Consider the following 72,089-nt stretch of genomic DNA (forward strand, 5'->3'; position numbering starts at 1 on the left):
TTTGATTAACGGGATCACATCATTAGGAGAATGATGTGATTGACTTGACACATTCCGTTAGCTTAGCATTTGATCGTTTAGTATGTTGCTATTGCTTTCTTCATGACTTATACATGTTCCTATGACTATGAGATTATGCAACTCCCGTTTACCGGGGGAACACTTTGTGTGCTACCAAATGTCACAACGTAACTGGGTGATTATAAAGGTGCTCTACAGGTGTCTCCGAAGGTACTTGTTGGGTTGGCGTATTTCGAGATTAGGATTTGTCACTCCGATTGTCGGAGAGGTATCTCTGGGCCCACTTTGTAATGCACATCATTATAAGCCTTGCAAGCATTGCAACTAATGAGTTGGTTGCGGGATGATGTATTATGGAACGAGTAAAGAGACTTGCCGGTAACGAGATTGAACTAGGTATTGAGATACCGACGATCGAATCTCGGGCAAGTAACATACCGATGACAAAGGGAACAACGTATGTTGTTATGCGGTTTGACCGATAAAGGTCTTTGTAGAATATGTGGGAGCCAATATGAGCATCCAGGTTCCGCTATTGGTTATTGACCGGAGACGTGTCTCGGTCATGTCTACATATAGTTCTCGAACCCGTAGGGTCCGCACGCTTAAAGTTCGATGACGGTTATATTATGAGTTTATGTGTTTTGATGTACTGAAGGTAGTTCGGAGTCCCGGATGTGATCATGGACATGACAAGGAGTCTCGAAATGGTCGAGACATAAAGATTGATATATTGGACGACTATGTTCGGACACCGGAATGGTTTCGGGGAGTATCGGGCATATACCGGTGTACCGGGGGTTACCAGAACCCCCCGGGGAGAGTAATGGGCCTATTGGGCCCTAGTGGAGAAGAGGAGGGGCGGCCAAGGGGCAGCCGAGCGCCCCCTCCCCCCTTGTCCGAATTGGACAAGGAGAGGGCGGGAGGGGCGGCGCCCCCCCTTTCCTTTCCCCCCTCTCTCCTTCCCTCTCCGATCCTACTCCCACATGGAAGGGGGAGTCCTACTCCCGGTGGGAGTAGGACTCCTCATGGGGCGCGACAAGGGTGACCGGCCCCCTCCCCCTCCTCTACTCCTTTATATACGGGGAGGGAGGCACCCCTTGGAGACACAACAATTGATCCCTAGGATATCTTAGCCGTGTGCGGTGCCCCCCTCCACCATAATCCACCTCGATAATATCGTAGCGGTGCTTAGGCGAAGCCCTGCGTCGGTAGAACATCATCATCGTCACCACGCCGTCGTGCTGATGGAACTCTCCCTCAAAGCTCGGCTGGATCGGAATTCGAGGGACGTCATCGAGTTGAACGTGTGCTGAACTCGGAGGTGCCGTGCGTTCGGTACTTGATCGGTCGGATCGTGAAGACGTACGACTACATCAACCGCGTTGTGCTAACGCTTCCTCTTTCGGTCTACGAGGGTACGTGGACACACTGTCCCCTCTCGTTGCTATGCATCACCATGATCTTGCGTGTGCGTAGGAATTTTTTTGAAATTACTACGTTCCTCAACAGTGGCATCAGAGCCTGGTTTTATGCGTTGATGCTATATGGACGAGTAGAACCCAAGTGAGTTGTGCGCGATACAAGTCATACTGCTTACCAGCATGTCACACTTTCGTTCGGCGGTATTGTTGGATGAAGCGGACCGGACCGACATTACGCGTACGCTTACGGGAGACTGGTTTTACCGCCGTGCTTTGCACACAGGTGACTAGCGGGTGTCAGTTTCTCCAACTTTAGTTGAACCGAGTGTGGCTACGCCCAGTCCTTGAGAAGGTTAAAACAGCACTAACTTGACGAACTATCGTTGTGGTTTTGATGCGTAGGTAAGAACGGTTCTTGCTCAGCCCGTAGCAGCCACGTAAAACTTGCAACAACAAAGTAGAGGACGTCTAACTTGTTTTTGCAGGGCATGTTGTGATGTGATATGGTCAAGGCATGATGCTATATTTTATTGTATGAGATGATCATGTTTTGTAACTGAGTTATCGGCAACTGGCAGGAGCCATATGGTTGTCACTTTATTGTATGCAATGCAATCGCCCAGTAATTGCTTTACTTTATCACTAAGCGGTAGCGATAGTCGTAGAAGCAATAGTTGGCGAGACGACAACGATGCTACGATGGAGATCAAGGTGTCGCGCCGGTGACGATGGTGATCATGACGGTGCTTCGAAGATGGAGATCACAAGCACAAGATGATGATGGCCATATCATATCACTTATATTGATTGCATGTGATGTTTATCTTTTATGCATCTTATTTTGCTTTGATTGACGGTAGCATTATAAGATGATCTCTCACTAAATTTCAAGATAAAAGTGTTCTCCCTGAGTATGCACCGTTGCCAAAGTTCGTCATGCCCAGACACCACGTGGTGATAGGGTGTGATAAGCTCTATGTCCATCTACAACGGGTGCAAGCCAGTTTTGCACACGCAGAATACTCAGGTTAAACTTGACGAGCCTAGCATATGCAGATCTGGCCTCGGAACACTGAGACCGAAAGGTCGAGGCTGAATCATATAGTAGATATGATCAACATAGTGATGTTCACCATTGAAAACTACTCCATTTCACGTGATGATCGGTTATGGTTTAGTTGATTTGGATCACGTGATCACTTAGATGATTAGAGGGATGTCTATCTAAGTGGGAGTTCTTAAGTAATATGATTAATTGAACTTAAATTTATCATGAACTTAGTACCTGATAGTATTTTGCATGTCTATGTTTGTTGTAGATAGATGGCTCGTGCTGTTATGCTGTTGCATTTTAATGTGTTTCTTGAGAAAGCAAAGTTGAAAGATGATGGTAGCAATTACACGGACTGGGTCCATAACTTGAGGATTATCCTCATTGCTGTACAGAAGAATTACGTCCTGGAAGCACCGCTAGGTGCCAAACCTGCTGCAGGAGCAACACCAGATGTTATGAACGTCTGGCAGAGCAAAGCTGATGACTACTCGATATATCAGTGTGCCATGCTTTACGGCTTAGAACCGGGACTTCAACGACGTTTTGAACGTCATGGAGCATCTGAGATGTTCCAGGAGTTGAAGTTAATATTTCAAGCAAATGCCGGATTGATAGATATGAAGTCTCCAATAAGTTCTACAGCTGCAAGATGTAGGAGAATAGTTCTGTCAGTGAGCATATACTCAGAATGTCTGGGTATAACAATCACTTGATTCAACTGGGAGTTAATCTTCCGGATGATAGCGTCATTGACAGAATTCTTCAATCACTGCCACCAAGCTACAAGAGCTTCGTGATGAACTATAACATGCAAGGGATGGATAAGACGATTCCCGAGCTCTTCGCAATGCTAAAGGCTGCGGAGGTAGAAATCAAGAAGGAGCATCAAGTGTTGATGGTCAATAAGACCACTAGTTTCAAGAAAAAGGGCAAAGGGAAGAAGAAGGGGAACTTCAAGAAGAACAGCAAACAAGTTGCTACTCAAGAGAAGAAACCCAAGTCTGGACCTAAGCCTGAGACTGAGTGCTTCTACTGCAAGCAGACTGGTCACTGGAAGTGGAATTGCCCCAAGTATTTGGCGGATAAGAAGGATGGCAAGGTGAAAAAAGGTATATGTGATATACATGTTATTGATGTGTACCTTACCAGAGCTCGCAATAGCACCTGGGTATTTGATACTTGTTCTGTTGCTAATATTTGCAACTCAAAACAGGGACTACGGATTAAGCGAACACTGGCTAAGGACGAGGTGACGATGCGCGTGGGAAATGGTTCCAAAGTCGATGTGATCGCCGTCGGCACGCTACCTCTACATCTACCTTCGGGATTAGTTTTAGACCTAAATAATTGTTATTTGGTGCCAGCGTTGAGCATGAACATTATATCTGGATCTTGTTTGATGCGAGACGGTTATTCATTTAAATCTGAGAATAATGGCTGTTCTATTTATATGAGTAATATCTTTTATGTTCATGCACCCTTGAAGAGTGGTCTATTTTTGATGAATCTCGATAGTAGTGATACACATATTCATAATGTTGAAGCCAAAAGATGCAGAGTTGATAATGATAGTGCAACTTATTTGTGGCACTGTCGTTTGGGTCATATTGGTGTAAAGCGCATGAAGAAACTCCATACTGATGGACTTTTGGAATCACTTGATTATGAATCACTTGGTACTTGTGAACCATGCCTCATGGGCAAGATGACTAAAACGCCGTTCTCCGGAACTATGGAGCGAGCAACTGATTTGTTGGAGATCATACATACTGATGTATGTGGTCCAATGAATGTTGAGGCTCGCGGCGGGTATCTTTATTTTCTCACCTTCACAGATGATTTAAGCAGATATGGGTATATCTACTTAATGAAACATAAGTCTGAAACATTTGAAAAGTTCAAAGAATTTCAGAGTGAAGTTGAAAATCATCGTAACAAGAAAATAAAGTTTCTACGATCTGATCGTGGAGGTGAATATTTGAGCTACGAGTTTGGTCTACATTTGAAACAATGCGGAATAGTTTCGCAACTCACGCCACCCGGAACACCAAAGCGTAATGGTGTGTCCGAACGTCATAATCGTACTTTACTAGATATGGTGCGATCTATGATGTCTCTTACTAATTTACCACTATCGTTTTGGGGTTATGCTTTAGAGACGGCCGCATTCACGTTAAATAGGGCACCATCAAAATCCGTTGAGACGACGCCTTATGAACTGTGGTTTGGCAAGAAACCAAAGTTGTTGTCGTGGAATTGTCACGGCAGATGTCCTTGAGCTAGGACTTAGTCGTGGAGCCATCGCAAGTAGGAAGCTTGAAGGGGTTATGCGGGACAAGGAACACGAGGGTTTATACTGGTTCGGCCCCTTACGGTGAAGGTTAAAGCCTACGTCCAGTTCGAGGTGTTATCGATTAGGGTTACGATCGCCAGGGACCTAAACAGCTACGCCCGGCTCTCGTTGAGATTGTTGTCGCCCCTAAACCGCTGCCGGGTCCTCCCTTTATATAGGGAGGCTGACGCCCGGCAGCCCTTAGAGTCCCGGCCGGCTCATAAGAGCGTCCGGCTCGGACTCTAAACAATACTTGCCTTACACTACAAGTCTACTATAACAATGATTGTAACTATGGGCTTTAAGCCATATCCGGGTCTCAGCCCATCTCTGGCCCATTATCTTGAAACTTAGCTCCGGGCTTCTGGAAACGACCCTACGAGTAACCCGGCCCCTCCTGGTGGGTGACTCTAAGGTCTATATCCTCAACATTAGGCCCCAGATTGATTTGAGCCGGCTCGTGTCAATCTTCAACCCTGCAGATAGAAAAAATCTCCGGCTTATCATTCATGTGAAGGCCATAACCCAGAGTGACGTCATCCTCTGGACTCCGGATAATCCGCCGTGACGTCATCTTCCATTAAGTCCGTTTTTTACTCCGCCAGATCCGCAACCGATCTTTGCTTTTACTGTCATTCTGAAAATCGAGGCGCTGTGAGGGGGAGATAACCACGCCGTGGCCTCCTTGAATCCCGCGCCCACTTATGACTCTGCCTTATAAATAGGCCGGCCCAGCACTTTCTTCTCACGCTCCCCTTCTTCTTCCTCGCGCCATCGCTCTTCTGCCCGAGCTCTGCCACTGCCGCCGCCGTCGCTCCTTCGTCCTTCATCAACCCGGCCGCTGCATCACCCTGACTCGGACCAGATAACGGCGGCGACCTCCGCTCTTTCCCAAGTCCGGTAAGTCCCCTCTGCCTTACTAGAGTAGATCCGTGATAGAGTTCGTCTGTGTTCTTCATGTTCGTCACCATAGCCACAAGTTCCAGTAGCTCCTGTAGTCACTGCCCGTGTTGATCTTAACTCTTCGTAGAACCCCTGCGGTAGACGTTTGAAATCCATTCCTCCTGCGAAAAATCCTCTTTTTACTGCTTAAGAACCATGTTCCACCTTAAGAACTTCTCTTGCATCTGTTTTTTAGGTCTAGAAAATTTTCATCTCGCCCGACCATTTTGATCCGAAAAAGTTACTGCAATATGTGAAATCTGTTTTACCACACTTAGTAAAAACTGCAGCCCTTGAATCTTGGTGGCTTATATTTCCGACTTAAAGAAAACACGCGCCGTAGAACTTTCCTGTTTAAAGAGAACCATGCTCTGTAGAATCCTCTGACTTAGCCACAGTAAGCCGTAGATGACCAACTTATCCTGAAAACCCCGACGGCTTAGATACCCACCATATCAATACATATCATTAGTCCCCTTCATAAGCCGTCATTGTAATTTGAATGATAAACTCCGGCTTGTAATTAACCCGGACACCTTTCTCTTTATCATAGACCACAAACTGTCACCATGCCTCCCAAGGCTCCTATCACTTGCAACTGGATGAGATCCAACGTCACTGACGAGACCCTGGCCAACTTCGTTAAGTCCGGATATCTGCCCAAGAAGGAAGTGATGTCCTACCGTGCCCCTGACCCATCAGAAGAAAGACCACAGCCGAGGGACGGGGAGGTAGTGATCTTTGCGGACCATATGAGCCGGGGCTTCGCACCGCCCAGCTCAAAATTCTTCCGGGACGTGCTCAACTTCTTTGACCTTCGGCCTCAGGATATAGGACCCAATTCCATATCCAACATCTGCAACTTCCAAGTCTTTTGTGAAGTATATCTTGGAGAAGAGCCGAGTCTGCTGCTCTTCAGAGGGCTGTTTTATTTGAACCGCCAAAATGAGTGTGCCAACGGGCCAAGTCTAGAGTTAGGCGGCATCTCCATCCAGCGACGTAGGGACTGTCTGTTCCCCTACGCAGAACCGCCGAGCCACCCTAAGGACTGGAATATGACTTGGTTCTACTGCCAAGACACGTCCCCGGCTGACGAGAATCCACTGCCCGGCTTTCGCCCAACACGCCTGGAGCCGACTCACCCGTTATCCGACAAACTTACTGCCGCGGAACGCCAGCCTCTGCTTCCAACAATCAACAAGATCAAGGCCCTGCTAGGCAACGGTCTGAACGGAATTGATCTAGTCCGGGTCTGGATCTCATGGCGGGTGATCCCATTAAGCCGCCGCCCCGGCTTAATGTGTGAGTACACCGGGCGAAAGGATGACCCGCAGAGGCACAGTCGCAATGATCTTCCAGAAGACATTGCTGAATAAGAGACCAAGGCTCTGTTAAATGAGAGCCTGGCAGACTGTGGGAGGACCGGGCTAGCCCCGTTCTGCAAGACCAATCCAGCCCCAGCGGTAAGCCGCTGACTTTAACCTTTCAACTTCTTTGGTATGCCCCCTTGCTCTGAACCATTTTAAGAATTCATTATTGTATTTCTCAGGCTGATGACAAATTCTGGCGGGTCAAGTATGACCATGAAGCAGCCAAGAAGGCGAGGAAGGCGAAGAAAGCCGCCAAGAAAGCCGCCCCTCGCAAAAAGGGAAGCAGACCCACTGCTTCGGAGCTGCTGCAACTAAGCGACAGCTCCGAGTCAGAGGTAACCCTTAAACCTTTAAACTCTTGCCATATTTGTCGTTTTCTGCTGTCCGCCTTATCAACATTTTGCTTACTGACAGGATGACACCTGCGCCAGTAACCCGGTGATTGAAGAGGTAACATCACTTCCCTCCGACTCGGAGCCTTTGCCACAGCTGAAAGTCCGAAGGGTAACCCGGAAAGTAAGCTTTTCTCATCCATTAGCTCATCAAGACCCTCAATTTCTTTTAAAGCAACAGGTTCATGAAAGCCGGCGTCACACCCGGGCCCGCAAGGACACCGACCTCTCCGCCGGGTTACCCGACGCAACAAGGAAGCGTCGTACTGAGGTTTTTTCTCACCTGTACCCTTTTCATCCGTTGGCGGGTGTCGTCCGTCAGCCACTCAACTCTTCTGACTCCAATTACCAGGAGACCTCCCCCTCTTCGGGTGACTCCATGCAGTCAAGTCTGCCGGCCTTCAAAACTGCACCCGGGTAATAACAATCTCCTTACATTATCTATCTGTATTTATTCTTTGTATGCCTAACACTTCTGCCTTTTCAGTGCCCAGGCAAAGCTCACCAAAAGAGCAAAGAAGACCAGGTCAGCCGGAGTGCCAGACTTGCCTGAGCCGGAGACGACGGCTCAAGAGCCGCCAGCCGCCTCCGGCCCCGAAGCCACCATTCCCATGGACACGGCGCCTGAAGCCCCTGCCCCGACCACCAAGAGAACAACCGAAGCGTTAGCTAACCCGGAGGCCTCCGGCTCAGCCCCACCAGCTAACGACCCGGACGTGGTAATTACCCGGACGGAGTATGTTGAGCCGGGGAGGCCAACCGCACTGGCCAAATGCTCCGCGAAGGGGGAGTTGCTGCAACCCCACCGGGTGAATCTGGATCTCTCCAGCTACACCGACTTAAGCATTGGAGAGCTCGTCTCAGGCTACATCAGCCAAGTTCACAAGAGCCGGGACGCCGAGATCGCCATGGTCAACCAGATCCAACAAAAATCTGAGGTAACCTTCTGCTGTCTTCTTACTTTTTGCATAGTGATCCTTGTCATTCTAGCCCCCAAGTCTAGGACTTATACTTGAATATGTTGTAGACTTAGATTCCGGCTTACTGATCTGAGCCGGCCGTACATAGATAGATACGTTCAATATGCATTAGCCCCCAAGTGCCAAGTGTCTTTGCTTGGAAAGCGCTTGGGACTTTATAGAATGACTGTTAATAACCCGGAAATATATGCAGGCTGTTGGCAAGAAATTAGAGTCGGACCTGGCGGATCTCAAGAGCCGGCTGAAGGCACAAGAGATGGAGACCCGGAAGGCAAACGCCAAATTTGTCTCCAGCATCGCTGCTCAAGAAAAGCTGAAGACCGAATTTGATGCTGAGCGGAAGGCCTGGGCTGAGGAGAAAGCCGCACTGATAACCCGGGCGGAACAGGCGGAGAAGGCACTCTCCGAAAAAACCGCCGAACTCTCCAGCCTAAAGCGCCAAGTGTCCCAAATGGTTGCCGCCATCTTCGGTAAGCCGCCTTCACCGGTTTTCATCCATGTTAGAATGTTTACACCACCTGATTCATCCTTGTCACCGGGTCATCTGATGTTGTTAAACAGGTTCCAGAAGCGCCAACTTGAACCAGAGCATGGTCACCAAGCTAAAGGCCGTGTACACCCTGGTGGAACAACTCTACACCGGGTCACAGCGCGCCTTAGCTGTAGTGGCCCTATCCAACGAGGTGCCAACCCATCTGGCCGAAGTCCTGCGCCGGCTCGCTGTCCTACCACAGCGGATCCAGGAGTTACGCCGAGCCGCCGCAAGATCCGGAGCAATTGCCGCGCTGAGCCGGGCCAAAGCATTCCTGCCGGAGCTAGACCCGGCAGACATCGCCCTGGGTTACCCGAGCCTGAAGGAAGACGGTTCCGCCTTCGACCAGAAGGACTTCGCGGCATGTGTTAAGGCTGTACGCCCGGTGGCCACCATCATCGGGAACGACACCGATTTAACCAAGTACCAGCCGGGGTACAACGCGGAGAATCAGAGGATTCCAACCCCTCGCTATGAAGCTCTCAGTCTGATTCCTCCGGCTCGGCAGCACACCTTCGCCCCCGAGATTGACCCGGCCGGGTTAATTGACGAAGAAGCCCAGTTCGAAGCTCTCAGCGGCATCGACTGGAAGTCGTCAACCTTCGAGGTCTTGGGATCAGCCGGAGCAGAAGATGAGCCGGGGACTTCAACTCAGCAGGCATCATAAAGCGGCTGGCGGTTCACCGAACAACGCTCCACCCTTGAGACTTTGAAGGGTTTTTTGTAATAGAATAAGTGCAACAATTTATCTCTGCCGTGCCATCGTGCACGTAATGAATGCTGAAACCCCTTGAAGTTATTCTTTTGTTTCTCCTCCGGGTCATGATTATCCCTTTGCCCTTCTCAACCTTAAAAAGTATCTTCAAGCATCTGTACAGAAAGGAAAATCACAAGTCTCAAGGCGGCTTACCACCCGGAAAATCAGGTGTTTGAGATAGATAACCCGGAATACGAACCAAAAAAGACTGGTCGTTAACTATACTCTGAACATGGACGTGATAACACACTCAACGGCCTGTAAGCATACTTCTGGTTTAAATAACCCGGGTAGCACGGTCGGTACCTTAACTCGAATTTACCTGTCTTGACAACATCCATGATGTTCAACTAACAAGATAAATCAAAATTAAGCCGGCAAGGGAAACCCGGCAGTACATACTTTGACATGATCAGAGTAGATTTGTGATAAAAACTTAGGGGCTTCCGGTTCGAATACGACCAAAAACCCGGCCCAAAGGGGTTTAAGCTAAGATTCGGATGCGATCATATAGCTCCCAGTGGGTGTGGCGATGCCAATCAAAAGGGTATCGACAGCTATGTTCTCTTTGGTTCGAATACGACCCATGTTTGAACAGGAAGCCCCCAAGTGACCTTACTGCTTACGGCTAGGCTCGAATACAGTCATAAGCCGGATCCTCCTTTCAAATTAGTATGTAAAAATGACACACACATAATTGGAGGAGAAAAAGGACAGAGGTCCTGCTTTATTGCTTTATCATAATATACATATGTCTGAGATAAATGTGTACACCACGAGAGCCGGCAGCTCAAGTGTAGTAAGGCCGAAGCTGAGCTATATTCCAAGGCCGACGGGTCTCCTCCTCAGATTTACGCGAATCCTTATGTTCTCGAATATCAATGAGATAATATGACCCGTTGTGCAAGTTCTTACTGACCACAAAGGGCCCTTCCCAAGGTGGGGATAACTTGTGCGCATCAGTTTGATCCTGGATGAGCCGGAGCACAAGGTCGCCTTCCTGAAAGACCCGGGACTTGACCCGGCGGCTATGATAACGGCGCAGGTCTTGTTGGTAAATCGCTGAGCGGGCTGCTGCCACATCACACTGTTCGTCCAACAAGTCCAGAGCATCTTGGCGCGCCTGTTCATTATCCGTCTCAACATAAGCCGCCACACGAGGTGAATCGTGACGGATGTCGCTGGGGAGGACTGCTTCTGCTCCATAAACCATGAAGAAAGGCGTGAAGCCTGTAGACCTGTTGGGAGTAGTGTTGATACTCCATAAGACGGAGGGCAACTCCTCCACCCAACAACCCGGCGTCCGTTGCAAAGGGACCAAAAGCCAGGGTTTGATGCCCTTCAGAATCTCCTGGTTAGCTCTCTCAGCTTGACCGTTGGATTGGGGATGAGCCACTGAGGAAACATCAAGTCGGATATGCTCTCGTTGACAAAACTCCTCCATAGCGCCCTTGGATAGATTGGTACCATTGTCAGTTATGATGCTGTGTGGAAAGCCGAAGCGGAAAATCACCTTTTTCATAAATTGAACCGCCGTGGCTGCATCGCACTTGCTAACTGGCTCAGCCTCCACCCACTTCGTGAATTTGTCAACTGCCACCAAGAGGTGGGTCTTCTTATCTTTGGACCGTTTAAAAGGCCCAACCATATCAAGCCCCCAGACCGCAAAGGGCCAAGTGATTGGGATCATCCTCAACTCCTGAGCCGGCACATGAGCCCGTCGTGAGAACCTTTGGCAACCATCACATTTACTGACCAAGTCCTCTGCATCAGCGTGAGCCGTCAGCCAGTAAAAACCATGACGGAAAGCCTTGGCTACAAGAGATTTTGAACCGGCATGATGGCCGCAATCCCCTTCATGGATCTCACGCAAGATCTCTTGACCTTCCTCAGGGGAGATACAACGTTGGAATGCCCCTGAAACACTGCGATGGTGCAACTCGCCATCAATGACAACCATTGACTTAGCCCGCCGGGTTACTTGCCTGGCCAGAATTTCATCCTCAGGCAACTCTCCCCGGGTTATATAAGCCAGATATGGCATTGTCCAGTCTGGTATGACATGAAGAGCCGCCACCAGTCGTGCCTCCGGGTCAGGGATAGCCAAGTCCTCTTCTGTAGGCAACTTAACTGAGGGGTTATACAAGACATCCAAGAAAGTGTTAGGCGGCACCGGCTTTCGCTGAGAACCTAGCCGGCTTAAAGCATCAGCCGCCTCGTTCTTCCTGCGATCAATGTGCTCTACTTGGTATCCCTGAAAATGCCCAGCAATGGCATCAACCTCGCGACGATAAGCCGCCATGAGAGGATCCTTAGAATCCCAGGTGCCTGACACTTGTTGAGCCACCAAATCTGAGTCCCCGAAACACCTTACCCGGCTTAAGCTCATCTCCTTAGCCACCCGAAGACCGTGGAGCAAAGCTTCGTATTCAGCCGCATTGTTAGTGCAAGGAAACATCAACCGTAGCACATAATGGAACTTGTCACCCTTTGGGGAAGCCAATACAACACCAGCCCCCGAGCCCTCCAACTGTCTGGACCCGTCGAAGTGGATAGTCCAATAAGTGTTATCCGGCTTTTTCTCAGGCACTTGAGACTCCGTCCAATCATTGATGAAATCCACCAAAGCCTGAGATTTAACAGCAGTGCGCGGCACATATTTGAGGCCATGAGGTCCAAGTTCTATAGCCCACTTAGCGATTCTCCCTGTAGCCTCTCTGTTCTGGATGATATCACCAAGGGGGGCAGAACTGACCACAGTGATGGGATGACCCTGAAAATAATGTTTGAGCTTCCGGCTCGCCATGAATACCCCGTATACAAGCTTCTGCCAATGCGGGTATCGCTGCTTGGACTCAATGAGCACTTCGCTGACATAATAAACCGGCCGCTGAACCGGATGCTCCTTACCCGCCTCCTTGCGCTCCACTACAATAGCCACGCTGACGGCTCGTGCATTGGCCGCTACATATAGTAGCAAGGGTTCCTTATCAACCGGAGCAGCAAGGACAGGGGGCTCTGCCAGTTGCTTTTTCAAATCCTCGAAAGCGGTATTAGCTGCATCATTCCAGACAAAGTTGTCAGTTTTCTTCATCAACTGATATAAGGGCATAGCCTTCTCACCCAAATGGCTTATAAACCGGCTTAAAGCAGCAATGCGACCCGCCAAACGCTGAACGTCATTTACACACGCCGGCTTAGCCAGGGAAGTGATGGCCTTGATCTTCTCCGGGTTAGCCTCAATGCCTCTGTCAGAAACCAAGAAGCCCAATAGTTTGCCTGCAGGAACACCAAAAACACATTTGGCCGGGTTAAGCATCATCTTATAGACCCGGAGATTGTCGAAGGTTTTCCTTAAGTCATCTATCAGGGTTTCCTCCTTGATGGATTTAACCACAATATCGTCCACGTAAGCGTGAACATTGCGCCCGATCTGTTTATGAAGACAATTCTGCACACAACGCTGGTAAGTCGCCTGCGCACACTTGAGTCCAAAAGGCATAGACACATAGCAGAAGGCTCCAAAGGGAGTCATGAACGCCGTCTTCTCCTGGTCCTTAACTGCCATCTTAATCTGACGATACCCGGAATAGGCGTCCAAGAAACTTAAGCGTGCACAACCTGCCGTAGCATCAATGATTTGATCAATACGGGGGAGAGCAAAAGGATCAGCCGGAAACGCCTTGTTCAAGTCCGTGTAGTCCACACATATCCGCCAGGTGCCGTTCTTCTTGAGTACGAGCACCGGGTTAGCCAACCACTCCGGGTGAAAAACCTCAACAATGAACCCGGCCGCCAAGAGCCGGGCCACTTCTTCACCAATGGCTTTTCGCCTCTCTTCATTAAACCGCCGGAGGAACTGTCTGACCGGCTTAAATTTCGGATCAACATTGAGAGTGTGCTCAGCGAGTTCTCTAGGTACACCTGGCATGTCAGAAGGTTTCCATGCGAAGATGTCCCTATTCTCACGGATGAACTCGATGAGCGCGCTTTCCTATTTCGGGTCCAGATTTGCACTGATGCTAAACTGCTGAGACGAGTCACCTGGAACAAAATCAACAAGCTTAGTCTCGTCAGCTGACTTAAATTTCATTGCTGGCTCGTTCTCCGTGGTTGGCTTTTTCAGAGAGGTCATATCTGTTGGGTCAACATTGTCTTTATAAAACTTCAACTCCTCTGTGGCGCAAACAGACTCTGCATAAGCCGCATCACCTTCCTCACACTCCAGAGCCACTTTTCGGCTGCCATGAACCGTAATGGTTCCATTGTGACCCGGCATCTTGGGCTGTAAGTACACATAACACGGCCGTGCCATGAACTTGGCGTAAGCCGGCCGTCCGAATATAGCATGGTATGGACTTCTTATCTTGACCACCTCAAAGGTCAACTTCTCCACCCTGTAGTTGTTCTCATCACCAAAAGCCACTTCCAATTCGATCTTGCCGACTGGATAAGCCGACTTACCAGGTACCACACCATGGAAAATAGTGTTTGACTGGCTGAGGTTCTTATCGACCAGCCCCATACGGCGGAAGGTCTCATAATAGAGGATGTTGATGTTGCTGCCTCCATCCATGAGTACCTTTGTGAACTTGTAACCTCCCACCTGAGGAGCCACCACTAAGGCCAAGTGGCCAGGGTTATCCACCCGGGGAGGGTGATCCTCCCTGCTCCACACTATAGGCTGCTCAGACCACCGCAAGTAGCGTGGAACTGCCGGCCCAACAGCATTCACAGTCCTCTTGTGAAGCTTCTGATCTCGTTTGCACAAACTAGTGGTAAACACATGATACTGTCCACCGCTAAGCTGCTTTGGGTTGGTCTGATAACCCCCCTGCTGCGGCTGCTGACCCTGACTGGACTGTTGATTAAAGCCCCCTTGACCGTTCTGAGGACCGGAATTTGAGCCGCCCCCCGGGCCATGAAAGCCGCCAGCGCCTGAGCCGCCGGCACCTGAGCCGCCGCCCGGGCCATTGTAGTTTTTAAAGGCCTTCATGATAGCACAATCCTTCCACAGATGAGTTGCTGGCTTTTCTTTAGAGCCGTGTCTCGGACAAGGTTCATTCAACAGCTGCTCCAGAGAAGGTCCTGACCCGCCGCCTCGGGGAGGGGGCCTCCCCTTGCGTCGCTGGTTATTACCTTGAGAGTTGGTGTTGGCTACAAACTCTAGGCTGCCATCGGCCTTACGCTTGCCTCCTCCTTGGTTCCCCGGGTTAAACTGAGGACCCTTGCCATTGCCGTTCTTCTTTCCCTTCCCTGTCCTTTCATCATCTGAAGGGGGATCCTTGGTACCATCGGAATCGGCGTACTTGACAAGAGCCGCCATTAGTGTACCCATATCAGTGCAGTCACGTTTAAGCCGCCCAAGTTTCATCTTTAGGGGCACAAAGCGGCAGTTTTGTTCCAACATTAAGACCGCAGAGCCGGCATCCATCTTATCTGATGAATGTATGATCTCCTTAACCCGGCGAACCCAATGGGTCGTGGATTCACCCTCCTGCTGCTTACAGTTAGTCAAATCCACAATTGACATAGACTGCCTATAGGTGTCTTTGAAGTTTTGAATGAACCGGGCTTTCAGCTCAGCCCAAGACCCAATGGAGTTCGGTGGTAGCCCCTTTAACCACGTGCGGGCAGTCCCATCTAACATCATGGTGAAATATTTGGCCATGGCCGCCTCACTAACCTCTAGCAGTTCCATAGCCATCTCATAACTCTTAATCCAGGCTGCAGGCTATAAGTCAGCTGTATAGTTAGGCACCTTCCTAGGGCCCTTGAAGTCCTTAGGTAGACGTTCATTACGGATGGCTGGCACCAAACAAGGGACACCCCCGGTCCTGGTAGGGATACCCACATCCACGGACGTCGTCGGGTAAGCCGGGGGGGGGGTCTGGTAAGCTGTCAATTGAGGCGCCTGCTCCGCGTCTTAGCGTGCTTGGTCTGCTGCGTAGAAGGCTCCAATATGAGCCGGGCCACGGCCAGGGGGCGGGTCATGGCGTCGGACATTACTTGAGCCGGTTGCTGAGGCCATGTGCCGGTTGTAACTCGGGCTCTGGCCTGGGCGAGGAGTCGAGTGGATCCTGTCCCGGCTGTAGGAGTACGCCCCTTGCTGTGCCAGAGCCGTCTGCAGGAGTTCCCTGACCCGGCGGGTTTCGATGGCCGCCGGGGAGTCGCCGTCCGCGGGGAAAGCCGCCAGCCGTACTGCCGCAGCCACCATGTTCTCCAGCGGGTTATCATAATGACCCAGGGGTATTGGCACATACTGAGGCGAGGCAGGGGGCACCTGGGGAGGCCCCATCACTCGTGGCTGGATAAGGGGTCCTGATCCGGGCGCAATGGTCCCTGGCGGGTTACTAGATCCCGCACCTGGCGTGTTGAAGAGATTGCGCGGATCGTAAACCGGCGGGAGTCGAGACTGGGCCTTCTGATGCCTCCTTCTCATGACCTCGTTGGCCGTGTTCTGATCCATCGTGAGTTGGAAAGACTGCGCCTGAATCAGCTGAGTCCGGGCGTCGAGAGCCGCCCGCTCCGCATCCAGCCTGATCCCTTCTGCTGCAAGATCCTCTTTAGCTTTTATCAGATCCAATTTCAACTGTGCCACCTCCGCATCATGCTGAGCTTGATCTGACGGGTCAACCGCGGTAGTTAACAGGGCTGTCATCTTGTCCGTGAGGTCCATCAGTACCTGAGCCGGAGAAGGCACCGGGTTTCCCGCAGCAGGGCTCTGAACAGGCTGCGCACCGGCCATAAAAACTCCAACCTGACTTGGCGGCTCAAAAAGGTCCGGAATACTGTCGCCGTCGGAACAGCCCATGAACCTGCCATCTTGAAGTTGGTACAATGAGTTGGATTCATCAGTGGCCGACTCGCCGTCAGAGCCGGCGACCGCCTCATCTCCAGACCCGGACGGATCAGAGGGCCCTCCATGGATGCATCCCACAAAAGCGCGCCTTAAGGCAGGCCGGGCCCGGGCGGGTCATGCGCGCTGAGCCGTTTCGATGAGATCGGCGCAGAGATCCGGCTCGGGGCCCGGCTCACCAATCTTGCCAATGAAGACATGAATTCCGCCAAAGGGGACCCGGAACCCGTACTCTATTGAGCCGGCGTCAGGGCCCCAGTCCTCGTCATTGATGTAGAGCTTGCCGCGACGACTCTTGGTCATCCGGCCTACGGCGTATCCCTTGAGCCCTTCGAAGCTGCCCTTCAAGAACTCAAATCCACCGTGCGCCGGCCCCACGGTGGGCGCCAACTGTTGTGGAATTGTCACGGCAGATGTCCTTGAGCTAGGACTTAGTCGTGGAGCCATCGCAACTAGGAAGCTTGAAGGGGTTATGCGGGACAAGGAACACGAGGGTTTATACTGGTTCGGCCCCTTACGGTGAAGGTAAAAGCCTACGTCCAGTTCGAGGTGTTATCGATTAGGGTTACGATCGCCAGGGAGCTAAACAGCTACGCCCGGCTCTCGTTGAGATTGTTGTCGCCCCTAAACCGCTGTCGGGTCCTCCCTTTATATAGGGAGGCTGACGCCCGGCAGCCCTTAGAGTCCCGGCCGGCTCATAAGAGCGTCCGGCTCGGACTCTAAACAATACTTGCCTTACACTACAAGTCTACTATAACAATGATTGTAACTATGGGCTTTAAGACATATCCGGGTCTCAGCCCATCTCTGGCCCATTATCTTGAAACTTAGCTCCGGGCTTCTGGCAACGACCCTACGAGTAACCCGGCCCCTCCTGGCGGGTGACTCTAAGGTCTATATCCTCAACAGTTGTCATTTCTTAAAGTTTGGGGCTGCGATGCTTATGTGAAAAAGCTTCAACCTGATAAGCTCGAACCCAAATCGGAGAAATGTGTCTTCATAGGATACCCAAAGGAAACTGTTGGGTACACCTTCTATCACAGATCCGAAGGCAAGACATTTGTTGCCAAGAATGGATCCTTTCTAGAGAAGGAGTTTCTCTCGAAAGAAGTGAGTGGGAGGAAAGTAGAACTTGATGAGGTAACAGTACCTGCTCCCTTATTGAAATATAGTTCATCACAGAAACTGGTTCCTGTGACGTCTACACCAATTAGTGAGGAAGTTAATGATGATGATCATGAAACATCAGATCAAGTTGTTACTGAACCGCGTAGGTCAACCAGAGTAAGATCCGCACCAGAGTGGTACGGTAATCCTGTTCTGGAGGTTATGTTACTAGACCATGACGAACCTACGAACTATGAAGAAGCGATGGTGAGCCCAGATTCCGCAAAATGGCTTGAGGCCATGAAATCCGAGATGGGATCCATGTATGAATACAAAGTATGGACTTTGGTTGACTTGCCCGATGATCGGCAAGCCATCGAGAATAAATGGATCTTCAAGAAGAAGACTGACACTGACGGTAATGTTACTGTCTATAAAGCTCGACTTGTTGCAAAAGGTTTTCGACAAGTTCAAGGGATTGACTACGATGAGACCTTCTCACCCGTACCGATGCTTAAGTCTGTCCGAATCATGTTAGCAATTGCCGCATTTTATGATTATGAAATTTGGCAAATGGATGTCAAAACTGCATTCCTGAATGGATTTCTGGAAGAAGAGTTGTTTATGATGCAACCGGAAGGTTTTGTTGATCCAAAGGGAGCTAACAAAGTGTGCAAGCTCCAGCGATCCATTTATGGACTGGTGCAAGCCTCTCGGAGTTGGAATAAACGTTTTGATAGTGTGATCAAAGCATATGGTTTTATACAGATTTTTGGAGAAGCCTGTATTTACAAGAAAGTGAGTGGGAGCTCTATATCATTTCTGATATTATATGTGGATGACATATTGCTGATTGGAAATGATATAGAATTTCTGGATAGCATAAAAGGATATTTGAATAAGAGTTTTTCAATGAAGGACCTCGGTGAAGCTGCTTATATATTGGGCATCAAGATCTATAGAGATAGATCGAGACGCTTAATTGGACTTTCACAAAGCACATACCTTGAAAAAGTTTTGAAGAAGTTCAAAATGGATCAAGCAAAGAAAGGGTTCTATCAATGCCCGACCACTGCAGAAGATAGAGAGAAAATGAAAGATGTTCCCTATGCTTCAGCCATAGGCTCTATCATGTATGCAATGCTGTGTACCAGACCTGATGTGTGCCTTGCTATTAGTTTAGCAGGGAGGTACCAAAGTAATCCAGGAGTGGATCACTGGACAGCGGTCAAGAACATCCTGAAATACCTGAAAAGGACTAAGGATATGTTTCTCGTTTATGGAGGTGACGAAGAGCTCGTCGTAAATGGTTACGTCGATGCAAGCTTTGACACTAATCCGGACGATTCTAAATCGCAAACCGGATACGTGTTTTTATTGAACCGTGGAGCTGTCAATTGGTGCAGTTCTAAACAAAGCGTCGTAGCGGGACCTACATGTGAAGCAGAGTACATAGCTGCTTCGGAAGCAGCAAATGAAGGAGTCTGGATGAAGGAGTTCATATCCGATCTATGTGTCATACCTAGTGCATCGGGTCCAATGAAAATCTTTTGTGACAATACTGGTGCAATTGCTTTGGCAAAGGAATCCGGATTTCACAAGAGAACCAAGCACATCAAGAGACGCTTCAACTCCATCCGAGATCAAGTCCAGGTGGGAGACATAGAGATTTGCAAACTACATACGGATCTGAATGTTGCAGACCCGTCGACTAAGCCTCTTCCACGAGCAAAACATGATCAGCACCAAGGCTCCATGGGTGTTAGAATCATTACTGTGTAATCTAGATTATTGACTCTAGTGCAAGTGGGAGACTGAAGGAAATATGCCCTAGAGGCAATAATAAAGTTATTATTTATTTCCTTATATCATGATAAATGTTTATTATTCATGCTAGAACTGTATTAACCGGAAACATGATACATGTGTGAATACATAGACAAATAGAGTGTCACTAGTATGCCTCTACTTGACTAGCTCGTTGATCAAAGATGGTTATGTTTCCTAGCCATAGACAAAGAGTTGTCATTTGATTAACGGGATCACATCATTAGGAGAATGATGTGATTGATTTGACCCATTCCGCCAGCTTAGCACTTGATCGTTTAGTATGTTGCTATTGCTTTCTTCTTGACTTATACATGTTCCTATGACTATGAGATTATGCAACTCCCGTTTACCAGAGGAACACTTTGTGTGCTACCAAACGTCACAACGTAACTGGGTGATTATAAAGGTGCTCTACAGGTGTCTCCGAAGGTACTTGTTGGGTTGGCGTATTTCGAGATTTGGATTTGTCACTCCGATTGTCAGAGAGGTATCTCTGGGCCCACTCGGTAATGCACATCATTATAAGCCTTGCAAGCATTGCAACTAATGAGTTAGTTGCGGGATGATGTATTACGGAACGACTAAAGAGACTTGCCGGTAACGAGATTGAACTAGGTATTGAGATACTGACGATCGAATCTCGGGCAAGTAACATACCAATGACAAAGGGAACAACGTATGTTGTTATGCGGTTTGACCGATAAAGATCTTCGTAGAATATGTGGGAGCCAATATGAGCATCCAGGTTCCGCTATTGGTTATTGACCGGAGACGTATCTCGGTCATGTCTACATAGTTCTCGAACCCGTAGGGTCCGCACGCTTAAAGTTCGATGACTGTTATATTATGAGTTTATGTGTTTTGATGTACCGAAGGTAGTTTGGAGTGCCGGATGTGATCACGGACATGACGAGGAGTCTCGAAATGGTCGAGACATAAAGATTGATATATTGGACGACTATGTTCGGACACCGGAATGGTTTCGGGGAGTATCGGGCATATACTGGAGTACCGGGGGTTTACCGGAACCCCCGGGGAGACTAATGGGTCTATTGGGCCCTAGTGGAGAAGAGGAGGGGCGGCCAAGGGGCAGCCGCGCGCCCCCTCCCCCCCCCCCCCAGTCCGAATTGGACAAGGAGAGGGGGGGCCTTTCCTTCCCCCCTCTCTCCTTTCCTCTCCTCTCCTACTCCCACATGGAAGGGGGGAGTCCTACTCCCGGTGGGAGTAGGACTCCTCATGGGGCGCGCCAAGTGTGGCCGGCCCCCTCCCCCTCCCCCACTCCTTTATATACGGGGAGGGAGGCACCCCTTGGAGACACAACAATTGATCCCTTGGATCTCTTAGCTGTGTGCGGTGCCCCCTCCACCATAATCCACCTCGATAATATCGTAGCGGTCCTTAGGCGAAGCCCTGCGTCGGTAGAACATCATCATCGCCACCACGTTGTCGTGCTGACGGAACTCTCCCTCAAAGCTCGGCTAGATCGGAATTCAAGGCACGTCATCGAGTTGAACGTGTGCTGAACTCGGAGGTGCCGTGCGTTCAGTACTTGATCGGTCGGATCGTGAAGACGTACGACTACATCAACCGCGTTGTGCTAACGCTTCCGCTTTCGGTCTACGAGGGTATGTGGACACACTTTCCCTCTTGTTGCTATGCATCACCATGATCTTGCGTGTGCGTAGGATTTTTTTTTGAAATTACTACGTTCCCCAACAGTCCACTGCATAGTTGGAATGTTGACATTTGGTACGCCTCCAGTATGCTGACGACAAGGTTCTTCTCTTTCAACCGGACCTCCACAATATTGCCACGGTTAAAACTCTGCTCATTTGCTTCGAGGCGCTGTCAGGGATGAAGATCAATATCACCAAAAGTGAAGCATTCACTATTGGACAGGATGCGGACGAGGGAAGAACGCACATTGCCAACCTGCTTAAATGTAAAAAACGTATTTCCCCATCGCCCTACGCGAACAAAATTCCAACTAAATCGGACAGGGATCCCACGGTAGAGAAAGTTATTAGGAGATGTGACTCTTGGAAAGGGAAACCTATGTCCTTTGTGGCTAGGTTAACTCACACAAACGCCTGTCTCTCTGCCATCCACACTTCTGTGATGGGCCTCTTTATTCTAGGGGAAGGAGTGCACATGAAATTTGACAAAGTGCCAGCTCATTTTTTCTAGGAAGTGGATACTAAGAACATAAATATCACGTTGTTAGATGTCTTGACTATGTAGATCTAAGAGCCACGAAGGGTTAGGAATCTCTAACTCGAGAAAGATGAACCTTGCTCTAGTTACCAAATTGGTTTGGAAAATTTCACAAAACGACGACGGCCTTTGGGCTTGTATCCTAAAAGCTAAGTACACCCCCAACAGATCCTTCCTTGCATGTAGGGATGAAAGTGGAGCAGAAAGTTTCCGCTTTTTCAGAGGAAAAATGAAAATGGAGAGGAAATATGAAAACAGAAACGAAAATGGAAATGGAATTTTTTGTGCAGAAACGGAAACAAAAATGGAACAGTGTTTTCTGCTGGAACAGACGTGGAAACGGAACTTTTCCGTTTTTGTGAATATGAAATTTTGGTTTCTACTATAGGCCTATGGCTGTTTTGTAGCCCAACTACCAAACAACACATAATGACATAATAAGAAGAATGGATCATTTGAGGACCAACTTCTATGACCACACATGTATTTCAACTAAACCTTACACGAAATTGTCCAGTACTAATGCAATACAACCCTAAGTTGCTAACACAACCATATTATTTTCTAGCCATGTAAAAAATTCATTAAATTTGTTTGCTTTTTGTGTGGATTTCTCTATGATTCAAGGGGGTTTTAAGTTCTGGTCAATACACACTTTCGTTTCCGTGTCCTCTCTGTATTAGCTCGGTGTCCATCTCCGATAGTATCTGTTTCCGTATTCATTTTCAGGGTTTCTGTATTCAAATACACTTCTGTAAAAAAAAAAGAAAACAAATGTGATAGCATCTAGTTCTGTCCGTTTTCACTCTTTTTTCATACATACTTGCATGTAAATCCAAGAGCTCACAAATCTGGAATGGGATTCAGAAATGTAAAGATATTTTCGACCTTCCACAAAATTCTCGGTTGGGAATGGCTGAGAAACCAAATTTTAGCTTTTCGAAATGGATTTCGGACAAGACTCTACGCCATCTTCCCTTCTCTTTTTGTTATTTGCATCAGAAACTCAAATCCGAGTTAGCGAGGTGTTTGCGTCCGGCGATGCCAACATTCGCACTCTATCGCCGGCGAAGACATCCTCTTGGGAAGCTCTTTGCATCCTCGTGGAACCAGTCTTGCTTAGAACGAGCCAAGACTCGATCAGATGGGATTTGGAGGACTCGGGAATCTTCTCTGATAAATCTGTTTATGCCAAACTAGTTCCAGGTACCGAAGTTCGTTTTGCCAAATCGTTGTGGGCTACGAGAGTGCCACTGAAATTTCGCATTTTCATCTGGCAAGAGGCTATGGACCACCTCCTGTTGGCTCTTAACCTTAAAAAATGTAACGGTCCAGGCAATGGGTGTTGCGCACTGTGTGGATCTTCGAAAGATGTGTATCACATTTTATTCCAATGCGCTCCCGTCAAGTTCCTATGGAGCTCTATCTGGGAATGCTTGGGCCTATGTTGAATTCCGCAATCAATGTTTGAAGCTCGTTCACTTCTTCGAGCTGTCTGTGGGCAGCCTTGCTCTTACGAAAAAGGGTTTCCCCCCGTTTCATATTATGAAGCATCAACCAACCCATACAATCAGCTAGCTCGGGCCGAAGCACAAACAAGCCCAAAAGAAAAAACGAGAGAAAGAAAGAGAAACAAATGCTGACGCCGGCAGCTCAAAAGCGAAGATGGCCGATATCCGCCGCACCCTCCGGAGAAGTACCACCGCACGCCTAGCACTCCGAAGTCTCGTGCATCAAGCAACACCTTCATGAAGGAATGTGACGATGACGACGCCGCTGCTGCCCGGACAGGTGTTAGGGTTTCTCCCGGTATGCGGTTGGTAGATGCGAAGGGGTATCACCGACGCCCCTCAAAAAGGTCCGGCAACGCCCACGGGCGCAGTCACGCCGGTGGCGGACGAGCCGCCAGGGATTTCTCCCACCCCGAAACCAGCACCAACCCAGACAATCGAGAGTGCACCGCCCAACATGCCGCCCACCAGCCTTGCTCTTTGGCCTGGCAGACATTTAGTGCTTTGGATTGGGCACTTTGGACTACTTGTAACAAAATGGCTATTGAAGGGATCTTTTCATCACACCCTGCTAATTACATTTTTTAGTGGCCCATATTGTTTCAACAATGGCAACCTCTAGGGAAGAGGAACGACTGTGATGCGGCTTCTGAAATCTTGCGCAAGATCAAACATCTTCACTGTTTCCATAGGCTTCCTCATGAAAACGATGCTCTCTCGTTGATGATCTTGCGCTTAGTTTGAGTCTTGTTGTGTTTCCTCAATTTGCTATTATGATCTTCTTGACATTTTTGTAAGTCTATTAAAACTTTTTAACGTTAGCCTACGTTGCCTTTATTAATTTAAAGCCAGGCGCTCCTTGCGCCTATTTTCTAAAAACATCTAGTACGCCAACGCAACGTCTGCAAGCTACATGTTAGTAATTAAAAGAAGGTGCGGACCTCGCAATTGTGGCGCATTACGTTTTTTGCTATAGTAATCGCTCTAAAAAATTCACCCCCCCCCCCCTCAATTTCTTATTCTATCACAAATTTGCTAAATTTTTTAGCATGACTATATTTTGTCCTCCTAGGTTGTGAATTGTTCAATGCGTACTTTTACTTTTCTTTTTCACTATGTTTCGGGCCATGTGTCAGAGCATTTTATATACCGTACAATATCGAACAAGGCAAGGATATTTCCCCACCTAGCCTCCGTCGCGGAGGTGTGTCAAACGTTGTCTTCGGCAGGTCCACCTGGATCCGGTCTTCGTTCAACTTTGCTCGTGTGTTTATAGGTTGAATCTTCTCTTCATCAGCGATGATTGATGTTATGATGCCATGGTCCTGTGGATGCTTAGCACGACAGCATCCCGACTGTCTAGTACAATAAGGTTTCCCAGCTCCGGTTAGGGAAAGGCGATGGCGATGGCGCGCCTTTGCCTCGCTTTAATGTTTGTAGTCGTGGTTAGATAGTATATGGACCTGGATGTATTTTTTGTTACTTATGTTGTTCTTTGTACTGCAAGATAGTTGACAAATTGATTGAAAGTTAAAAAATAAAACATAACAAGGATTTCAAGTGCCACAGTCTTCGTGAACACTTTTATTTCATTTAAATATCAATTGAACAAACCATGCTTATGTGGGTATTAAGATAACATGATCGTGTGTATCATGATGGTACCGGCCTGTCGAAGATAGGTATTGATTATTCCTGGGCTAACTCTACGATGTCATGTTAAGACACTTAGAGCCAGCCGTTGAGATATGGTGCTTAAGTGGCCATGCCAGTGACCATGGAGATACCAGAAGAACGGCCAAACCGGGCGACCTTGCAGTCGGTGGAAAAGATGTCGGAGGTGACGTAGGTAGAGGTGCCGCCCATAATTGGCATGTTGGTGCTGACACTGAGCTTGTTGACATAGTCGGTGCGGTAGGTTTGGCCAAGCACACCGTGGACATCGTCGGTGAGGCTGTGGAACTTGAAGCCGATGTCGAAGTGCGCGAGGCTGTCATCCTCGGTTACGCCGTAGTTGTGGATGCGGGAGTCCTTCTCTGTGATGGGCACCACATTGGCCAAGATGTCGAACACTCCCTTGAGTTGGACCCTGATGCCGTTAGTTGCGGCACTCCTTGTGATGGTCAATGCGGGCACGGTGGTGGACTGCCACTGGGCGTCGATTGCGGTGGGGATTTCGATGGGCATGTCGTCGAAGGCCAGCTCGAGGCGGTCGATGTTGCTGTCCCACTTGACGGTCTTCTGGGCGCCCATGTAGAGGCGATGGTCAGCGAAGCGGATGCCGAGGGCCTGGATCCAGGTGAAGTCGCGGCTCATGGCGGGGTTGCGCTTCCCGATGAAGTGGGCGTTGATCTGGAGATCGGCGTCGGAGACCACACAAAAGCTCTGGTCCTTTTTGCCGTGGAAGTAGAAGTTGTTGCCATCAGCGCCCGTGAAGCGCGGGTCCCCGCAGGATACTCCCGGGTAGAAGTCGCACACTTGAAAACGAGGATAATTAATTAAATTAATTTAAGCATCTCAATTAATCAATGTGAATGTGCTAGCCTATGCTTACTGCAGTAGGTTTTGCAGCCTGGGCACATGACGACGCACTCGTTGGGGCAGCGCTTGTCGCAGTGGGCGACGCAGGGGCTGTTGCCGTCCTTTGTGTCGTCGCAGGAGAGCACCTGGTCCCTCCTCCCGAACCCCCCCGGGTGGATCACGTGGGAGTTCTTCGGCAGCCCCTTCTTGCCCTGGGCGGCGGCCGGCACGGCGGTCGCGCACAGGAACACCAGCACCGCCGCGGCGGCGACCACACCCATGGACACGGACGATGCCCTCGCCATCTTGCGCAAACAGAGCTAGCCGAGTAATAGTGTGTGTGTGGGGGGGTGGGGGGGGGGGGGGGGGGGGGTGGGGGGCGGCTGCTAAGCTAGCTAAGCTAGCCCTGTGTGTTGATGGGATTGATATTTGACGTGTTACATGGAAGGCGATTTATAGGGAGACGAGATGAGGTCCATCGATAGGGGGCCGGGGAGGATTGGTGGTGAAGCGAGAGCGCGTCGTGCAGTGCCGGTTGCGCAGGAGACGGGCGGCCGGCGGGCGTGGTGAGGAAGGAAGCTGCTTATAGGCTCCGGCGAGCCGCTCGACGCAGCCATGCATGGCACAAAATGATACTATCATGTGCCATCTCCATCGCACCCGGCGCCTGAATCTGGTATCAGGGCACGTAAAGCGGCTGGCATCGCTTCGATTGCGCGCTGCGTGCACGTACAGCACCGTGCGTGGTGTGCATGCACAAGGTGGCTAGCTAGCTACGTCTTGCTTTCGCATGCCACGCCACATACGGGATCAACAACGCATTTCATCGCGTACTGTATGGCTCGATCAATCTCTATAGAATACATCTCTAATATATATTATGTCCCAAAATTCCAGTTACAAATTCAACTCAGAGCAAGGGAAACAACGATAGCCAATTCAAGATGATTAGTCATTTTTTTCCGCTTCTCAAGCTAAATTTAGAAACATTTTTTTATAATGGAGAGTGTTATAACTTGAAAATCCAGTCCGAAACAGGTGCACTGCTAGGAACCGGATCCCTGCCAGGGGTGGTCTCAGGTTTTAGGGGTGGAAGGAGGGATGGCGTGGAGGAAGGCGTGGTCGCCGGCGCTGGGGCGCCGTCGTTGCGTGCGCGCGCGCACGAGAGAGAGAGAGAGAGAGAGAGCAGGGGCGGCGGCTAGGGTTAGGTCTCCCGGCTCCCTAAGAAAGCCAAACAAATATGATTGCTTCTTGCTTAATCCTAAAACGGGTCCTTGTCCTTACATGAGTTTATATAATCCTCCTAATAAGATAATTGGGCTAAGCCCCTAATAACAATAAGATAAACTGGGCTAAACCCCTAATATGCCGGTCATAACATCTCTCCCCACCTGCACAAACAACTCGTCCTCGAGCTGGAAGGCGGGGAAGATCAATGGCCGCCAAACACCTCCGCGTCAACTGGGGCGCGCTGGTCGCCGAGGCCGGCGGCGGCGGGGTCCTCCTCAATGTAGTCTGCAGCCTTCAGGTAGAAGAGTCGTGGGCAGGCGTGGCCCGGTACGTAGGGCTCGTCGAAGTTGAAGCACAACCCTTGGCGGCGACGCTCGAGTTGCTCGGCAGGGGTGAGCCGGTGGAATGGGCGTGCCGCAGCCGCGGCGAGGGGCGCTGCGGAAGCCTGGGCAGGCCGACCCTGCACGGGAACTTCCGGCCAGGGTAGCGGCCCAGCGGCCTGGGGCGGTGGCGCTTGCTGGATGGCCACCGCGCGACGCTCGAACGCGCTGGCGTAGTACATGGTCGTCTGGAGGTCCTGTGGCCCGCGCATCTCCACGTCCACACGGATGTGGTCCGGTAGGCCGCCGACGAAGAGCTCAGCCCGCTGCCGAGCCGAAACGGTGGGGGCGTGGCCCGCCAGTGCCTAAAAGCGGTCGGCGAAGTCTTGCACTGAGGTGAGGAACGGAAAACGCCCAAGCTCCGCCAGACGGCTCCCGCGTATAGGCAAACCGAAGCGCAAGAGGCACAAATCGCGGAAGCGCTCCCACAGTGGCATGTTGCCCTCGTCCTGTTCGAGGGCGTAGTACCACGTCTGCGCGGCTCCTCGGAGATGATACGAGGCGATCCAAGTGCGGTCGGACGCGAGCGTGCACTGTCCCCTGAAAAATTGGTCGCATTGGTTGAGCCAATTCAGGGGGGTCGACGGTGCCGTCGTAGGTCGCGAACTCCAGCTTGGAGAATCTCGGCGGCATCTGGACGTGGACGATGGGCGGGTGCGCCTCGTCAGCACGGAGCAGCGAGGATGACGGGGTCGAGTAGGCGGGCATCAGGGTGCTGCCCTGGAACAGGGGCCCGTCGACGCTGGCAAAGGGCTCGGCGGAGCCCAAGGACCCACCAGACTGCATGACCGGGTGCGTCACCGGCGGGGGCAGCACGCGCGGCCCGACCGAGGCTGTCGTGTAGACCGGCTCAAGGGACCCAGCGAGCCAGGCCGGTAACGGAGATGGCGACAGGGGAAACCGGACCTGGTGGATGGGCACTCCCGGGCCCGTCGTCGGGATGCCCAGGGCCGCGGTCGCCGGTGGCGGCGGCTGCAGCTGTTGCCCCTGCTGCATGGTGAAGGCGCCGGGGTTAGTCGCTGGTGGCGGCTGCCACGGCAAGTGCTGCATGGCGGCGGCGAGGGGGGTCGCCGAGGATGGCGGCTGCCACGACGGGGCGGTGGCAAAGGGCAGAGGCGGCTGCAGCCCATAGGATCTCGCGAGGAAGGTGTAGATGCCCGTGACCGCCTGGGTGAGATCCCGGATGGCAGCCGTCATCTCCTTCGGGGTGAAGACGACGGGGATGGGCGCGGCGGAGGTGACCGGTACCGGCAAGAGCGGGGCGCTGGCCGTGGTGGCCATCAGGGCGGTCGTCGCGATCGGCAGCGGGCAGGTCGGGGTGGGCGGCGGCGAGGACATGATCGCACCGAAGCTATCTGATACCAAATTGGTAGGAACCAGATCCCTACCAGCGCGTGGTCTCAGGTTGTAAGGGTGGAAGGAGGGATGGCGTGGAGGAAGGCGTGGTCGCCGGCGCTGGGGCGCCGTCGTTGTGTGCGCGCGCAAGAGAGAGAGCGCAGGGGCGGCGACTAGGGTTAGGTCTCCCGGCTCCCTAAGAAAGCCGAGCAAATATGATTGCTTCTTGCTTAATGTCAAAATGGGTCCTTACACGAGTTTATATAATCCTCCTAATAAGATAATTGGGCTAAGCCCCTAATAACGATAAGATAAACTGGGCCACAACTAACTGGGCTAAGCCCCTAATATGCCGGTCATGACATGCACACAATGAAACATTATGATACACGAAGTTTATGAGAAACTTAAGTTCAGTTGAGAAAAATTGGCGGTTTTTGGACTTACCAATATCCATAAAACCCTCACATTTTGTGTGAGCGGTAGTAGGCAAGTAGCATGGCCTTGTATCTGAACATAAGAGAGAATCCCATCCGAGCGTCATATACTTCACTGCAAAATCACTCCGTCCGTCACTCCAACGCGCATCATTCTTCACTGCAAAATCATTCTCGCTCAATAATTGTAACCAAGCATTTTATTCTAGAGTTGGTTCCCCGTCTTATCTTGTACCTCAATTGCCACGGAATTACTGGAACAAATACTCTCTCAACGCTACAAGTTTTTTATTGAACTGCTCTCATAGCTACTTCCTCCGTTTCAAAATAGATGACCCAACTTTATACTAACTTTGTATTAAGGTTAGTACAAAGTTGGGTCATCTATTTTGAAACGGAGGGAGTAGAAGTTGCCTATAGTAGAAGTTATCGATAGAATCAACATCAATTAGTGCTCATGTTCACGATGGCGTCTTGGAATACACCACGGCCTACTCTGAGTCGCTGGCCAGGTGGAGCACTGAGCTGTCTAAGGCCTTATACAATGGGAGGTGCTTAGGAGAGGTGCTTAGAGAAATAAATCAGGCTTTTCTTAAGCATCGGTGCTTATTTGTATAGGATAGACGCTTAACTAAGCGTCTCTCCTGTAGAAATAGGCATCGGTGCTTCAGAAAAATCCGGTTTATTTTCTAAGCATCTCTCTAAACACCTCCCATTGTACAAGGCCTAATGGGCCGCTTGTGCTGCGGGCAAAGTGTAATGCTACGCTTTAATGTCATTGTTATTTTAAAAAAGAAGAAGCTTAAGTTGATTGCTTTGTGGGATAACTTGTAAGTCGCATTTCGGGCAGAAAGTGACCAATCGTGGTACCACTCGTACCAAGCGGTACTTACGAGTTTAAGTGGAGATTAGCGGGTAGGTAAAGATCAAAGGTCTTGAATTTCGGTCAGAAAGTGACCAAACGTGATGGGCTTTTTATTAGTTTCACGTTTGAGGTGTGTGTGTGTGTGTGTGATTTTTTTGCACGAACATTTCGGGTGTATATCTGTACGCCCATGACCCTATGTGGATGTGCCCCTGGTAACAGACACAGAAGTGTGTATTATGGTCGTCTGACATGGTGTGAGTGTGAAAACAAATATAACAAGCGTAATGCAAAATTTGAGGCCAGTGAGAACGAATATACTACCACATTTGGGTGAATATTCTATTTATGTGGGATCTGAAGACGTGCCTATATGCGATCGAGGAGCTCTTCTAGAAGACTACCGAGGTCGTTCAACACGGAGATTCAGGCATAAAGAAGAAAGACATTGCAAACAATCCGAACGACAAACCAACTAAGATATCATGTTCCTTCTCGCTAGAATTATATGGAGATCAGATCGGATTGAACTCAGCTTGGCGGCCAGGACCAGATACATGTATAAGGACTCGGAGTCCAGAGATCGAGATAAACAAAATGCAACTCTTCTCCGAGCCGCCCAACAACTCGGAAGCTTTAGCTTAATAGGATTTTGGCCTCTGTAGTACTACTCCGTCCCATAATGTAAGACGTTTTTGCAAGCTAACATTATGGAACGGAGGGAGTAGTAATTATTAGAGTTTTGTACTATGTAAATCACTTTTGCTAGCTAGCTATGTGTCTGCCGCCAAGTCAAGCTAGTTAGCGTGAAGCCTTCCACCAAACATCATGCTAATAGTTACTAATCACATTTTCCTCCAATTTGGTCTTATCCCGTGGCACAGACCCGGTCGCGTCCACTAAATTAACATCGGTCTTCTGCCATCCTGCATGGACGAGGGCACATTGTGGCTTTTGATTGACCAGATGGATGTCTGGACTTCCGCAAAGCCCTCCCTCCATCTGTCTCCGTTCGCAGGAAAACGGACATCCGGATGAGTCGGCGAACCGATGCGGGTATGTTGGATGGCAAACTGCGTCCCGACAGCGCGGTACGGATGCTTGCTGAAGGTTTGAGAGTCTGCTTTGGAGATGTCCTAAGAAACACATCTTACAACCTTTGTGTACTATAAAAGGACCATCTTAAGGTAGAAAATAGGGCCATTACCCGTATTTGTCTGAACCTAGGTAACTCATGTCTTGTTTGTGCTCATTCTCTCTGGATCCTTGTATCTTACCTCCAGGTTCTTGACTCTTTGTACCCTCGTATACAAGACCGGCGAAAATCATATGCAGCGGCATCCGGCTTTTCAATCGGTTACTTGATTTTTATTCTAAAAAAATTAAGTACCTTTTAAAAACCTTGATCAAGATCCAACCATCGTCCCCACCTTTTGACGGAACCTCGTCAGAGGGCGGGGAGCTTCCGCATTGCATATAGAAGAAGAGAGTTGGTCCGGTTAATAAGGGAAACCGGACCCAAAAACCATACATGGCATCGGCTAATTAAGGGAAACCGGCGAAAACCACACACACCGGACTAGCACTCAAGGGACGTCGTCCGAGCCAGATACAAGGGTGCCGAGGCCCAAGACCATCGTCAACACAACATACCCGACCAAGACAACCACTACAACCTCAAGAAAGGCTCCGAGGAGGAAATGCCCCAATTTTAGATTAATAACGCGACATTTCAAATGACTAATATTTAGGAAAGTTCTAAGACAACAGGGAATTAGTTCACACATTGCAGCTATCATTGATTTCTAGCTATGCAGAGACCAGTGTTCTCACCGTGTTTGTATCTTCTTAATGTAGGATTTTCAACAAATAAAGTCCACCCTTTGTCAGAAAAACAAATCATGGATTTGTTTTGGAGAATAGCACATGTTTGGATAGAGAGAGCTTTCACTGACTTGTAACTTCGCATTGAGGCAATACACGAGCTTTTTCGGTTGTTTTCCAGGAACTGAAGGAACCGCTAATGAATGAAAATCACACCTAAACAACGAACAAGTACTAACAGAAGAACTGATATTTGCATGCTTCCTAGTATTACTGATGCATGACTCCCGCAAAAAAAAAAAAGTCTGATGGATGACAACAGATAGGAAGTATGCACACCCTGAAGTGATATTAGCCGTGAAGTGATGTTGATAAAGTTTTACCCTGCGTGGAAGAGAATCGACTGTAGACTATTCTTGTTTAACAACGAAGGAATCATAGTTGACCATGAGAGCCAGCTAGGTAGAGTCGGATTAGGACAATCAAAAGGTATACACATGCACCTTTCCCGAACTCTGAATCCAAGTCCTAATTTATCCAACTCAGATCTACCTAGTTAACTGGATCCAACGCAAGTTATTGTAATGGACACCAAGCAAAATATGCCTGCAAGTGATTACTAAACAGAGGTTACCAGCTAAGTAGCCAATCAAAGGCAAAGTCAATGCACTATATGTGAAGGATGGTTAAGACAGGATGGCATCAGATGCGTGTCTCTGTTTCGGCCAAGCTGACTCCCCGCGGAGCCTTGCTGACACCAACAGCAAAGATAATTGATTCCGTCGCTCATACATATGCCTAACATATAGAAGTGGCTTCGCCATGAAGTTGTCTAGTACCATGTGAAAGAGAATCACCATGTTTAGTGATCAATTCTTGTTTGGGAAAGCAGGAACAGTAGTTGGCCAAAGCCAGCTAATTACAAGAGTGTAATTATGATGATCAAAAGGTGATACCTTTGCCAAACCCACAATCCAAGTCATAAACAAATCACCATGAATCCAGTAAGCTCAGACCAACCTAGTAGTAGGCACATCCAAGTTGGGCTATAAAATTGGCACCATCCAGTGTATCCCTCCCAACTCACCATCACTACCAAACAGAGAATATCTCAACCTAGCTAGAAACTTCGTCACTTCAAGTAGGGACAACGCCGTGCCAACAAGATGGCCCGGCAACTCGCGGCAGTGCTTGCTGCCTTGCTAGCCCTGTGCGCCTTCATCGCCGTCGCCGATGCTCAGGCGAAGGCGCCAGTGGGCCCTGCGCTGCCTAAGAACTCCCACATGATCCACCCGGGCCGGTTCGGTAAGAGGGACCAGGTGCTCTCCTGCGATGACACCAAGGACGGGAAGAACCCCTGCGTCGCCACCTGCGACAAGCGCTGCCCCAACGAGTGCATCGTTATGTGCCCAGGCTGCAAGACCTACTGCTGTAAGCATATATACATACATCATGCGTATCACACGTATACATATATTCACACATACTAGTTATGTCCATACCAATTAAGAAGTCGAGATGCTTAAATTAATTACTTAACATTTTTGTACAAGTGTGCGACTTCTACCCCGGCATGTCGTGCGGGGACCCACGCTTCACTGGTGCCGACGGCAACAACTTCTACTTCCATGGCAAGAAGGATCAGGACTTCTGTGTCGTCTCCGATGCCGACCTCCACATCAACGCTCATTTCATCGGCAAGCGCAACCCCACCATGAGCCGTGACTTCACCTGGATCCAGGCTCTAGGCATCCGCTTCGCCGACCATCAGCTGTATATGGGTGCCCAGAAGACCATTGAGTGGAACAACGACATTGACCGCCTAGAGATGGCCTTAGACGGAGCACCCATTGAAATCCCTGCGAACCTTGGTGCCACATGGGAGTCTGACATCGTTCCAGGGTTGACCGTCACTAGGACTGCTGTCACCAATGGTGTGAGGGTGCAGCTCCAGGGCGTGTTCGATATCATGGCTAAAGTTGTGCCCATCAGTGAGGAGGACTCCCGCATCCATAATTATGGTGTGACCAAGGATGACAGCCTTGCACATTTGGACATCGGGTTCAAGTTCAACAACCTTACTGAGGATGTCCACGGCGTGCTAGGGCAGACCTATCGCTCCGATTATGTCAACAAGCTTAGCGTGAGTGCTAACATGCCGGTTATGGGTGGTGCTACTAGGTATGTCTCCTCTGGCATCTTTGCCACAGACTGCGAAGTGGCAAGGTTTGGCCACCATGTTGGCATCTCCATGGTTACTGCTCAGGCTAACTAAAGTGTGGCTTCAATGTGGCCACCATCCGTGTGTGAGAGTCATAAATAAATTTGTTCTCACGGACAAAAGTAGTTGATAATTGTTGTAAGATTATTAATTGTTGTTACTGTCCAAGATATCACTGTGAGCTTGCTTCATATGTGTAAATCAATGAGAAGATTCGTTATAATTTTGTTATTGTTTTCGATGAACAAAAAGAAATTTGAACTCGTGATAACCTAGAGCTCAGATGTGCTAGCTGGAGCTCTCATATTCTACTTATATACTTACTCCCTCCGTACGGTGAAAAGTGTAAAAGTTTGGCTTTAAAATTTGCCCACAAAATAGTGTACATCTATCTTCCCAATGCACATTCAAGTAGAAAAAAATATTTCTCTCTCATCACACGGTAATCAAGACCAATAGCATTCTAGACATGGTCTCTTTATTTTCTACATGCACTTAGGTCATTGGGGGTAGGATAATTAAAGAGGAGAGAGATGGTGGCTTGCCCCTTTTCAATGCATTTTTTACTCCACTTCATCATTTGACCTAAAATTTCTATATGTACACTTTTCACCGGATGGAGGGAGTATATGCCTAACTCGTCTAGAGACAATGAAAACTAGAAGGGTTGGACGCGCTTTGCTGAGCCGTTGGTGTTGTTTGGTTTTCATAATTTCTTTACTCTCTCTTCTCAAAATATAAGGTGTGCTACTTTTTTAGAAAATCTTAAGTTTGACTATTCAATATACATAATATCAAATTGGTATCATTGGACTCATCATGAAATGAACTTTCTTATATTTGTAGTATTGTGGATCTGGAATTTTTGGCTCTCAACTTGATAAAAGTTAAAGAAATGACTTTAAAAAAGACCTTATTTTGGAACCGAGGGGGGATTTGATTTGATGAGTGGAGGACACGATGAAGTGTGTTTTCTTTTTATTTATAATGTGGTGTTATGGTGGGCCTTTCATAGTGTGATTCGGTGTTATCTGCTAATCAACCCATACTTATGTGTGAAAATTTTCTGCGTCGGTGGCTACATGTACTATATTGGTGCTGCAGTATCACATGTTGGCATTTTTTCTAGGTGGTGAGAGGGTGCACGGGGTTGATACATTTTTATGGCCAGTTGTTGTCGATTGATTTGTAAAAAGGTTGACCCAGTCAGAATCGTTTACCAAATCCAAAATTAAATACCTCAATTGAATGGGAGTGTTTCAAAATTAGGAAGCATAGTGAATTCAGAATTTAATAAGAGTGCTCCTTGAGAAATTGTTGACTCAGTCAAATCCGATGACCCAATCCTGTATTGAAGACCTCCATTGATTGTGTGGCCTTAGAAATTAGGAAGCATAGTGCGATTAGGGAGCATAGTGAATTAAAAGACTTTAATAAAGGAGATCCTTAAGAAATTGTTGACGCGGTCAAAATTGAGTGACCCAATTTCAAATTGGAGACCTCAATTGATTGTGAGACCTTAAAAAATAGGGAGAACAGTGTATTTATAGATAGAAAATAGTACGAATCTAGTTGAAATGCAAACCTTCTTAAACTATCATATCATTGACTAACTAGAGCGCAAAAGAGAAAATAAGAGTATTGCATGTTGTATATGATAAAAAATGAAGCATATCAACGAAAGCATAATGCATACCTAAACACCAAAAACGAAGCAACATAAACCAAACTGAATTGTTATGTTGCCTATGTACAAACAATGGTAAAGGAAACTCTGACTATAACAAATAAATTATTATAGTGTTAAGGGCTATTATGCATTGATACATTTGTAACAAGTTTGAAGGCTTCACAACATGATGTGTTATTTTCGTTGTCTCTAAATTATACTTACCAAGGCGAAACATGATGAATTATTTTATGTCGGCAACATTCCTACAATCCAATTGTTTTATTGAATGAGCGAGTCTAGCCATATCAGGCACTAGGATGTTCTTTGGGGTGGGTGAGTGGGGGGGGGGGGGGGGTTGTGTGGATGAAAGTGGAAAAACCTCAAGAACCTTTCGATGGTATGGAAGGTGTAGATGGATATCCCCTAGACGACCTCCCTAGGCTTCTCTAGCGGGTTATCGTACAAGAAGATCCACTCATGCTTGAGCGGATGAGGTTTCGAAGGGGTTTGCCAGTCCATGCATAGAAATTTCAACGGCAACCTTGCCCCTCCCTCTCCTTAGCATCAGAGGGCCTCATATCAATGCCATAGGCCATGCCGTGGTAGTGGCGGCGGCGACCGCGGCGGCTCATGGCTAATATACACTAGTAGAAAAAGGGCTTTGGGCCAGACCTGGCCAGCCTATTAGTCCCGGTTCAATCACGAACCGGGACCCATGGGGGCATACGTCCCGGTTCATGCGCCCAGGGGGCGGCCGGGCCTCGTGGGGCATTGGTCCCGGTTTGTCTGGACCCTTTTGTCCCGGTTTCAGACACGAACTGAGACTAATGGGCCTCACTCCTGGCCCACATCCATTGGTCCCGGTTCGTGGCTGGAACTGGGACCAAAGGGGGGCCTTTAGTCCCGGTTCCGGCCACGAACCGGGACCAATGATGTGGCTATATATACCCCCTCGCCCGCGAGCAGAGCACTCCACTACTCTGTTTTTTCTGGCCGGCGAGGGGAGGGCTTTGTGGTGCTATAGCTCACCTCCTATGCACATGAGGTGTTCGATGAAATGCCCGAGCCACACTACTTAAGCTTTCTCCTCTCCAAGCTCGACCTCCAAGCTCCATTTTCCTCAAGATTTTTCTATGTTTAGCGGTCCGTCACGTCCCGTCCCCGTGTTCACCGCTGTCGATCGCCCGCGCCGATCTCGTCGCCGGCACCACCGTGTTGAGCCTCTTATTCTTATCTTCTTTCTAAAAGAAAAAAAACTTGTATGATTTAGATCAATTGTTACTTTGGTGGTGATTATGATCGCATTTTCTTACTTTTATTATTGTTTGTTATTATATAGTGCGATGGTTTTGGTATCCGCCCCCGTCGGCCCTCGTCCTGTATATGATTCAGATGTGGTATATATTATCTTTTATAACTATTTGGTTCATTTATTTTTTATGACAATTATGCCGACCAAAGTGACACAGATTTTTTTATCTAGGAGGTATGTGAATAGGAAATTACAACCGACCCTATTTTCAAGAGGTTAAATTTAGTTGAAGAAGAAAACAATTACTTGAAGGAAAAAATTGAGGAGGAGAAGATGATATTGGAGTTGCATGTTGCGGATGTCGTCGATGATCACAAGATCAAGATGGATGCAATGCGCTTGAAGATTAGAAAATATGACATTCATACCGAGGCTTGGTATCATTATGCCATTGGATCAATTGTTACCTTATTTGCGATTATGATCGCATTTGTTGTTGTATTGAAATGTTTTACACAGTTTCAATGTATGGTTTAATTAGATGCTGTGGAGAGCTATATGTTGTTCAATGAGAACTATGTATGTACTTTGGTTTTAATGTGATGATGAACTTCTATTAATTTGGTCACTTATCTATTCATGATGTTCTGTAATGGTTTTTGACACACTTAATTATATACTCCCTCCATATTTATATACAAGGCCACTATCAAAATTACAATTTGCAGATATACAAGGCCACTAACACTAATCGATGCAATATTAATGGTGTTTGCCTCGTAGTACTAACAAAGTAGGACATTAATTATCCTTGCATGCATGCGGGAGTGGGAGCATTGGCTCGATGCGCATGAAAGAGAAGAATACACATTAATTTACACGGCAAACAAGGAGACAAGCTGGCTTGCAACATTGACTTAGAAGACATTGACATTTGTCTTGGTACCTGTAATATGAGTTTATGGCCTTGTATACAAAAATAGAGGGAGTATAATGCACACAGATGAACCGGCAATGGATGTACGGTGACAGACACACCTCCGAGTACATTAAGGGCGTGCATAATTTTCTCGAAGTGACTGAGGCAAACAAGCATGATGGTTTTATGTGTTGTCCATGCCCTATATGTGGGAATACGAAGTCTTACTTTGACCGGAAAATCCTTCACAACCACCTGCTTTATAAGGGTTTCATGCCACACTATAATGTTTAGACCAAGCACGGAGAAATATGGGTTATGATGGAAGACAACGAAGAAGAAGACGATGATGACAACTATGTGCCCCCTGAATACCGTGATGCTGCAACAGGGGAAGCTGAAGATCAAGAGGAACCAGACGATGTGCCCGATGATGATCTCCGCCGGGTCATTGTTGATGCAAAGAGACAGTGCGAAAGTGAAAAGGAGAAGCTGTCGCATGTTAGAGGATCACAAAAAAGGGTTGTACCCCAATTACGAAGATGGCAATACAAAGCTCGGTACTATACTGGAATTGCTGCAGTGAAAGGCAGAGAATGCTGTGCCTGACAAAGGATTTGAGAAGCTACTGAAAATATTGAAGAAGAAGCTTCAAAGGATAACGAATTGCCCGATAGTACGTATGCATCAAAGAAGGTTGTATGCCCTCTAGGATTGGAGGTGCAGAAGATACATGCATGCCCTAATGACTGCATCCTCTACCGCAGTGCGTACGAGGATTTGAACGCATGCCCGGTATGCAGTGCATTGCAGTATAAGATCAGACGAGATGACCCTGGTGATGTTGGCGGCGAGCCCCCCCAGGAAGAGGGTTCCTGTGAAGGTGATGTTGTATGCTCCTATAATACCACGGTTGAAACGTCTGTTCAGAAACAAAGAGCATGCCAAGTTGATGCGATGGCACAGAGAGGACCGAAAGAAAGACGGGAAGTTGAGAGCACCCGATGACGGGTCGTAGTGGAGAAAAATCGAGAGAAAGTACCGGGAGGAGTTCGCAGATGACGCAAGGAACGTATGGTTTGGTTTAAGCACGGATGGCATTAATCCTTTTGGGGAGCAGGGCAGCAATCACATCACCTGGCCCGTGACTCTATGTATCTATGACCTTCCTCCTTGGTTGTGCATGAAGCGGAAGTTCATTATGATGCCAGTACTCATCCAAGGCCCTAAGAAACCCGACAACGACATTGATGTGTACCTAAGGCCATTAGTTGAAGAACTTTTACAGCTATGGAATGGAAACGGTGTACGTGTGTGGGATGAGCACAGACAGAAGGAATTTGACCTGCATGCGTTGCTGTTTGTAACCATCAATGATTGGCCTGCTCTCAGTAACCTTTCAGGACAGAAAAACAAGGGATACCATGCATGCACGCACTGCTTAGCTGACACGGAAAGTATATACCTGGACAAATGCAGGAAGAATGTGTACCTGGGGCATCGTCGATTTCTTCCGACCAACCATCCATGTCGAAAGAAAGGCAAGCATTTCAAAGGCGAGGCAGATCACCGGAAGAAGCCCGCCATGCGTACCGGTGATCACGTACTTGCTATGGTCAATGATTTACACGTAATCTTTGGAAAGGGTCCCGGCGGACTATCTGTTCCGAATGACGCTGAGGGACACACACCCATGTGGAAGAAGAAATCTATATTTTGGGACCTACCCTACTGGAAAGACCTAGAGGTCCGCTCTTCAATCGACGTGATGCACGTGACGAAGAACCTTTGCGTGAACCTGCTAGGCTTCTTGGGCGTGGATGGGAAGACAAAAGATACACCGGAGGCATAGGAGGACCTGCAACGTTTGCACAAAAAAGACGGCATGCTCCAAAGCAGTATGAAGGACCTGCTAGCTACGCTCTTACCAAAGAAGAGAAGGAAATTTTCTTTGAATGCCTGCAAAGTATGAAGATCTCGTCAAATACAAAGGGAATAATAAATATGGCCGAGAAAAAGTTTCAGAACCTAAAATCTCATGACTGCCACGTGATTATGATGCAACTGCTTCCGGTTGCATTGAGGGGGCTTTTACCGGAAAACGTTCGATTAGCCATTGTGAAGTTATGTGCATTCCTCAATGCAATCTCTCAAAAGGTGATCGATCCAGAAATCCTACCACACTAGTAGAAAAAGGCCCATTTGTCCCGGTTCATAAGGCCCATTTGTCCCGGTTCGGCAACCGGGACTAAAGGGTCGGTACTAATGCCCAAAACCTTTGGTCCCGGTTCGCCCATGAATCGGGAAAAATGCTGCTCCACGTGGCCGCTGCGGCTTGCCCAGGCAGGGGGGCCTTTGGTCCCGGTTGGTAGCACCAACCGGGACCAATAAGCGTCCACGCGTCAGCAGATCAGGGGCTGGGGTTTTTTTTAAAGTGGGGGGGGGGTTGGTTGTTTTGTAGGGTTAATTTAGGGGTTTCATATATTGTGTTAGCTTGCTAATAGAGAGAAGTGTCCTCTCTTATCTCCATGCTTGGTCGACGCTACGTACTATACGTATAGAGAGGACTCGACATGCTAGCTAGTAAGCAAATGAAGGAAACCATTAAGTACAGAAGATCGTCATGAACATATACAAAGAGAAGTGATCGACCTCTCCTTCTATGAGAGATTGATCGAACAATAAGTTTTCGTATATCTATCCGACGCTACTGGCTACATATATACAATATAAGATCTCTTACAATCCCCTAACATCTGAACTCAACTTCCACATGGTATTCTTCGTCAGAAGGCCCTCGATAAATGGGAATGCATTTTACATGATCGCCCAAGATCAAAAGAGCACCAACCAAAACAGCGGTGTCCGCTTTGATGCAGCAACCGATAGGGGAGAGGACACATATTATGGTTACATAGTGGACATATGGGAACTTGACTACGGACATGATTTTAAGGTCCCTTTGTTTAAGTGCAAATTGGTCAATCTGTCAGGAGGCGGGGTACAGGTAGACCCACCGTACGGAATGACAACAGTGGATCTGAAGAATCATGGGTACACAGACGAACCATTCGTCCGATCCAATGATGTGGCGCAGGTTTTCTATGTGAAGGACATGTCTACCAAACAGAGAAAAAGAAAAGATAAGGAAGCGAGTACATCTACGATGAGCCAAAGCGCCACATAGTTCTTTCAGGAAAAAGAGACATCGTGGGATTGGAGGGCAAGACAGACATGTCTTAAGATTATGAAAAGTTTCATGAAATTCCTCCCTTCAAAGTCAAGGCTGACCCAAGCACCCTGTTAAGCGATGAAGAATATCCATAGTTACGGCGCAATAAGCAAAGGACACAAGCGAAGAAAGTGAAGACTTTCTCTCCACAACTATTATGATGATGCCTTTGATCTAGAATATCACTGCAATTACATGTGAAGAAATGAAATGCCTTGTAACAGACGAGTTTCCGTATGAACCCTGATACTTCGAAACAGATTGACCATTTTGTACACGAAGTGCATCCAGTTTTTGCCGTAACACTCTCAACGTTTTGTACATGATCGCCCCTGCCAGTGCTCGCCGTCGACGCACTCGCCCCTGCCCTGGCCCGAGCTCGCCGTGTCCGCGCCGCCGCCGTGCCCCTGCGCGCCCTGCACCGAGCTCGCCGTGTCCGTGCCGCCCCGAGCTCGCCGTCGGCGCGCCGACCGCGCCCGTGCCCTGCCTCGACGGTGCGCGCCGCCCCTCCCCATTCGGTCCAGCAGCCGGCCCCCTTTTCCTCCCCTGTTTTGTTCATATAAGTTTTTTATATTATGCTTTTTTTGTTCATAGATGATCATATATATGATGTTTTTTGTTCATATGTATGCATGGATGTACATAATGAGATGAATGATGAATTTTATTGTTCATATATGCTTTTTTTCATATATGTATTATTTTTTTATTTAGGTAGTTAGTAGATATCGATTTTAGGTTAGTGCATTTTAGGTTAGTTGATTTAGTGCATTTTAGATTTGCTGTACTGTTAGTGCATTTTAGGTTAGTATATTTTAGGTTAGTGGAGAGGAAAAAGTAAAATAAGGAAAAAGAAGAAAAGAGGAAGAAGGAATGTAACGCCCCCAGTGTCATGCTACAGTAATCCCCTGTTAATGGTGCCATGTCATCACATTTACTATTGCTAATCTTCACTTGATCCAAATCACAATTCAAATGCAAATCCAACCTGAAGTCAAAAATTCATATTTTTCAGACATGAAAACTAAAATGTTCATCATGTGGCAAATAATCATTTGTTAATATTGATGGTGAACCAACTTTTTGCAAGGTGTTTAAATGGCCTAAACCAATTAAAGCAGTGGCTAAAACATTAGATTAAATGGCTTTTAATTTATAAAAATTGCAAACATTTTCAAAAGCCTCACAATCTCTTTTTGTGGCAGTGCACAATAATTCTATGAAATTGTTTTGGCCAGTGGCATATTTTTGCAAAGTCCTTTGTGGCTAAAAGAAAAAGCAAAAGCTGCTGAAAAAAAGGGAAAAGGAAAAGCAAAGAGGTGGGAGAGCCCCTGGCATCCCCTTGGGCTCGGCCCATCCCAGGAAGCCGGCCCAGCTCCCCGCACCGCGCCCCCTTCCTGTTCCTCGGTCGCGCGCCGCTACAGGGCGCGGTCGCCACCGGACCCCCTCGCCGGTGTCAAGGGGAGGATAAGGCCTCCATGCCCCCAAATGCCTCGATTCCTCCCCCTCACCTACCGCCACATCCACTCCCCCTGGACGCCTCGCCATTTCCCCCTTCTCTCTTCCTGCTCGCTCACTCCCCTCTCTCTGACCCGAGCGCGCCCGCTGCCATCTTCCGTCATCACCGCGGCCACCGGAGCCGTCTTGTCCTCCTGACCTGTCCACCAGCACCGTCGACATCTTCTCCCTCTTCCCCGGCCTCGCGTCCGAGCCGGAGGCCACTACATCGCCCGGATCGAGCCGGCGACCACCATGGATCGCCGGAGCTCCTCCGCTCCGTCCGTCGCCGACTCCGTCGACCCGCTGCGCTCCTAAGCATCCAAGGGCCACCGTGAGCCGCACCGTATGCCGCCGCACCGAACCCCTCTCTTTCTTCTCTCTCCCCGCGCTCGCAATTGTCGTTCTTCTTCATGGCCGAACCGCCGCCGCTCGCGCTCGTCGCCGGCGTAGCCACGGTGAACTTTGGGTCCCGTGTGTGCCACCTTCACGCTCGTCACGTCGCGTAGAGGCCGTTTGGACTTTTATTTGCTCGCTAGCGCGCCCGCATCGCCAATCGTCATCGCTCCCGAGCGCCGCCGTTCGCCGATGACCTCGCCGTCGTCGCTACGGTGCTCCTCCGGCCACACCACCGCCGTCAATCGCCTCTCCGTCGCACGCTCTTTCCAACGCACCCATGCGCGACCCTCCCCGTGCTCTGTGCGTGATTTCCGGCGATGTCCGCCATGCGAAATGGTCGCCGGCGTTGCTCCAGCGCCGGCACTGACCTGGCACCAGTGGGGCCCGCCTCTGGGTCTCTGCCCGTGGGCCCCCTGGACCCAGTTGACCACGTTGACCTTGGTCAACTATGCTGACTGGGCACTCAGTGCCACTAACACACGGGCCCCACCGCCTAATTAACCTAATTAAAACATTTTCCTAAATACAAATAATTAGCTAAACTAATGAGTCACTGACTGGTGGGGTCCAGTCACTAATTACTCTATTTAAAATAAACTGAACTGCTGATAGCCCACTGCCAATGACAGGTGGGCCCTACTGGTCAGGTTTGACCTGGTCAGTGTGGCTGTTGACTGTTGACGTCACTATGACGTCATGCTGGTGATTTCTTTTCTGTTAAGTCAAATAATTTCTGAAAATGGTTTAATCTTTGAAAATTCATAGAAAAATAACCGTAACTCCGATGAAAATACTTTGTACATGAAAGTTGCTCAAAACGACGAGACGAATCCGAATACGCAGTCTTTTTGTCCGCCACACGTCCCTAGCATAGCGAACACGGAACTTTCCCCTCCGGTTCATCTGTCCGAAAACGTCAAACACCGGGGATACTTTCCCGGATGTTCCCCCCTTTCACCAGTATCGCTTACTACCGCGTTAGGTCACCCCTAGCACCGTGTATTGCCACGTTACGCTTTGTGATGCTTTGATTGCTTTGTCATTTATTGTGTCCCCCCTCCTTTACTTCTTTGCGGTAGACCCCGAGACTGCCGGCGAAACCCAGTACGACTACGGTGTTGACGACCCCGCCTTGCCAGAGCAACCAGGCAAGCCCCCCCTTTTGATCATCCCGATATCGCCCATTCCGTTCTCTCATGCTTGCATTAGATTTTGCTACTATTATTGTTTGCTCCTAGTCTGAGGCATAGCCTGCTTTTGTAACCTGCTCATTGTACCTTACCTTCTTATCCTAAACCGCTTAGTATAGGTTGGTTAGTGATCCATCAGTGACCCCCACCTTGTCCCTGTTGCCCCTGCTTCATCATCGAAGACCCGATCAACGGGATCGAAGACCAGGCCCCGACACCGCACATCACTTTCCCCTTAGTTGCTCGACACTACTGGATTACTATCGAGTGCCGAGGGTGAGACCTCTACAACACTTCTGATGTCAATCCTGTAGTGTAGCTATTCGGTCGTGGTCATCGAGGGTGATTCCACCTTAGCCACTTCTGATATGACTCTGTCGTGCAACCCCTCAAGTGTGAACCTCGGGGGTGGTTCCTCTTACGTTCACCTTGATGATTACATCGAGTGGAATTCACCGGGGGTGATTCCTCGGGTTTTCCCCTTGATGTTTGGACACACGGATACTTCGACTTTACCACCGTTACTTGGAAAGGTGGGTCGACCCTGAGGGGTACCCGCGAGTGATGTGGAGACGGGTTGACCTGGAGGGTGCCCGCGAGATAATTACGAGGCGTGGCCGGGCATTCCTAGCCCTTGCCGCAAGTCCTCGAGACAGGGCAACAGGGTCACATCTTTCGTGAGTCTCTGCTTGTTACCGCGTGTTCCTAATCCACTACGATTTGGATATTTGATCCGAGGGGCCTCTGGCCTGATAGCACTAACCATCACGTGGGCATAGTATAGGCGTTCTGCGTCGTATACATCAGCCGAAGCTTAATAGGCGCCAGGTTCTGAGTGGCGCGCGCCGGGTTGGACTGCGTAAGCACCTGCCTTTTTGAAGGAGGTAGCTAGGTCTGCTCACCGGCCGCCCACGCAACATGCAGGAGTTCCCGTGGCGATGGCCCATGACCCCTGGGGGCATAGGTTTAGTCTGGCGTGCTTGACCTCTCTATTAAGCCTAGGTCGGGTTGCGGCGTATTGTTTGGCCGAGGCCGGGCATGACCCAGGAAAGTGTGTCCGGCCGGAGTTAATCGAGCGTGGTGGTAAGTTGGTGCACCCCTGCAGGGAAGAAAACATCTATCGATAGCCTGTCCTACGGTAACGGACACTTGGAGTTGTATCCCGATCGATACAACTAGAACTGGATACTTGAGATGAGACTTGGATATGAGGTGATAAATGGATAGTATGGCTCTGGGATTGCTTTCTCGCAGGGAGTCGAGAAAGGATCTCTGGTCGAGGTTGATAACACTTCTACTACTTTACTTTATGCTACTCTACTCCCTCCTGTTGCTGCAAGATGGTGGTTTCCAGAAGATGCTAGTCTTCGATAGGCTAGGCTTTCCCCTTCTCTTCTGGCATTCTGCAGTCCAGTCCACAGATACAACTCATTTCATTGATACCGATGCATATGTAGTGTAGATCCTTGCTTGCGAGTACTTTGGATGAGTACTCATGGTTGCTTTGCTCCCCCTTACCCCCCTTTCTTCTCCTTTTCGGTTGATGCCACCAGATGTCGGAGCCCAGGAGCCAGATGCCATCGCCGATGCCTGCTACTACGTGGATAACACCGACGACCAGGAGTAGTTAGGAGTTCCCAGGCAGGAGGCCTTGCCTTTTCGATCATTGTTGCTTTTGTGCTAGCCTTCTTAAGGCAAACTTGTCTAACTTACGTCTGTACTCAGATATTGTTGCTTCCGCTGACTCTTGTGTTTTCAAGCTTATATATTCAAGCCCTCGAGGCCCCTGGCTTGTAATATAAAGCTTGTATTATTTTAATTTATTTCTAGCGTTGTGTTGTGATATCTTCCCATGAGTCCTTGATCTTGATCGTACACATTTGCGTGTATGATTAGTGCATGATTGAATCGAGGGCGTCACAAGTTGGTATCAGAGCCGACTGCCTGTAGGTAGCCCCCTTTCCAACTCCTTGGCCGAAGTTGAGTCTAGTCACTGAAAAACTTTTACTAACATGGCTGTGTGTCTTACGGGCCCATGTCGCCATTGGGTGGTATTAGGATCTTTTATTCCTCGTCTATACTCTGGGACTCTGATCTCTCTTCTATTCGGGCTAAATAATTTTGCTAACTCTAACACTAGGTTCTCGTAACCGCTTTCTCCCGGAGAGCTTCTTCAACATAGATGATCATCTGCTACATCAGAAAACTCTGAAGATACTTCTCGATGTATCCCGAGACCCTGTGTCCACTGCCTTGCAATTTCTGACCGCCGGTAATCCCCGTGAATAACATCCTTGCCGCCTGTACCTTCATTCCCAGTTGCTCCTGTTGTTACGAGATACCCCTAGTACTCTCCGTTGTTCCGAGAATCCTTTGTGCCTTCTGCTTTGCCGCTTCTTTCGCACTGCGGATAATTCCTCACACTTATCTAGTATCCGCTCATCCCCAGCTGATTCATGTATTTCACAAAAGTCTTCGAAATACCATTCGATCTTCTGAAAGTCCTTAGTAGCCTATTGCTCTTGTTCTTCTTTACCTACTTGCATTATGGTTAAGTCCATATGTCCAGCAATATTCCTTAAAATCCTTTGCGATTGTCGTCCTTACCCTGTTCATTCAACATGTGTGTGAATGCACGCAATCATCAGTTGTTCCTTGTAAATTGTCCTTCCAGCTCAGACGTCATTCTAGACATGAGCTGCTTCTCGTTAAATCAAACCTTGATTGATTGCCCATCTAATCCTATTCAACTTACTCACACTTAATCAGAGCATCTGATTTTGATACACCGATCTGGATATCAAAATTCCTTTGTTACTTAAACTTTGAATTAGTCAGTTGTTTCTATAATCTGATGCCTTTGCATTCTTTCCTTCTTCTAATTGAGTACTGATACTCACATCAGATCCTTTGAGGATCGCCGAATCCTTTGTTGGATTATTACCCGGCTATATCCTTCATATTCTAAATCTCGTGCGCTCTTCCGCTGATACATATTGCCTTCGGTAAATTGTATCCTCTCCTTTTTTCAACCATGCTCTACCTTCGAGCTTGTGTTATTTTACTCGTGGGGTTTGTGGTATATGTTCCCAAGATGCCCCTATGGGTTGAACCTATGCCTTCCCTAATCTGTGTGAAGCCGAGAGTTCTCACAAGTCTTACTCTTCTGGCGTTTTGCCAGCTATAATTTCAACACTACGACTTCATCGAAAACAAGAAGTGAATGGAAGGTTATGCATTGAAGAAGTGGGAGTCGACCTTGAACTTTGTGTTCATGCCCATGGACTCGATGTGGAACTTATCATGGAAGCTTCTTGTGATAATAATAATCCCCTTGTTATAAGTTCATCTGGTAACTATGTTTGGTCCCTTGGAACCGTGGTTCTGACCGTGATTGTTCCCCTTTGATTCCATTTCTCGGACAAGTTAAAACACTTGTCTTCTGCAGATCAATGCATCTTCGCAACCTCTATCTTGAACTTCCTTCGAGTATTACCCTCCAGCATCTCGAGAATATCAAAGAACTGAGTTGCTTCCTATGAGTATTCATCTAGTATTACTTCTCACTGATTTCAGATTCCCCCCCCCCCCGGGTTCTGAGTTGTTAGTCACTCGAGAACACTGATAAGAGAACCGATTCCGCACTCGGATTCAATAATTCTAAGTAATTTCCATTGCTTACGAGTTTAATAATCCTTCAAGTCATTCCTAGCCTGGCCGGCTATATCATTATCGTGCTAAATTTTAACTGTGCTACCTGGTCCTTCCTGGAGCAGGATTTTTGACGACGAGCTAAGCTTATGTCGATCTTCCTCGTCATATCATTCCACCATGAACAAAAAGCTTGAATCCGAGCTTGTGTCGTATACGTGGTTTCAATAGCCTTTGCTTCATCATTCCTTTTGCTTGATGTCGTTGCTGCTCGATGGCATCTTCATAGAGCCTCTTGACAAAATTTGTCGTGATCACCATCAATATACTGCCTTGTTCTAAGATATCAATTGAATTCTTGAGGAGAAATACCATCCTTGCCCGTCGATGATTTGTGTTGTCATCGACACCATCCTTGACTTCCTGCCAATACAAACTTGGTCATGTTTTGATTATATCTTACATTCCTTGACATTCTTGGAATTGTTCCTTTGTACTTCTTGTGACCTTCATATTCAATCTTGCTTGAAACACCATGTTAATGTTACCTCGAAGCATGACTGTGGTACGCCGAACAACAACAAGAACATTGGAAGTGCATTGCCAAATGTTTCTTGCTCTATTATCCAAACACCGTTGTATGGATAACATCATAAAATTCCCTTGCCCCTTTATCCAAATGGTGATGTACTTGTTGATCTAACATGTATATCATGCTCTACTTTTCCTTGGAAAAAATATACTCCTAAATCTTGTGTATAAACATATTTTCCTTTCCATTGGTTTGCTTAACCTTTCTTGTGATCTATATATGTTATAAGCAGAAATAATTCCTTGCTTATAAAATACCCCGATATACAACCTTGTCAGTGAGACCCTGTTACTACTGTTGATGACATTCCAGTAACCACCGATGGACGGGAACCTTGCTGATTGGTCCGCCTCGTTCAACGAGCAGGAAATGGTTCTCTTCGTCCCTCGCCCTTGGTACCAACGTTGTTGCTGACATAACTGATAGTCTATCATCTGACATGCCTTGCTATCGGCCCCCTTTCTACTTTTAACCCACAAGGTGGGCCCATAACCCACAGTTCCACAGGATCGGAACCTGACTCCTGTACATCCTTGATTCCGAAGTATCCTTTTTCACTTGCCTTCGTATGTAATTCATGAGCCACCTTCCTAGTGATCTATTCTTGTATCAGACGCAATAATTTTTGCTGTTGTTGCTCTGAACCCCTTTCACCTTTTGATTAGGCATCGAATGATTGTCTGCCCGTTAAAACTTCTCATGGTACCTTCATACTTTGCTCTCGATGTTTTATTAAGTTTCAACTCGAGAGATACTTCTGCCTCATTCCCTGAATTGTTCACCAGATAATTAACCCTATAAGGGTCAGTTCTCCCGAAGTTACTCTTTACTTCCCCACTTAAATCTCGGGACGAGATTTCTTGTAGTGAAGGAGATTTGTAACGCCCCCAGTGTCATGCTACAGTAATCCCCTGTAAATGGTGCCATGTGATCACATTTACTGTTGCTAATATTCACTTGATCCAAATCACAATTCAAATTTAAATCCAACCTGAAGTCAAAAATTCATATTTGTTAGACATGAAAACTAAAATGTTCATCATGTGGCAAATAATCATTTGTTAATATTGGTGGTGAACCAACTTTTTGCAAGGTGTTTAAATGGCCTAAACCAATTAAAGCTGTGGCTAAAACATTAGATTAAATGGCTTTTAATTTATAAAAATTGCAACCTTTTTCAAAAGCCTCACAATCTCTTTTTGTGGCAGTGCACAATAATTCTATGAAATTGTTTTGGCCAGTAGCATATTTTTGCAAAGTCCTTTGTGGCTAAAAGAAAAAGCAAAAGCTGCTGAAAAAAGGGAAAAGGAAAAGCAAAGAGGTGGGAGAGCCCCTGGCCTCCCCTTGGGCTCGGCCCATCCTAGCAAGCCGGCCCAGCTCCCCGCACCGCGCCCCGTTCCTGTTCCTCGGTCGCGCGCCGCTACAGGGCGCGGTCGCCACCGGACCCGCCGGCGTCGACGGGAGGATAAGGCCTCCACGCCCCCAAACGCCTTGAGTCCTTCCCCTCATCTACCACCACATCCACTCCCCCTGGACGCCTCGCCATTTCCCCTTCTCTCTTCCTGCTCGCTCAGTCCCCTCTCTCTGACCCGAGCGCGCCCGCTGCCATCTTCCATCGTCACCGCGGCCCACCGGAGCCGTCTCGTCCTCCTGACCTATCCACCAGCACCGTCAACATCTTCTCCCTCTTCCCCGGCCTCGCGTCCGAGCCGGAGGCCACTACATCGCCCGGATCGAGCCGGCGACCACCATGGATCGCCGAAGCTCCTCCGCTCCGTCCGTCGCCGACTCCGTCGACCCGCTGCGTTCCTAAGCATCCAAGGGCCACCGTAAGCCGCCTCACCGAACCCCTCTCTTTCTCCTCTCTCCCCGCGCTCGCAATCGTCGTTCTTCTTCATGGCCGAACCGCCGTCGCTCGCGCTCGTCGCCGGCGTAGCCACGGTGACCTTTGGGTCCCGTGCGTGCCACCTTCACGCTCATCGCGTCGCGTAGAGGCCGTCTGGCCTTTTATTTGCTCGCTAGCGCGCCCGCATTGCCAATCGTCATTGTTCCCGAGCGCCGCCGTCCGCCGATGAGCTCGCCGTCGTCGCTACGGTGCTCCTTCGGCCACACCACCGCCGCAGATCGCCTCTCCGTCGCACGCTCTTTCCAACGCACCCACACGGGACCCTCCCCGTGCTCTGTGCGTGATTTCCGGTGATGTCCGCCGCGCGCCGCCGTGGGAAATGGTCGCCGGCGTTGCTCCGGCGCCGGCGCTGACCTGGCACCGGCGGGGCCTGCCTCTGGGTCTCTACCTATGGGCCCCCTGGACCCAGTTGACCACGTTGACCGTGGTCAACTATGCTGACTGGGCACTCAGTGCCACTGACACACGGGCCCCACAGCCTAATTAACCTAATTAAAACATTTTCCTAAATACAAATAATTAGCTAAACTAACGAGTCACTAACTGGTGGGGTCCAGTCACTAATTACTCTATTTAAATTAAAATGAACTGCTGATAGCCCACTGCCAATGACAGGTGGGCCCTACTGGTCAGGTTTGACCTGGTCAGTGCGGCTGTTGACTGTTGACGTCACTATGACGTCATGCTGGTGCAATATTTCTTTTCTGTTAAGTCAAATAATTTCTGAAAATGGTTTAATCTTTGAAAATTCATAGAAAAATAACCGTAACTCCGATGAAAATACTTTGTACATAAAAGTTGCTCAAAACGACGAGACGAATCCGAATACGCAGTCCGTTTGTCCGGCACACGTCCCTAGCATAGCGAACACGCAACTTCCCCCTCCGATTCATCTGTTCGAAAACGTCAAACACCGGGGATACTTTCCCAGATGTTTCCCCCTTTCACCAGTATCGCTTACTACCGCGTTAGGTCACCCCTAGCACCGCGTACTGCCATGTTACGCTTCGTGATGCTTTGATTGCTTTGTCATTTATTGTGTCCCCCCTCCTTTACTTCTTTCCGGTAGACCCCGAGACTGCCGGCGAAACCCAGTACGACTACGGTGTTGACGACCCCTCCTTGCCAGAGCAACCAGGCAAGCCCCTCCTTTTGATCATCCCGATATCACCCGTTCCGTTCTCTCATGCTTGCATTATATTTTGCTACTGTTATTGTTTGCTCCTATTCTGATGCATAGCCTGCTTTTGTAACCTGCTCATTGTACCTTACCTTCTTATCCTAAACTGCTTAGTATAGGTTGGTTAGTGATCCATCAGTGACCCCCACCTTGTTCCTGTTGCCCTTGCTTCATCATGATAGACCCGATCAACGGGATCGAAGACCAGGCCCTGGCACCGCACATCACTTTCCCCTTAGTTGCTCGACACTACTGGATTACTATCGAGTGCCGAGGGTGAGACCTCTACAGCACTTCTGATGTTAACCCTGCAGTGTAGCTATTCGGTCGTGGTCATCGAGGGTGATTCCGCCTTAGCCACTTCCGATACGACTCTGTCGTGCAACCCCTCAAGTGTGAACCTCGGGGGTGGTTCCTCTTACGTTCACCTTGATGATTACATCGAGTGGAATTCACCGGGGGTGATTCCTCGGGTTTTCCCCTTGATGTTTGGACACACGGATACTTGGACTTTACCACCGTTACTTGGAAAGGCGGGTCGACCCTGACGATTACCCGCGAGTGATGTGAAGACGGGTTAACATGGAGGGTGACCGCGAGATAATTATGAGGCATGGCGGGGCATTCCTAGCCCTTGCCATAAGTCCTTGAGACGGGGCAACGGGGTCACATCTTTCGTGAGTCTCTGCTTGTTACCGCGCGTTCCTAATCCACCACGATTTGGATATTTCATCCGAGGGGCCTCTAGCCTGATAGCACTAACCATCACGTGAGCATAGTATGGGCATTCTGCGTCGTATACATCAGCCGAAGCTTAATAGACACTAGCGACTGAGCGGCGCGCGCCGGGTTGGACTGCGTAAGCACCTGCCTTTTTGAAGGAGGTAGCTAGGTCTGCTCACCGGCCGCCCACTCAACGTGCAGGAGTTCCCGGGGCGATGGCCCATGACCCCTGGGGGCATAGGTTTAGTCCGGCGTGGTTGACCTCTCTATTAATCCTAGGTCGGGTTGCGGCGTATTGTTTGGCCGAGGCCGGGCATGACGCAGGAAAGTGTGCCCGGCCGGAGTTAATCGAGCGTGGTGGGTAAGTTGGTGCCTCCCTGCAGGGAAGAAAACATCTATCGATAGCCTGTCGTACGGTAACGGACACTTGGAGTTGTATCCCGATCGATACAACTAGAACTGGATACTTGAGATGGGACTTGGATATGAGGTGATAAATGGATAGTATGGCTCTAGGATTGCTTTCTCGCAGGGAGTCGAGAAAGGATCTCTGGCCGAGGTTGATAACACTTCTACTACTTTACTTTATGCTACTCTACTCCCTCCTGTTGTTGCAAGATGGTGGTTTCCAGAAGATGCTAGTCTTCGATAGGCTAGGCTTTCCCCTTCTCTTCTGGCATTCTGCGGTCCAGTCCATAGATACAACCCATTTCATTGATACCGATGCATATGTATTGTAGATCCTTGCTTGCGAGTACTTTGGATGAGTACTCACGGTTTCTTTGCTCCCCCTTTCCCCCCTTTCTTCTCCTTTTCGGTTGATGCAACCAGATGTCGGAGCCCAGGAGCCAGATGCCATCGTCGATGCCTGCTACTACGTGGAGACCGCCGACGACCAGGAGTAGTTAGGAGGCTCCCAGGCAGGAGGCCTTGCCTTTTCGATCATTGTTGCTTTTGTGCTAGCCTTCTTAAGGCAAACTTGTCTAACGTACTCAGATATTGTTGCTTCCGCTCACTCTTGTGTTTTCAAGGTTATGTATTCGAGCCCTTGAGGCCCCTGGCTTGTAATATAAAGCTTGTATTATTTTAATTTGTGTCGAGAGTTGTGTTGTGATATCTTCCCGTGAGCCCTTGAGGCCCCTGGCTTGTAATACAATTGCGTGTATGATTAGTGTACGATTGAGTCGAGGGCGTCACAAGGAAGAAGGAAGAAGAAGAAAAAGAAGGTGAGGAAAGAGGAAAATAAGAAGAGGAAGAAGGAGAAGAAGAAGGATAAGAAGAGCAGAGGAAGAAGAGGAAAAAGAAGAAAAAAACGAGGACAAAGGGGGGGGTCGATTCCTTCTTCTTCTCCTCTTTTTTTCTTTTTTTTGATCTTCTCCTCTATTCCTTTCTTCTTCCCCACTTTTTTTCTTCTTCTTCCTCTTCTTGTTTTTTATCGGGTATGTCGTTGTCGACATACCCCCTCCCTGATAACTTCGACATGAGGGGGGGGTCGATATACCCCCTCCCCTATAACATTTTTCCCATGTATGTATGTCGTCGTTGTCGATATACCCCCTCCCCGATAATTTCGACATGAGGGGGGGGGGGTCGAGGATCGCTGAGGCGTCGAGAGGGGGACGTCGATCAACCCCCTCTCACTCGACCAACTCTCGAGGACACCCAAAACCTAGAGATTTATCAAGAATGCCCCCATTATGGATGTGCATAATTAAGTTGATCCATATTTTTTCCTGATCTCATCTACCATTCTATGTTTGCACATTCTCTTGTGTCAAAGTATTGAGGAAATCCATGGTTTCATAATTGACCGGAAGTAACAGGCGCATGATGGTGTGAAGATCTCCAAAATTATTTTGGAACGGAGTCCTGATAGGATAATTCGCCTTTTGGTACGATGTTTAGCAAATGCCATTCAAATAGCGATATTCGAAAGGCTCTTGCTGAACTTCGTACCAAGAAGCGAATTATCCTATCAGGACTCCGTTCAAAAATAATTTTGGAGAGCTTCATACCATCATGCGCCTATTACTTTCGGCTAATGATGAAGCCATGGTTTTCTTGAATCCGTTGACACTAGACAACGTGACATATAGAAGGGTAGATGAGATCAGGGAAAATAGGGACCATTTTCTACCCATCCAGAATGGCGTCATTTTGTTAAATCCCTTGTCGGTCCGGACGTCAGACATTCATGAGAAGCGTTGTCGAGGCCACGCCAAACCCTAGAAGCATTACCGAGGCCTTCCCAAACCCTAGAAGCATTGTCGATGCCACCCCGAACCATAGAATTGTCGATCTAGCTAGGTCTACTTTTGCCACTAATATATCCATCTGTCATGTTTGTATATTAATTGCCATGTTGTAATATTTGCAGAAACTATGGAGCACGGAGACTTCGAAGCAGAACAGTTGTTGGGGGACATAATCCTTGGCGGAGGTGATGTCTTGTCGTATCTCAATGACACCGATGGTCTGGAAGGAGAGGGTGAAGCAGGATCCGATGATCAAACAATGGAGGTGGAAGGACATGATCATGATGGCTCCGGTGACCGAATGCCGGTGGAAGAAGGAGACCGTGATGACGGCTCCGGTGAGCGAACGGAGGAAGGAACTGATGCATTAATTGTTTTGGTATGTACACATATTAACTCTCTTCTTTCTTCTTTTCTAGCCCTCCGGATCGAGCCAAACTACGGTAACGAGACGAGGCCTGAAGAAAAGGTTGCGCCAGGATGAAAGGTTCACGATCACTGCAACCAAGGGCGATGGCCAACCGATTGAACCCAGCCGAACCAAGGAAGCATTTTCTGCTCAGTGCGGGGTTCTTGTTAGGGACATGATCCCGATCAGCATCCACCAATGGAATAAGCCTAAGAGCGAAGACCCTCAAGTGTCTTATGTCAATGATTGACAGAAAGATGATCTTTGGACCGCGCTGAAGGCCAATTTCACCCTACCGCCAGAGGAGGATCCGGATAAGCCAATTATACAGCAAATGGTCAAGGCTCGTGCTCTTAAACAGATGGCAGATCTATTCAGGAGGTGGAATAATGAGTTGAAATCAACGTTTGTCGACAAAGGGAAGACTCCAGAATTCACCGGCCGATTTGAGAAGATAAGAGATTACTGGCCCGCACTTGTGGCCCACAAGACATCGGAGAAGAGTAAGAAGATGTCAGTGACAAACAAGATAAATGCTGCAAAGAAGGAGCATCACCATTGCACGGGGTCAGGTAGCTGCCTCAAAGCCCGGCCGTTGTGGGACAAGGCTGAGAATGACCTGCTTGATAAAGGGGTCGAACCAGAGACATTGAACTGGCCAGACTGTTCAAGGACTTGGTTCTTTGGGGTTGGGGGAACCTTGGACCCTGAAACAGGGACGTGCATTTGGACGGACAAACAACTTGAAATACCGGTCAAGAAGCTTCATAAGTATATAGTCGTAGCGTAGCAAGGGACGCTCGCTCCCGACAGAGAGAATGACAAGCTCACAGAGGCCCTCGGTAATCCTGAGCACCCAGGACGAACACGAGGCACGGCAGGCTCCGTTTCATGGAAGGTTGGGTTTCCCGGTGCAGGCGGTTACAAAACCCGGGAGAGGAGGAAGAAAGTGGAGCAGACCAAACTACAGAAGCTGAATGCAAGGGTACGAGCGCTAGAGGAACAAGTAGTTCACATCCAGCGACCTGCCGGAGCTATCCTAGATGCTACCCGGCCATTTCAGCGGAGAAGCAGTGTGGCTTCCACCGAGCTCCTTCAGCAGCCTGACTTCACGGCTCCTAGCTACCCCGTGGATGCTATCACGGAGGCGCAAGATTGCCACCTTATGACGCAACGGCAGAACCTCAAAGTTAAGGCGGCTGTTGGCTCTGTTGCACCTCCTGAACCTGACGCAACTTTTCACTGCCTTTCGATTCCACAAGGCTATGCTGTTGTGATGGTGGATGAAATAATGGAGGGATTTGAGGAGCTCGAGCTCGACCACCCTACCGGTGAAGGGGAGACTCTGCTGGGTCTTGCTCTAAAGACTCCATGTCTATGGTGGAAGGAGCACATCAAGCTTCCGAACTGGACGCCTCCGCCTCCTCCTCCTCCTCCGGCGAGTCAGGGCACTCCGCCTCCTCCGCCGCCTCCTCCTCCGGCGAGTGATCAGGGCACTCCGCCTCCTTCTCTGGCTGCTCCGGCGCGTGGCGGCACTCCGCCTCCTTCTCCGCCTGCGCCAGCGCGTCCGAGCAGCCCGCCTCCTCCTCCGCCTCGTCAGCAACGATGAAAGACACCCGCCGCCGCTCCGGCTGCTCCGGCGCGTCATAGCACTCCGCCTCCTTCTCCGCCTCGTAAGCAATGAAGGAAGATAGCCGCCGCCGCTCTGGCTGCTCCGGCGTTTAGCAGTACGGTCAGAGGCGGGAGGCAATACAGATTCGGTCCATCTCTCAAGCCTCTAGAGAAGTTACCATATGAGAGGACCGTGGAGGAAAACACGAAGATCTGTGAAGCCTATGTGAAGGACTTCTTTAAAACACGAAGAGCTATGAAACATCCACCTCCGGAGGAGAAGATAGATCCCGTGAAAGTTCAGCGCACTGTCGATGCCCTGAAGCGACCACCACCGTCTCCGCCGCAAACCAACTATGAGCGCATTATTGAAAAGACATATAAGGAAGCGGAGCGGTCAGGAAGTACTTGCAGTGATCGAAGGTTAGCAGAACGAAGAAGTGGGAAAAAATTCCCCAGCTCGGAGAGCAAGCGAACCAATCATGCCCCTCGCTCAAGGTGTCTAGCGATATCGTCGCTAATCATCTGGGGATGGTGCCCGGTACCAATCCTGCAGATTACATGCCCGACGATGCACATTTTGATACAATGGAGGTGGACGAATTCAAATACCGGTACGGGAAGCCTCCCGTCAAACCTGGTCATCCTCCTCTAACAACAATGATGCAAAGATTCCATGAGTGGTACATGGACACCTGCAGAGAGTCTGGGAAGGATATTTTGACGCTGAGAGTTAAAGAGGAGCACGACCTCGTTGGAATTGATCTGTTGTCTGTTCCATTTGAGGAGTTCTTCCAGTTTTTCAATCAAAAGGCCCTCGATAAAATAATCGTCACTTGCTACTGTCCGTAAGTACCACTTCTGTAATTAAGTCTCAATATATAGCTCAGCTCTTTCATTGCATGTATATATAATTATCCTCACTATATTATGCAGATTGAAGATCGTCGAATGCAGAAAAGCACAAATCTATGATATTGGGTTCATTAACACAAATCTCATAGATGAATGGACGCTTAAATATGATGCCAAACAAATCGAGGCCAACTTCCTACGATCGTTGCTTCAAAATCAAAACAAAGAGAAAATACTCTTTCCTTACAACTTCAAGTGAGTGTTACTGTCTTGTGCATATTCGGTTTCCCTTATTACTCGAGGTTATAGTAATGTAATTGATGAGTTATGCATGCGTGCGCACCTTCCACTTTATTCTGCTAGAGATTAAGCTTGAGCAGGGACAAGTAACCGTCTTAGACTCGGGACGAAAAGACCCCGAGGAGTATGCGACCATGACTAAAATGCTCGAGAAGTAAGTTCAGTCGATCATTATCGCACCATATCGGCAACTTTGTTCATTTCCTGATATCAAGTAATTGTTTTCTTTGTCTGGCAGGGTTTGGAAAGAGTTCACCGCGGAAGCTCCAGGACTCCCGGGGGAGCTGCGATTTACACACCCGAAAGTAAGTACTACTAGCTAGCTAGTTCCGCGCATCTCCCGTTGATTCTAGCTACTTTCATCAATACCATTTATAATGCCTGATTATCAGTTTGATTGACCTCTATTTCTCGTAAAGTGCTTGTGGCAGGAACCCGGGAATGATTATTGTGGATACTATGTTTGCGAGTTCATCTACAACGCGACGACCTCTGAGCGGGGCTACTCTAAAAGACAATTTGAAGTGCGTAAGCAATAATATTCACAATTTTATTTTATTACCATCATTTGTGTTGAGTTTCATTCACATATATGTATTGACCCCCTTCTTCAAATTAGATGTGGCAGATGCGGAATGAACTCCTACCACAAGATCGCATACGAGCAATTCAAGAGGAATTGGCGAGATTCTTTCTTGACCACGTCATAAATAAAGCCGGAGAATACCATGTGGAATTTGACATTAGATCTTAGGGAATTGTAAGAGATCTTATATTGTATATATGTAGTCAGAAGCGTTGGGTAGATATACGAAAGCTTGTTGTTCGACCAATCTCTCGGAGAAGGAGAGGTCGATCACTTCTCTCTGTATATGTTCATGACGATCTTGTGTACTTAATGGTTTCCTTCATTTGGTTACTACCTAGCGTGTCGAGTCCTCTCTATATCTATAGTACGTAGCGTCGACCAAGCACGGAGATAAGAGAGGACACTTCTCTCTATTAGCTAGCTAACACAATATATGAAACCCCTAAATTAGCCCTACAAAACACCCAAAACCCCCAACCCCCTCCTTTCAAAAAAAGAACCCCCAGCCCCTGAACTGCTGACGCGTGGATGCTTTTTGGTCCCGGTTGGTGCTACCAACCGGGACAAAAGGCCCTCCTGCCTGGGCAAGCCATAGCGTCCACGTGGAGCCACATTTGTCCCAGTTCGTAGGCGAACCGGGACTAAAGGTATTGGGCTTTAGTCCCGACCCTTTAGTCCCGGTTCCGGAACCGGGACAAATGGGCCTTTTTCTACTAGTGATAGTAGTTGTCAAACTACCACTTTTACAAATAATCAGCAAATTCGGACCATGGCCCCACATGATCCTATTCTCCGAGAATGGATAAAAAATTTTAACCGTGAAAAAAATCAAATACAGTAAAAATGACACATATGTATATTGGCATGGAAATACAACCACTTAAGGGTAGTATTGATCTGAAGATGAACTAATGCACAATAAGTTACATAAGCTCCGTCCCAAAAATAAGTGTCTCAACTTAATACATAGTTGACACACTTATTTTGGGACGAAGGGAGTAACTTTTAGTGATTTCCCTACATGATGTTAATCATTATATCGTCATTTTCCATCCATTAACTATTGTATATGCATTATTTTGATAATTTATAGTAATCTGTAAATGTTATTTATACCAAGTAAACAACATATGTACACATGTTCGTAGAATAAAAGAAAATCACAAGGGACGAAGTCTCGGAGTAGGGGAAACTGATAATGATTTAAGAACACTATTGAGTTACATACTTATTATATGCCTATTTGGTCAAGTGGGGATGAAGAAAAGTTCAACAATATTGAAAATATGTATATAGTTACAATATCTTTTTTCTCAACAAATGGTGGATTTTATTGACTCAAAATAAAGTATCAAGAGAATACAAACACATTTAGCACCACATGACCTGTGCATAGCTAGGATGCGCACACACACACACACACACACACACGCACACACCGGCAATTAACAAAGTCATAAAAGACCAAAGTTATGCCAAAGTGACGAAAAAGAGAAAATCCCGAAGCGATCAAATCCGTGATCGGCAATCTACAACAATGACCATAATCGCACAACTCATCGCATGACACTACATGAATGACAATGTTCTTTAACAACAATGCCCCAGGAAGGGAGCGATGCTCAAGAGCCCACTATCACCGGATCCAACCACCAGAGGCTAATTCTAGGTTTTCACCCTGATGAACACATCAGAGCATATCCTAGCAATGCCTTTAACAAGGTAACGACACAATACCAATACCATTGCCAAGTATAACCAACTCTGATCAGACCTAGGTTTTCACCCTGGAGCTCGAGACCGGGTGTACGAGTAGCACCTCCCTGGAAGACAATCATGTGTTGTCGCCACCACCTTTCCGCGATCCCAGCAGCTACATGTGATGACCCACCGCCGCTGCACCATCATACCCTCTGCGTCAACTCGTCATCCATAGAATGCATCTCACCATCGAAGACAAATACTGGATCTGGAGAGAGGACCCCTCACGAAGAACTTTCAGTTCCTACAGCAGTCCACAGCAATGCCACCACCATATGACGAAGTTGTCATAACACGAAGCAACAATGACGGCGAAGGACACTACCGTAGATTCACATCTCGCCGGAGAGAGCCATGTCGAGCTCCGTCGGTCCCGGGGCCGACATGGCTGGATCTAAGGGCATGAAAGACAGATTTGTTCGGCGGCCAAGAACCAAGGCACCCAAGGCTCTAAGCCCACCATCCCATCGACACCAGCCGAGGCGTCCGCCACCACACCGCCAAAGGATCCTCTCGTGTGGGGGCTCGTACAAGCAGCACGCGACAATGCGGGGGAGGGGAGTGCAGATCTTGCTGCCCGCGCAGCCAAGGCCAATGGCCAGAACCAGCGCGGCCACTCGCTGGCGACGCGCCACCACCCGAGGCCGCCGCCACGATTCCAGAGTCCCCGGCGAGAGGAGGGGGCGACCAGATCCTCGCCGCCACCTTCATCGGTGGCTCTGCGGCGAGCCGACAACCACCTCCGGTGGCGACTAGGAAGAGGGGAAGCCGGAGGGAGGGCTGGCGGCGTGAATGGTTGTCACCACCCGAGTGGCTCCTGTAGGAACGACGCGGGGGCTGATCGTATTCGCTATTAACATTGCACTATCAAAGTAACAATGAAGCATTATGAAAACAATAAAGTATGTGTCGAAGAATCATATCATAGGGAGGTGCTTCCTTGCCCTTTGACCTCCTTAACAAATCCCTCGAGTTCGCCAAGACAGTGGCTACTCTTGAAGCTCCTGCATGCACTGCTTTGTTGCCGCCAAGTAGCAGATGAAATCTGTGCAACAGCGTGGAGCTAATATAAGTTGCTTTTGTTCTGATAAAACCATCAAAATAACTGTAGAGGCCTATAGATTAAAAATATTGCATTCCTCGTAGTAGTATTAACGACAGATTAAGACTTTGCCAGAACTTCTCTGAAGCGCAATCCCTCTTGGCAGGCTCTTCTCTTGTCCTCAACTACGTCACTTTCCTCGTAGTAGTATTTACTGCTGCTCATTGTCTGGTAGAAGAGAGCTTAGAGGTGGCCCTTTGTTTAATACTGTACAAACTTGGGCGTGATAGTTTAGCTTATGATTGTAAGAACCTGTGATTGTGCAGTAAAGCTCTCCCCTTTCAACAATACAATAAAATGATAACTCACTTTCAACTCAACATCCTACTTGAGCTCAGGGGTTTCATTAACTCTGCACATTTGGTTTATTTGGTTCGGTAAATACAGTTTCTCGGTCTGTATGGTATCCATACTTCAGTAAATACAATTTGAAATTGAAAAACGGTTTGGTTTTGGTATATACAAAAATATTTCAGTATGGTTTCGGTACATACCAAAATAACGAATTTGAAATAAGGAAACAATTTTAGTTCTGGCCATCAATTTCAGTGACTGAATATTTCCTATCGATCATTTTCAGACCACCTGAAACGCGGTTCTGCACAAGAACACGAGCATAACTAGTATAGCTAGTAGCCTAGTATCCTTGTAAAACTGAATAATTACAGAACACATACTCTAGATTACCTCCGCAACATTACAGGCAAATGGATTCATGGATGGATAAACTTTACAAACTAATTAGGACATCTAGGAATATAGCAGGAATCACGTGGATATACCTCTGCAAACTGCAAGTAGTCATCAGAACTTTTGTTCCGAGAATATAGCAGGAATCACGTCAGAGTTGTAAGCCTGATGAAATGAAATGAAACTGTGATAAAGCACAAGCATAACTAGTAGCCCACTTCACACGATTAGAGTTTAAAAGTACTAATTAGGACATGTATGTTACGATATGCTATATTGCTGCCACTCTCAGCCATCTGTTGACCTGAACTTCTGAAGACGAACACAGAAAAATAACAAGATGCGGAGTTAGATTTAGAGCCACAAGTGATAGGTTCCTGTTTTTTCGACAAAGGATGAATTTTATTGGCTTAAAATGAAGCATTAAGAGGATACAAAACACGATGACCACACATCATGCCTCTGCATAATTAGGATGCACACAACCACCAACACACACACAAAAACACGCAGAGAACTAGCAAAGTCATATAAGACAAAATCTATGTTATGCGTAGGCGAGGAAAAAAAATATATCCTTAAGCGATCAGATCCGCGATCGATAAACCATATATGTACCAGCCATCTTATGACATCGAATGTACAACGAGGTTCTTCAACAATAAGGACTTTAGGAAGGAAGTGGTGCTCAAGCGCTGCCATCACGGATCCAACGAGCAAGGCCAGAATCTAAGATTTCACAATGAAGAATTAGTCCGAGCATATCCAAACAATGTCTTCAACAAAGTAACGACGTAAAAAAAACATCGACGTTGCCATTACCAGGTATAACCAACTCCGTTCAGATCAGGGTTTCACCCTGGAGCTCAAGACCTGGTGCACTTTTTTTTAATAGTTTGGATTGCTTACCACACATGTGTCATGTGATACATCGGGTGCACTAGTAGCACTACCGTCACAGTAACATGTGTTATCGCCACCATTTTTCCACGATCCCAGCAGTTAAATGCGCTATGGGACCGCCACCGATGCACAACCATCCTTTTGCATCAAGCCGTCATCTATAGTTTGCATCTCACCACTGAAGTCAACCACCAGATCTGGAGAGATGAACCCTCTTGAAGATCTTTTATTGACTACTGTTGTTGTGGAGCCACAGGAGGTCGCTACAGCACGGTCTCCAACCACCACCACCTGGCCGATCTAGCCCACCTGATTTCACAACCACGTCGGCTTGCTAACATGCCCTGTTTCGATCTAGTGGACCAGCAGGAGGGGCTTATTGCTTGAGGTGGGATGGTTGTTAATCGAGCATTAGCAATACAACACACTAGCAACATAACAAATCTCCAACATCAATCGACCAATTTCGTGCAATTTTCTAGGCTGTGCGCGGTTGGGACGTAGGAGAGCCATAGTGGCGAGGGCCGGTGGGCTGCTGGTGTCAGTGGTTTGGGGATTTGACGAGGAATAGTTGATAACCCACAAGTATAGGGCATCATTTGTAGCCTTTTTTGATAAATAAGAGTGTCGAACCCAACGAGGAACTAAAGGTAGAACACATATTCCCTCAAGTTCTATCGACCACTGATACAAGTGTACGCACACTTGACGTTTGCTTTACCGAAAACAAGTATGAAACTATTTTGTAGGTGTGATGCTGGAACTACTTTGCAAGAATAAAACTAGGAGTACTTTGCAAGATAATAAAAGTTAGTTGTTTAGTAGAGAGATTTTTGTCACACAAGAAAGTTATTTGTCCCTAGGTGATCGATAACTAAACCGTTAATCATTATTGCAATTTTATATGAGGGAGAGGCATGAGATAATATACTTTCCGTACTTGGATCATATGCATTTATGACTGGAACTCTAGCAAGAATCCACCACTACCAAAGATCATTAAAGTAAATCCCAACCATAACATCAATTATCAAGTCCTCTTTATCCCATACGCAACAACCCCCTTACTCGGGTGTAAGCTTCTGGCACTTTAGCCACCCACCAAAAACGAATCATGAATCTATTGCAACACCCTACAGCGGGGATCCCTCACGTTTGCACGACACGAAGGGCACCATAGGACAGCACCAAAATAAAACATACAACTCAAACCAATTATGATCATCAATCAACCCATAGGACAAAACAGGTCTACTCAAACATCATAGGATAGCCACATATCATTGGATAATAATATATAGTGTTGAGCATCATGTTTAAGTAGAGAATTGCAGCGGGAATAGAGACGTTACACCGCTACATAGAGGGGGAGAAAGTTGGTGTTGACGGTAGCAAGATTGTTAGTGTAGTTTGTCGTCATGATCCTTGCCCCGGCGGCGTTCTGGCGCCACCGGGAGAGAGGGGGATAGAACCCCCTCCTTCTTCTTCCTTGGCCTCCCCCCTAGATGGGAGGAGAGTTCCCACTCTAGTCCACGGCCTCCATGGCGGCGGAGAAATGAGAGCCCCTCCGAGATTGGATCTATATCTCTATTTTCTTCTGTTTCGCGTTTTTGTTTTCTAGCCTTTCACCGTTTTTTCATAAATTATATTTCTTGCAGCGAAAGAAGGGCCCCAACCGTCTTACCGGGTGCCCACTAGGCACCACCACGCGCCAGGGGGTGTGGGCCGCCCCCTGGTGGATAATGGAGGCTGTGGACCTCCGTTTGCGTTGATTCCACCTCCCAAAAATTACATATATTCCAAAATAATTCTCTATAAATTTCTTGCGTTTGGACTTCGTTTGATATGGATATTTCGCGAAACAAAAAACATGCAACAAAGAACTGGCACTGGGCACTGGGTCAATATGTTAGTCCAAAAAATAATATAAATATTGTCAAAAGTATATAAAAGTTGTATAATGTTGACATAAAACAATAAAAAATTAGAGATACGACGGAGATGTATCAATAGTTGAGCAAGTCGCAGGGTCGCTACTCGCCTCGGGGGGATTGTGCTGCGACCAACCATGCTTGTCATGCTCGTGACCTCGTGACCCGCATGCACTCCCGTGTCAGCGGCGGCTTGTGCTGGTGACCTGACCTGCCCTGCCCATGACCATGAGCACTGGGTGAGCTTGATTGGTACTTGGTCGAGAGACTCCTGCTCGGCGCCTTAAGCGCCGGCCAGGAGAACCAGCGCACATGTGTCCCCATTTGGTAGGCCCAAAATCATGGCAACCTGCTCACTCGCCCAGGGCGCCTTGGTTCGCTCGGTCATGGTTGACCAGTTGACTGATCAACCGTTGCCTATTGAAAAAAAAAAGAGAAAATAGCTAAAAATTAAAATAGCTTTGCAAATTAAAAAATCATGAATTTGAAAAAATTACAAACCTCAAAAAATTGACGTTTTTGGGGGAGAAAAATCACAAATTCAAAAATAATTTCGTAGTGATTTTGAAAAAAAGTTCGTAATTTGCAATAAGTTCGCTGATTTTTTTAACAAAAAATTCAGGATTTTTTTTGCAGATTTAGAAAACATCATCTATTTCGAAAAAATCATGGATTTTTTGTAAATAATTCGATTTTCAAAAAGTTCATGGGTTTGAAGAGATGTCATTAGTTGTGATTTTTATAAGAAATAATTTGATTTGACTGAGCTAATGTAGGTGGTGGTTTTGGGAAATTACCAATTTGATTTGGATTATTCTAATTTACTGTATTTAGATTGGTTTTTATATTCTATGACATCTTTTGGGATTAAAAAAATTTAACAGGAAAAAAAGGGCAGGGAGTGTGGGGAGGAAAAAACACAGGAGGAGGTGAGGGGAATCTTCGAACTCTCCTTTAATAGTTGAGATTTGCTTGGTAGGGGAAGTGACAGAAATATTTCATTTAGTTAAGATTTTGATAGGACTTTCTTTGAATTGATTTCGTAAAAGCATGACATGGTTTTGGAAAAGTAATTATTTGCTTTAAATTATTTCAATTTACTCAATTTACGTTCATTTGCATTATGTACGCCATGGATTGCAATTAAAAAATCAATGGAAAAAAGGGTAGCGGACGTGGGGATGAAAATATTGGGGATGAGGTGAGGCAAATCTACCAACCCTCCTTTAATAGTAGGGATTACATTGGTAGGGGAAGTGACATGAAGTTTTGATTTAGTTGAGATTTTGATAAGATTTTGATTTGATTTAATTGAGTTAATGCAGGAGGTCGTTTTGGGATAGTACCGATTTGGTTTAGATTATTTAAATTTACTTTGGATTTATTTTGGAATCATGGCAATCTTTTGGATTTATTTTGTGCGGCATCTGTTGGGATTAAAAACAAGTCAACAGAAAGGAGGGAATGCGGGGAGGAAAAAACCAGGGAGGAGGTGAGGTGAATCTACCAACTCCTATTTAATACTCCCTCCGTCCCAAAATTATTGTCTTAAATTTGTCTAGATACGGATGTATCTAAGATTAGATACATCCGTATCTAGACAAATCTAATTAGTATTAGATACATCCGTATCTAGACAAACCTAAGACAATAATTAATATTAGATACATCCGTATCTAGACAAATCTATGACAAGAATTTTGGCACGGAACGAGTATTAGAGATATAGTTATAGGGGAAGTAGGGAAGATATTGATTCAGTTGAGATTTTGATAAGATTTAATTTAGTTTTGCTGGATTAATGGAGGATCTGGTTTTGGAGAAGTAGTGATTTGGTCTAGGGAATCACACACCTGAAAAACTTATATAAGAGCACCACATCAGAGAGAGGGGAAGTGGGCACGTTCCTAGCAAGATTTTCTTTGCAGAGAGAGAGAAATCTGTAGAGCTTAAAGCCACTCTGTAGTTCAGCCCCTGTTTTATTTTCTCACTCTCTCTGTGAAAACAATCATCTATCTCAGTCTCACACACACGCAACACAGTCGACCAAGTGAACGAGAAGGAAATCAAATTCCAAGAGACCGCAGCCTCTCAATCAATAGCTCATGGCAGCCGTGATGGCCTCCATAACCAGCGAGCTCCTTTTCTTCCTGCCCTTCATCCTCCTGGCCGTGCTCAGCTTCTACACCATTACGGTGGCTAAATGCCATGCCGGCCGGACGAAGAAGCGCCCGAATCTGCCGCCCGGCGCCGTCGGTTGGCCCTTCATCGGCGAGACCTTCGGGTACCTCCGCGCGCATCCGGCCACCTCCATCGGCCAGTTCATGAACCAGCACATCGCACGGTCCGTACACACACATACATTCATACAAATACAAAGCATGCCAACACGCGTGAACGAACACTCGGGCTGAGGTCGCATGATATTGATGGTATATGTATATGGATGCAGGTACGGGAAGATATACCGGTCGAGCCTGTTCGGGCACCCGACGGTGGTGTCGGCGGACGCAGGGCTGAACCGGTACATCCTGCAGAACGAGGGGCGGTTGTTCGAGGTCAGCTATCCGCCAAGCATCGGCGGCATCCTGGGCAAATGGTCGATGCTGGTGCTCGTCGGCCACCACCACCGCGAGATGCGCTCCATCGCCCTCGACTTCCTCAGCTCCGTCCGCCTCCGCGCCGTGCTCCTCCCGGAGGTGGAGCGCCATACCCTCCTCGTACTCCGCGACTGGCTGCTTTCCACCTCCCCCGCCGTCTTCTCCGCCCAGCACGAAGCCAAGAAGGTAACTTGTAACTGACCTGCTATTGACTGCGCGCCATGCACAGCTCCTGCATGGCATGCACTTACATGCCGGCAGTGGTGTGGTGGTGGGCGGCGGTGTGGTCCATCCGTCCATGCAAGGTCGATGGATGGAACTGACAAAGTCGTACGCCCACAGTGGTGTGGTAGGCTTGTAGCAAATTAACAATGGATGGATCCGTTCGTGCAGTTCACTTATAACCTGATGGCGAAGAATCTCATGAGCATGGACCCCGGCGAGGAGGAGACTGAGGGGCTGAGGCTGGAGTACATCACGTTCATGAAGGGGGTGGTGTCTGCGGCCCTAAAATTCCCCGGGACGGCGTACTGGAAGGCCCTCAAGGTACAACAACAACAACAACACTCAGCAGTCAACGCACTACTAGTAGTACTAGCTAGCTGTCCCTGTCTCTGTGCGCTTGGGTGAAGTATGACAAGGCACGATCTTCAACCAGTAGGCAGTTAGGCAATATCTTAATGATTGTGACATGTCAAATGTTCTCCCAACAAGTCCAAACAAAATTACTACATATGACTTTGCTGCAATTTTATTTTTTCTCTATCATAGAATAACACCATATAATTATTTACTATTTTTTCCGTGCAGTCCCGAGCCACCATACTTGGAGTAATCGAGAGGAAAATGGAGGAAAGGCTTGAGCAAATGAACAAGGAGGACTCGAGCACAGAAGCAGATGATCTTCTCGGGTGGGCATTGAAGCACTCTAATCTTTCAAAAGAGCAAATATTGGACCTCTTGCTGAGCTTGCTCTTTGCTGGGCATGAGACATCGTCAGTGGCACTTGCCCTCGCTATCTTCTTCCTCGAAGGTTGCCCTAAAGCTGTCAAAGAACTGCGGGTACAAATTCAGTTTACTATACCAATTCAAATTCAGTTGTACTAAACTGGACATAGCAATCTTTCAGAAAAAAAAAACACATTCAGTAGGCAAATTTTAACATGCTCCGTTTGACCCCCTCTTCTTACATGTGAGGTAAGAAGGTAAGAGTTAATCTGACCATTAATTAATGAGATCAATGGCTCAGATCTATTATATACTCTTACCTCTCATATGAAAAAAGGAGGTAAGAGGGAGCATGTTAAAACTGCTCCATTCAGTATATACATGGATGGTGAAATGCACCAGAAATATCATGGAAATATTCACAGTGATCCATGGCCGTGCAGGGGGAGCATCTCGAGATTGCTAGGAGACAGAAGCTGAGAGGGGAGTGCAAATTGAGCTGGGAAGACTACAAAGAGATGGTTTTCACACAATGCGTAAGGCCCTTTTGATTCGTCTGTTTCCTCCCTCATAATATCAGTGCAAGATATATGTGTGTTGCTGCTTACTTTCCATGGGGAGATCACTGTCCATCTACAGTTTGATGCCAAGCCAAATTATCCGACTCCCCGAAAAGTTGGGGAGCACATTTCCTTGTTAGAGTAGTACTACTATAATAGCATCCTAGGTGTTGAGTGCGGTGTTTTGATGCTCGAGCACCAGGGAGACCGCTATTTTCAATATGTCAAAACGCCCATTTCAAAGTTTCAAAGCAATTAAAGAAATCCCACATGTGTTCCGCACCAACGTGTGAAAATTTGGTAGAAAGTATTGCGATTTGTAGGCTGTACAAAAAAAATTCTGGACCAACAACCGAAAATGTCAGCCCATTTTGGAACTACATATTTTTTTTGTATTCCACGTGCGAAAGTATAATGTTATAAAATTTTGCATATACATGTATATATGTCTGTGTGTTCACAAAAAAAACAAAAAATTTGATTCTGTGGAAATTTGTATTTTGAAAACGAGCTCCCTGTAGCTCGGTCACCGTTGGCATTTTCCACGGTGTTGTGCTACTGTATGGAACTATACAATGTGCCAGTGTGCACCAAAATAGCATCTTCCGGTCCTACATATTCCAACTGCGGAACTCTCTTGTTTGCGAGTTAGTTCAAAAGTGGTAGAGAAAATAAGGTGACAAATGTTTAAGTCCTTAATTGCTTCTTTTCTTGCAGGTTATAAACGAGACCTTGCGGCTTGGCAACGTGGTCAGGTTCCTGCACCGGAAGGTCATTCGAGATGTGCACTACAATGGTTGGTGGCTTAATTCTTACCTTACATGTATTCTTTTGACAGTACCAGTGAACTCTTCTTCCTATAGATGGAGTTGTTGAATACTTGAATGTACGTGGACTGACAGGGTATGACATTCCAAGCGGATGGAAAATTCTGCCGGTGTTAGCGGCAGTGCATCTCGACTCATCACTGTACGAAGATCCCAACAGCTTCAACCCTTGGAGGTGGAAGGTCAGTGCCTAAACGATGCCTACAATTTTATCAGCACAAAATCAACTGGAACTACGAATGATACTGCTATCAGGTTAAGGATCTCGTGATAATCAATCCAAGAAAGAAAAAGAAAGGAAAATATATGTCTGGCAGTCGTTGTTGTCCAGTCAATCACAGGCCTTCATGCCGTTTGCACGGTGAAACTTCGGCGGCAAAGACAAAACGACGCCATGTGGTTGTGGCAATAGCACTGCCACCACCACTTCAACAGGACAAACAAAACTTGATATATGCATTCAGCTTCAGAGGAGTTAACGTTGTGTTTGCTGTTGTAGCAGGGCAACACATCCGCCATGACGCACAACAGCAACTTCATGCCCTACGGCGGAGGCACGAGGCTCTGCGCCGGGTCGGAGCTCGCCAAGCTCGAGGTGGCCATCTTCTTGCACCACCTGGTCCTCAACTTCCGTTGGGAGCTCGCCGAGCCGGACCAGGCGTTCGTGTACCCATTCGTGGACTTCCCCAAGGGCCTGCCCATTAGGGTCCATAGGATTGCACAGGAAGGAGAAGAGTAAAGCGTTTTGACCGTGGACATATATGATCGGTGATTCAGTCTAGCGTCAAAGGAAGAGAAATGTACACATGTCCGTCATCGTTTTCTTTCCCTTTGGGGTTTGTGTTATTTTTTTAGAAGAACAGCGCTGCTTTATTTAAATAACTAGCAAGGTGGCCCTCACAGATGTGAGGGGAATGGTCTTGAAGTCTGTGAAAAATATTATGTATCTATTTTTATCTTATTGTTGAAAAGATATTTTGGATCGTTCTAAATTTTGAATGAATAATTATTGGGACATTTATAAAACACCATATTCTAGAATGTTCTCAATGTTGTTACATAGGTAGTCCTATCTTGACCTAATTTTACTCTTCAAACCCACATTCCCACTCAAATTTTGTTCTTGTGTCATAGTAGATGATAACACCATCTTTGATATCTATCATAGTCTCAACATATTTACTACTCACTTATTTACTTCATGTCATCACCTAAGTAATCTTAATAGAGGGGAAACAAGGAAGGCATCAAAAGGGGATGCAGCCACCGTCCTAGGTGTCATACCATTAGAGACGCAATTGAATGATGTCACCACCAAATTCTACACATCTGGCAATCAACAGTCCTTGCTAGAGTTGTCTTACTACATCAATAGCCGAGGTCAATAATTTGATTCACATGAATAAAAAAAGTAAGAAAAATATGCTTGCAATGACACCTTCAATTAAATCTTAAGAACTGCAAAACCATATCACAGAAAAGTGTATTTGATAACACAGTAAATACATAAATACTAGTGACAATCCAACATATTTCAGTTGATACAAACATTGTTGGCTTGTTATGTAACTTAATCCTTAGATTGTGTCACGTGGCCTTGTCAACCTTTCACACTACATGAACACAATTATCCAGGTATACTTTCAGAAAAATATGGCTAATACTGAATACGATCACATAGTACTCGATCCGTACTGTTTTCTTTGGAAGGTACTATTGGTACTTACTTTCTTTGTCGGCATATATGCTAGTAAATATCTGACATACAATTGGAGAACTTTATAAGTGATTGCACCATTCACACAATTGAGAAGAATATCTTTTCAACTGATTTAAAATGTGTATACCTATTAATATTTCATGTTCTCTAATAAGTAATATGTTTGTCTTTTTGTTATTTATGGATACTTATACGTGTTTAAAAATAAGCCACTTCACACTTTGTAGTGCATACCATATATATTTTCGTGCCCATATAGTAATGTAGTTACCTTAGCAGACACATCTAAACATGCACATTTCAATTGAACAGGAAAGCCTACCGATTAACTATTGGTTCTGTTTTTACCATCCATACTGGAAAGAGACTCCATCGTTATGGTCTATGACAAACTGGATCACATGGTCCTCAAACTGTCTTGAAATCTAGCAATAAAATTCAGATAGAACTACCTAAATAATTTGGGTAGTTTAAAAGAATCATATATTGTGCTTTTAGAACATGACTCAATATATTTAGTGTTATCCACTGAACACTCTTTTGAACCAATAAACAACTAAGTCGTCCACCCAAACCCTCAACGCGACAACCCTATTAATTATGAAAATGATACTGCAAAAGGGATTAGCCATGAATGGTGCTATATATACACTGAGCACAACGGACAACAGAAGATAC

The 72,089-nt window shown here is 47.5% G+C and overlaps 3 protein-coding genes across 3 annotated transcripts; 2 read left to right on the top strand and 1 right to left on the bottom strand.

The window, feature by feature from the left end:
• Window positions 1-24,896: 24,896 nt before the first annotated feature.
• LOC109776395 (uncharacterized) lies at window positions 24,897-26,184 on the bottom strand. The gene is made up of 2 exons (XM_020335035.2): window positions 25,880-26,184; window positions 24,897-25,802 (listed from the first exon to the last, which is right to left on the bottom strand). Exons 1-2 carry the CDS (start codon window positions 26,148-26,150, stop codon window positions 25,081-25,083), a joined length of 993 nt encoding a protein of 330 aa, XP_020190624.1. The 5' UTR covers window positions 26,151-26,184; the 3' UTR covers window positions 24,897-25,080.
• A 6,830-nt stretch (window positions 26,185-33,014) lies between these two features.
• On the top strand, window positions 33,015-34,356 carry LOC109786178 (uncharacterized). Its single transcript, XM_020344762.3, has 2 exons — window positions 33,015-33,347; window positions 33,470-34,356. The coding sequence occupies exons 1-2, from the start codon at window positions 33,083-33,085 to the stop codon at window positions 34,189-34,191; spliced, it is 987 nt and encodes a 328-aa protein (XP_020200351.3). The 5' UTR covers window positions 33,015-33,082; the 3' UTR covers window positions 34,192-34,356.
• A 32,270-nt stretch (window positions 34,357-66,626) lies between these two features.
• Window positions 66,627-70,647, top strand: LOC109786179 (steroid (22S)-hydroxylase-like). Its single transcript, XM_040403100.2, has 8 exons — window positions 66,627-67,100; window positions 67,209-67,542; window positions 67,750-67,902; window positions 68,167-68,418; window positions 68,748-68,840; window positions 69,582-69,660; window positions 69,767-69,873; window positions 70,191-70,647. Exons 1-8 carry the CDS (start codon window positions 66,862-66,864, stop codon window positions 70,428-70,430), a joined length of 1,497 nt encoding a protein of 498 aa, XP_040259034.2. The 5' UTR covers window positions 66,627-66,861; the 3' UTR covers window positions 70,431-70,647.
• The last annotated feature ends 1,442 nt before the right edge of the window (window positions 70,648-72,089 follow it).

Source organism: Aegilops tauschii, chromosome 3 (assembly GCF_002575655.3).
Source record: "Aegilops tauschii subsp. strangulata cultivar AL8/78 chromosome 3, Aet v6.0, whole genome shotgun sequence".
Classification (NCBI taxonomy): domain Eukaryota; kingdom Viridiplantae; phylum Streptophyta; class Magnoliopsida; order Poales; family Poaceae; genus Aegilops; species Aegilops tauschii.

Coding starts and splice junctions, on each gene's coding strand:
- LOC109786179 (XM_040403100.2), top strand. CDS start 66,862: ATGGCAGCCGTGATGGCCTCCATAACCAGCGAGCTCCTTTTCTTCCTG. Junction 67,903..68,166: donor CGTACTGGAAGGCCCTCAAG/GTACAACAACAA, acceptor TTTTCCGTGCAG/TCCCGAGCCACCATACTTGG. Junction 69,661..69,766: donor TCGAGATGTGCACTACAATG/GTTGGTGGCTTA, acceptor GTGGACTGACAG/GGTATGACATTCCAAGCGGA.
- LOC109786178 (XM_020344762.3), top strand. CDS start 33,083: ATGGCCCGGCAACTCGCGGCAGTGCTTGCTGCCTTGCTAGCCCTGTGC. Junction 33,348..33,469: donor AGGCTGCAAGACCTACTGCT/GTAAGCATATAT, acceptor TTTTTGTACAAG/TGTGCGACTTCTACCCCGGC.
- LOC109776395 (XM_020335035.2), bottom strand. CDS start 26,150: ATGGCGAGGGCATCGTCCGTGTCCATGGGTGTGGTCGCCGCCGCGGCG. Junction 25,803..25,879: donor AGGCTGCAAAACCTACTGCA/GTAAGCATAGGC, acceptor CTCGTTTTCAAG/TGTGCGACTTCTACCCGGGA.